Genomic DNA, 72,089 nt, shown 5'->3' with positions numbered 1-72,089 from the left:
TGCAATGGTAAAAGGCAACCCATCAATACAACCTTAATAAGCACAAACTTCTCCGATATAGTGTAGTTTGGAGAATTCAAAAAGATAATAGGACTGTCATGCGTGGGTGCAATAGCAACAATTTCATGTTTAACATAAGGAACTATAGCAAGTTCATCTCCATAAGCATAATTCATATTGGCATCTTGGCCACAAGCATAGCAAGCATCATCAAAAAGGGATATTTCAAGAGAATCGGCGGGATCATAGCAATCATCCTTCGGTAAGCACGAAGGGGAATTAAACAATGCATGAGTTGAAGAGTTACTCTCATTAGAAGGTGGGGACGGGTGATCAATCCGCTCTTCCTCCTTTTGTTCTTCGCTCTCCTCGTCATCTTTTTCATCTAATGAGCTCACAGTTTCATCAATTTCTTCTTCCATAGCTTCCTGCAAAATATTAGTCTCTTCTTGGACAGCAGAGACTTTCTCAATAAATGCATTAATATTGTAATTTTATTATTAATTTTCATAGCAATATCTAAGTATGGCAAGATTTTCAGGTCTATAAACATCATCATCAAAAGCTTCATACTTTTCAAACAAAGATTCAATTTCATAAGCAGCCTTAAAAGCAACAAATTCTTCAACTTGTTCAACATCATAGTAATCATATATACCATTAGCATAAGAAGTTAAGGTTTCATTATCATTAAATTTGCATGAAAAGGGAAGGTGTGGAGCCTTCATCCTAGAGCAACAAGTAATATCATATCTCAAGCATAGATCCCGAGCATACCAACGCAACATATTAATTTGATCCCATAATAGTTTCCCTTTTTTGTGTAAAGCGATAATCCCTAAAGTATTCACGTTGATCCAACGTGTCTCCCATTATAAAGTTGAATGGGGTTTTCTCAGGACTATCAAAGTAGTACATAATATCTTTCACATAATGAGAATCGAGGGTTTTAGGAGTTATCCCATCTCCATGAGTAGCAAGTACACCTAATTTTTTTGGTATTTCCTGTTCCATATCCATAACTAAAGATAGAGAACAACTAAGAACAGCAAATAAAAATTACTTAGTGATAAAGCAAACAAGCACACACGAGAATATTCACCCCACGCTATGACTCCCCGGCAACGGTGCCAAAAAAGGTCTTGATAACCCGCAAGTATATGGGATAGTTGTAGCCTCTTTCGATAAGTAAGAGTGTAGAACCCAACGAGGAGCTAAAGGTAGAACAAATACTCTCTCAACTCCTATCGGCCACTGATACGACTCTACGCACACTTAACGTTCGCTTTACCTAGAACAAGTATGAAACTAGAGGTACTTTGTAGGTGTGATAGGATAGGTTTGCAAGGTAATAAAGAACGCGTAAATAAAAGTAGGGGCTGTTTAGATAAAGATGCAATAAAGTAAATATAGCGAGTGTGGAAAAGTGGTGGTAGGAGTTGTGGAATTGTCCCTAAGCAATTGACTATGTTACTAGACCGGTAATCACTATTGCAATTCTATTTGAGGGAGAGGCATAAGCTAACATACTTTCTCTACTTGGATCATATGCACTTATGATTGGAACTCTAGCAAGCTCTGCAACTACTAAAGATTCATTAAGGTAAAGCCCAACCATAGCATTAAAGTATCAAGTCCCCTTTATCCCATATGCAACAATCCCCTTACTCGGGTTTGTGTTTCAGTCACTCACACAATCCACTATAAGTGAATCATGAACGCATTGCAACACCCTACAGCGGGAATCCCTCACGCTTGCGCGACACAGAGGGCACCATAGGACAGCACCAATAATAAAACATGCAACTCAAACCAATCATAGCAATTCATCAATCACCGATAGGACAACGAAAATCTACTCACACATCATAGGATGGCAACACATCATTGACTAATAATATGAAGCATAAAGCACCATGTTCAAGTAGAGGGTATATCGGGTTGCAGGAGAGTGGACCGCTGGATATAGATGGGGGAAGGTGATGGAGATGTTGGTGAAGATGGTGGAGGTGTTGGTGAAGATCGCGGTGATGATGATGGCCTCCGGTAGCGCTCCGGCGCCACTGGAAGCAAGGGGGAGAGAGCCCCCTTCTTCTTCTTCTTCCTTGACCTCCTCCCTAGATGGGAAAAGGGTTTACCCTCTGGTCCTTGGCTCCCATGGCGTGGGAGGGGCGAGAGCCCCTCCGATATTGGATCTATCTCTCTGTTTCTCTCTGTTTCTCTCTGTTTCTCTCTGTTTCTGCGTTCTCATATCCTTCCCCTTCACTGTTTCTTTTATATCCGGACATCCGTAACTCCGATTGGGGTGAATCTTTCACCCAGATTTTTCTCATAAAATTAGCTTTCTTGCGGCAAAAGAAGAGCGTCAACCGCCTTACGGGTGGCCCACGAGAGTGCCAGGAACGCCTAGGGGGGTGGGCGCGCCCCCCTATCTCGTGGCCACCTCGGGCACTGTTTCGCGTTGATTCTTCCTCCGGAAAATCCCAAATATTCCAAAATAATTCTCCATCCATTTTTATCCCGTTTGGATTCCGTTTGATATTGGGTTTCTGCGAAACATAAAACATGCAACAAACAGGAACTGGCACTGGGCACTGGATCAATATGTTAGTCCCAAAAATAGTATAAAAAGTTGCCAAAAGTATATGAAAGTTGAATAATATTGGCATGGAACAATAAAAAATTATAGATACGACGGAGACGTATCAGTGATGACCTCCGTCCTGGCGGTCTTGGTCTTGTTGCACCAGAATGGAAATCTTTGGCTGATTCCTCGGGACTCTGCGTCTGCTGCTTGCCTCCTTTGCACCAAAGAGGAACTGGTGCCCTGCGCCCGCTGGCGCCCGCCTGGCCTTGGTCATCATGGCTCACGTCAGCTGAGCCTCGTGAGTGCACCTTGCATAGAAGTCTCCGCCCCTCGGGAGCCGGCCTGAGGAGGCCGATCCCCTTGGAGGTCTTGGCGTCGTCCGCCTCGCGAGGTTTGGCCCCTCGCGAGGGTCTTGAGTTGTTGATACTGAAGCTGGGCGGTACCAGGCCGTCAATGGAGCCATGCAGTGGGCCGCAGGCAGGCAAGTCTGGGTACCCCCGTATCCAGAAAACCGACAACCTCAAAGTTATTCTTTCTGATCAATCCATTGGGCTATTCCTATAAGTGTCACAAACAGCCCTAGAGTTCATACTAAAATAACACCTTAAGTCACACATCAACCAAAACCCTAATGTCACCTAGATACTCTAATGTCACCACAAGTATCCGCGGGTTTGATTATACGGTATGCATCACACAATCTCATATTCATCTATTCAAACCAACACAAAGAACTTCAAAGTGTGCCCCAAGGTTTCTACCGGAGAGTCAAGCCAAAAATGTGTGCCAACCCCTATGCATAAGTTCACAAGGTCACATAACCCACAAGTTGATCACCAAAACATACATCACGTGGATCACGTGAATATCCCATTGTCACCACAGATAAGCACATGCAAAACATACATCAAGTGTTCTCAAATCCTTAAAGGCTCAATCCGATAAGATAACTTCAAAAGGAAAACTCAATCCATTACAATAACGTAGAGGGGGGAGAAACATCATAAGATCCAATTATAGTAGCAAAGCTCGCGTTACATCAAGATCGTGCCAAATCAAGAACAAGATATATATATATATATATATATATATATATAGAGAGAGAGAGAGAGAGAGATCAAGCACATAGCTACTCGTACATACCCACAGCCCTGAGGGTGAACTACTCCCTCATCATCATGGAGAGCACCGAGATGATGAAGATGGCCACCGGTGATGGATCCCCCCTCCGACAGGGTGCCGGAACAGGGCCCCGATTGGTTTTTTGTGGATACATAGGCTTGCGGCGGCGGAACTCCTAATCTTGGTTCTGTTCTGGAAGTTTGGGGATATATAAGAGGTGTTGGCGTCGGGAACAAGTCAGGGGGTCCTCGAATCAACCACAAGATAACGGGGCGCACCCAGGGGGTAGGGCACGCCCTCCTGTCTTGTGGTTGGCTCGAGACTCTTCTGGCCCAACTCCGATGCTCTGTGGGCTTCTTATGGTCCAAAAATAATCACCGTAAATTTTCAGGTCAATTGGACTCCGTTTGGTATTCCTTTTCTGTAAAACTCAAAAACAAGGAAAAATAAATAAACTGGCACTGGGCTCTAGGTTAATAGGTTAGTCCCAAAATCATATAAAATAGCATATAAATGCATATAAAACATCCAAGATGGATAATACAATAGCATGGAACAATAAAAAATTATAGATACGTTGGAGACGTATCAAGCATCCCGTAGCTTAATTCATGCTCTTCCTCGAGTAGGTAAGTGATAAAAATAGAATTTTTGATGTGGAATGCTACCTAACATATTTATCCATGTAATTTTTCATTATTGTGGCAAGAATATTTAGATCCATAAGATTCAAAACAAAAGTTTAGTATTGATATAAAAACGATAATACTTCAAGCATACTAATAAAGCAATCATGTCTTCTCAAGATAACATGGCTAAAGCAAGCTATCCCTACAAAATCATATAGCCTGGCTATACTCCAACTTCATCACACAAAATATTTAAATCATGCACAACCCTGATGACAAGCCAAGCAATTGTTTCATATTTTTGATGTTCTCAAACTTTTTCAACTTTCATGCAATACATGAGCGTGAGCCATGGACATAGCACTATAGGTGGAATAGAATATGGTGGTTGTGGAGAAGACAAAAAGAAGGATATAGTCTCACACCAACTAGGCGTATCAACGGGCTATGGAGATGTCCATCAATAGATATCAATGTGAGTGAGTAGGGATTGCCATGCAACGGATGCACTAGAGTTATAAGTTTATGAATGCTCAAAAAGAAATTAAGCGGGTGTGCATCCAACTCGCTTGCTCACGAAGACCTAGGGAAATTTGAGGAATCTCATCATAGGAATATAGAAGCCAAGTTCTATAATGAAAAATTCCCACTAGTATATGAAAGTGACAACATATGAGACTCTCTATCATGAAGATCATGGTGCTACTTTGAAGCACAAGTGTGGTAAAAGGATAGTGGCATTGCCCCTTCTCTCTTTTTCTCTCATTTTTTATTTTTTATTTTTTTGGGGCACTCTTTTTTTGGGGCACTCTTTTTTTGTCCTCTTTTTTTCGTCTGGAGTCTCATCCCGACTTATGGTGGAATCATAGTCTCCATCATCCTTTCCTCACATGGGACAATGCTCTAATAATGAAGGTCATCACACTTTTATTTACTTACAACTCAAGAATTACAACTCGATACTTAGAACAAAATATGTCTCTATATGAATGCCTCCGGCGGTGTACCGGGATGTGCAATGAATCAAGAGTGACATGTATGAAAGAATTATGAACGGTGGCTTTACCACAAATACGATGTCAACTACATGATCATGCAAAGCAATATGACAATGATGAGGCGTGTCATAATGTATGGAACGGTGGAAAGTTGCATGACAATATATCTCGGAATGGCTATGGAAATGCCATAATAGGTAGGTATGGTGGCTGTTTTGAGAAGGTATATGGTGGGTGTATGGTACCGGTGAAAGATGCGCAGTACTAGAGAGGCTAGCAATGGTGGAAGGTGAGAGTGCGTATAATCCATGGACTCAACAATAGTCATAAAGAACTCACATACTTATCGCAAAAATCTATTAGCTATCGAAACAAAGTACTACACGCATGCTCCTAGGGGGATAGATTGGTAGGAAAAGACCAACGCTCGTCCCCGACTGCCACTCATAAGGAAGACAATCAATAAATAACTCATGCTCCGACTTCATCACATAACGGTTCACCATACGTGCATGCCATGGGAATCACAAACTTCAACACAAGTATTTCTGCAATCCACAATTACTCACTAGCGACTATAATATCACCATCCTCATATCTCAAAACAATCATAAGGAATCAAACTTCTCATCGTATTTAATGCACTTTATATGAAAGTTTTTATAATGTCCCTCTTGGATGCCTATCATATTAGGACAATTCATAACCACAGCAAATTACCATGTTGTTTAAGACTCTCAAAATAATGTAAGCGAAGCACGAGACTTCATCTATTTCTTCAAAATAAAACCAACGCCATGCTCTAAAAGATATAAGTGAAGCACTAGAGCAAACGACAGACTACTCCAAAAGATATAAGTGAAGATCAATGAGTAGTCAACTAATTATGCAACTATGTGAAGACTCTCTAACATTTAAGAATTTTAGATCATGGTATATTATTTAAACAATAAGCAAAACAAAAAAATTACATTGCAAGGATAGCACATATCATGTGAAGAAGCAAAAACTTAGGCTCAACCAAAACTGACCGATAGTTGTTGAAGAAGAAAGGTGGGATGCCAACCGGGGCATCCCCAAGCATAGATGCTTAAGACTTCTAGAAATATTAATTAGGGATGCCTTGATCATCCCCAAGCTTGAGCTTTTGTGCCTCCTTAATTCCTTTTATATCACGGTTTCCCTAAATCTTAAAAACTTCATCCACACAAAACTCAACAAGAACTCATGAGGTAAGTTAGTATAAATCAACGCAATAACCTTATCATTCTCTACTGTAGCAAATCACTAAAATTATTATTTGATATTTCCTATTAAATTCCTCTACATATTTAACACTGCTATCCTCAAATAGAATAATTAAACAAGCAAACATATGCAAAAAATGCAAATATAACAACAATCTGTCTAAACAGGACAGTCTGCAAAGAATGCAAGAGAAATCATACTTCCTTAACTCCAAAAATTCTGAAAAATTACCACACTGTATAAAATTTGTTGTTACTCATCGTGTCAAAATTTCAAGATTTTATCATGTTCTAACTATTCGCCAATATTCAAAACATAACAGCAAACTTTCCGCTTTCGAAGCAGCAACATATAGACTTGTAAAATAAGCATGGTAAAGGCTATACTTGACTTTTTATTGAACTAAAAGATATAAAACATGTCTATGAATAACAGCAGGCAAATATAAACAAAATAAAATGATGCTCCAAGCAAAACACATATCATGTGGTGAATAAAAATATAGCCTCAAGTAAATTTACCGGTAGATGAAGACGAAAGAGGGGATGCCATCCGGGGCATCCCCAAGCTTAGTTGCTTGGTTGTACTTGAATATTACCTTGGGGTGCCTTGGGCATCCCCAAGGTTAGGCTCCTGCCACTCCTTGTTCCTTAGTCCATCAAATCTTGTAACACCCCAAAAATTTAACCAGGTTTTAATTATTAAAATTTTGCCAAGAGTTTAAAATTTTTGCCTGCAGGAATATTTCTGTTGATTTCAGAACCTTTCTTTTAATATTGAGGAGTTTTTCCCAAGTGGATCTTTCCAATATATATTGGGCTTCTATGCTCTCTATACAACTTTCCTTGATCAGTAGATTTATTTATTTAATTATTTCACCCTGAGCTTTATTCATTAAAATGACCTCCTTTAAGTTTTGGAGCTCTTTTTGAACTACAACCATTTGATAAATTTAACTAAAATTCCAACCAAAATTTGGAGATGTCATGTGATGCTTCTAAATAACTTTTATGCAATAATATATTTCATTCATTGCATATTTTGAGTTCTACACCTATTTTTCAAATCTGGTCCAGTGGACACTTTTGCACTATAGCCTAATTAAATATTTCCTTGGAGCCTCCACCAAAATTATGGGATGTCAGTAGTAGCATGCCATCCAACTTTATGCAAAAACCTAGTGATGTTCTTTGGAGAAATTGAGTGAATCAACCTCTTTTCCATTCTGGTCCAGCATTGTGTTTTCCACTGCAACCCTTTTCATTTTTGCTCTAATGACCTTGTACTTTCTCCTGCTTGTAGTCAACCCTACAAAACCCCTAAGTCCAGGAGCATGCTCTTTTTGGAACACTTTTGGTCCATGTAATGATGCCATCTACTCCCTGTCCAGAATTGTAGTTTTGCAAAACTTGCACTAGCAAGTTTCTTCATTTGGGAAACTAACCTCACCACCCTCTATTTCATCTAAAGAGACCCCACTCTGGGAGATTTGGCCACTCCAAGAATTGCCTAGGAGCCTTTGGCATTTTGTCAAACACCTTGAGAGCATGGACTGTTTTGGCATGAGTTTGTGTTTACATTATGAACTTGATCCCTTGACCAGACCAGCATGTCACATGGATTTGCCCTAGCCTATAACCCCACCCTGCTAAACCTCTTGTGGTTTAGAGCCCCCTAACATGCCTTCGCATTTCATCGAGCACGTTCCGTGCGCGCTCTGTGCACGCCCAGAGCGCGAGCGGAGCACACGTTTTGCACGTGCCGCGCCCGAACCGCCGCGTCTCGCCCCGCACTCACTCTGGTCCGTGACCGACCGCAGCCAGCTCACCATATCCCCTTCTGCTCCCCACGAGCACCACAGCCCTCGCCACGTCTCCGGCAGGCCAGCAGCTAGCCGCCACTGCCGCCCGACAGCTCCTGCAATGGCCAGCGCCGCCCGAGCCACGCCCGCTTGCCAGCTCGCCCTTGGAGCAGTACCCACTCGTCCGCTAGCTCCTGCCACCATCCCCAGCCTCGCCACGATGCCCTGCAGCTACAGAACGTCGGTCGCCGACGAGCTCATCCACTGCCGCCACGAACCGACGTGGGAGCGCTATAAAAGGGAGTCCCTCGAGCCCCTCCGAGCACACTAGCAGCCTCACACCATACTCCTAGTGCCCCCGTTACCGTCAATTGGAGAGAAAGAGGCCGTCTTCCCCCACTCCGGCCAGTCCAGCCATCACCGCCTCCCGGCTCCGTTCAGCGCAACCAGGGCCTCCCCCTCTCCACTCTCTTCACTAGGAACCCCCTCTCCCCCTCGTGAGTCCGCCCCCCTACTCAATTTTGATCGGGACTCGCCGCGGTCGAAAACTCACTTTTCCCGACGACCACCATCCGCCGCAGAGCTCGCCGCCGGCAGCTCCGTCCACCCCAGAGACCAAAGCGACCACCGGAGTAACCGCCTCGGCCCCCTGAGCCCGCGGGTGACCTCTGTTTCTCGAGCGGTGCCGTCGTTCGCCGGCGAGCGTCGCCGGAGTCCCCCCCCCCCTCACAGGCAGAGGAAGAGGAGGGAAGGTGGACTAGTCAAACATGACCAGTTGGCCAGGCGGGCCCACTGTCAGTGACTCAGGCGCGATCCATGCTGGATAAGTGGAGACGTATTTCCAGAATACGCTTTCGACGTGTACGTATATATTCGAAACGTTTTCTTTTCTGTTTTATTTTTAATTAACAGATTTTGACCAAACTTTGACCAGCTATAACTTTCTAAATATAACCCCAAACGAATTGATTCTTTTTCCTACCTCTCTCAAATATTGTCTAGTTTATTTTAAGATTTTTTTTAATATTTTCCAAAACAACTTTTTGTGCTGTTTTGATTTTTTGTGTAATTTCAAATATACTTTTAAAATAGGATTTTGAAGAGGGGAGAAAGATTTCAAGAGTTTTGGAATGCACCCTTGCCTCCCCACGACTTGAAGGCAAGCATTCTGAACCCTGGCATAATTTTTATGTGTGTTGGACACAGTGATAACACCACCTCGACACGAGCATACGTCATTTTATGTGAGGATGCGTTCCTACTCATGAGTGCATACTAATGATTTTTATGCTGATGGAGTTGATATGGTTGTGATGGAAATCACCGTCATATGCCTTTCATGCATACCGGAAGGGAAGCCGGGAAGGCCTCTGTCTTGGGTACACACGGTCTTGTCCCTAGTCCTCCGTCGAGACGGTCGTGTCCGGTATGGCATGAGGGGGTATGTCGCGTGGTGTTTCTATCTGTTGGTTGAAGTATATTTTGTTATACTAATCTTGCAGAGAATATTACAACCTCCTGAGTCGACCGTAGATCGAGTCTTGTGCCAGTAACCCCCATACTTGCTTCGTACTACCACTCGTCTCTACAACAAGTAGGGTACGGTTCAGTAAGTTGTCAACCCCTTTCCTAGCACACACCGTACAGAGAGGCCATGGTGGAAGATACTGGAGGCATCCGGTAGACATGCCACTTGGTCTGGGAGCATGGGTGTTTCGGTTGTAGCCGAAGGGGGTAGCTCCCCTAGTTTGCGCGCGGTATAAATTTTGTGATCCCATGTTACGTCGAGGTTGTAGCCTCCCCACTTAGAGTTTTGCTTGGCAGGTGTCGTGGGTGATTCCAGACACATGTGAGTTAAGTTGGTGTGTGCAAGTTAGGTGTGTTTTCAACAAAAAGGCTGTAGACGGAATTAGTCCCGATGGACTAAAGGAATCCGTTACTCATGGGTAAAGAGTACACCCTCTGCAGAGAATAAACCTATTCGAATAGCCGTGTCCATGGTTAAGGACTACAGTCTGGGATGGGTCAAGTGTCGGTCTTAGTGTAGGTCTTCGGAGGTGAAACTGTTAAACCAGAACTGGAATCATGACTTGTGACATGTGATAATTAGGATTATTATTTTTGTTGTGGACTAACCTGTGATCTATTGGCATTGTCGAATATCCCTGGGATGGTTCTACCTCCTGGATATTCACTATGATTTTTTATTTTAAAGCCCTTTATGTGGTGTCGCTAAGACGCCCGACTGTGGCATTTCTTTTTAAGCCCTTTATGTGTGTCGCTAAGACGCCCGACTGTGGCATTTCTTTTAAAGCCCTTTATGTGGTGTCGCTAAGACGCCCGACTGTGGCATTTCTTTTAAAGCCCTTTATGTGGTGTCGCTAAGACGTCCAACTGTGGCATTTCTTTTAAAGCCCTTTATGTGGTGTCGCTAAGACGCCCGACTGTGGCATTTATTTTAAAGCCCTTTATGTGGTGTCGCTAAGACGCCCGACTGTGGCATTTATTTTAAAGCCCTTTATGTGGTGTCACTAAGACGCCCGACTGTGGCATGCTTGTTATTTATTTCATAATTTTAATACTACTATGTTATTGCACATTTATAAATAACATGCTCGCATGCATCAGAGTTTTTATTACCTTTTGTGACTGACGTCATGAGCAGAAAATATTCTCAGCACATCATTGTTATATTATACCCGTGTTCATAATGTTTGCGAGTACATTCAAAGTACTCACTGCCTTGTCCCTGGCTATTGTCTTGGCCAGATTTCCTTACGCGGAGAGGAGCGACCGTGTCGACAGCCCCGGAACCTAAGCAACGGTAATAGCAGCCTCGTGAAGATAGGAGTTAACCTGGTCAGCTGTTCCTGTGGGAATTGGAGTCCCATAGACACTGATGATCCACAAACCGCTTCCGCCATCAACCATTAGAAACCATTTGTTGTACTCATAGGCCAGAATGGTCTTGTACTACATATTTTGCATTTTTGCTTGGAATTTCTGTATCAAGTTGGTGCCTCATCAGCTAACAGTAATCCTGGGGCTGGTGAGCACCAGGGCCATTTTCTGGAAATTAATACCCGGAAATTCGGTCCCCACAAATCTTTACCCAAAACTTGAAAACTTCACAACACAAAACTCAACAGAAAACTCGTAAGCTCCGTTAGTATAAGAAAATAGATCACCACTTAGGTGTTGTTGTGAACTCATTCTAAATTCATATTGGTGTTATATATACTATATTCCAACTTATCCACGGTTCTTACCCTCCGATACTACTCATAGATTCGTCAAAATAAGCAAACAACACATAGAAAACAAAATCTGTCAAAAACAGAACAGTGTGTAGTAATCTGGAAACTTTCCATACCTATGTAACTCCAAAAATTCTGAAAAATTAGGACAATCTAGGAAACTTGTGTATCAATCTTGTGTAAAAAATTTAGATCAAAATCACGTTCTAGTGAATTTACAAATTTCCTGGACTAAGCACAAAAGTTTTCATTTTTGCACAGAATCAAGTCAACTATCATCCACACTATCCCAAAGGCTTTACTTGGCACTTTATTGAAAAAAAAGCTATAAAACATGATTACTGCAGTAGCTTAATCGTGTGTACACACAAAAACAGTAGGGGGTAAATGTTGTGTTATCTCCCAACAAGCGCTTTTCTTTAATGTCTTTTTAGCTAGGCGTGATGATTTCAATGATGCTCGCATAAAAGATAAGAATTGAAACATAATGGGAGCATCATGAAGCATATGACTAGCACATTTAAGTCTAACCCACTTCCTATTCATAGGGATTTTGTGAGCAAAAGAATCAACTATCATAGGAAAGCAAAACAAGCATAACTTCAAGATTTTCAACACATAGAGAGGAAACTTGATATTATTGCAATTCCTACAAGCATATATTCCTCCCTCATAATAAATTTCAGTAGCATCATGAATGTATTCAACAATATAACCATCACATAAAGCATTATTTTCATGATGCACAAGCATAGAAATTGTATTACTCTCCACATAATCAAATTTCTTCTCATGAATAATAGTGGGAGCAAACTCAACAAAATAACTATCATGTGAGGCATAATCCAATTGAAAATTAAAATCAAGATGACAAGTTTCATGGTTATCATTATTCTTTGTAGCATACATGACATCACAATAATCATCATAGATAGCAACTTTGTTCTCATAATGAATTGGAACCTCTTCCGAAATAGTGGATTGATTACTAAATAAAGTCATGACCTATCCAAATCCACTTTCACAATTATAATCATCATAAATAGGAGGCATGCTTTCATCATAATAAATATTCTCATCAAAACTTGGGGGACTAAAAATATCATCTTCATTAAACATAGCATCCCCAAGCTTGTAGCTTTGCATATCATTAGCATCATGGATATTCAAAGAATTCACACTAACAACATTGCAATCATGCTCATTATTCAAATATTTAGTGCCAAACATTTTTAATTGATTCTTGTTCTAACACTTTTGGCACAATTTTCTGAACCATCATTTTCAAGAAAGACATGGTAAAGATGAATTATATGTGGCAACCTCAATTCCATTTTTTGTAGTTTTCTTTTATAGGCTAAACTAGTGATAAAACAAGAAACTAAAAGATTCGATTGCAAGATCTAAAGATATACCTTCAAGCACTCACCTCCTCGGCAACGGCGCCAGAAAAGAGCTTGATGTCTACTACACAACCTTTCTTCTTGTAGACGTTGTTGGGCCTCCAAGTGCAGAGTTTTGTAGGGCAGTAGCAAATTTCCCTCATGTGGATGATCTAAGGTTTGTCAATCCGTGGGAGGCGTAGGATGAAGATGGTCTCTCTCAAACAACCCTACAACCAAATAACAAAGAGTCTCTTGTGTCCTCAACACACCCAATACAATGGTAAATTGTATAGGTGCACTAGTTCGGCGAAGAGATGGTGATACAAGTGCAATATGGATGGTAGATATAGGTTTTTGTAATCTGAAAATATAAAAACAGCAAGGAGCAAGTAATAAAAGTGAACAAAAACGGTAATGCAATGCTTCGAAACAAGGCCTAGGGTTCATATTTTCACTAGTGCAAGTTCTCTCAACAATGATAACATAATTAGATCATATAACAATCCCTCAGCGTGCAACAAAGAGTCACTCCAAAGTCACTAATAGCGGAGAACAAACAAAGAGATTATTGTAGGGCACGAAACCACCTCAAAGTTATTCTTTTCGATTAATCCATTGGGCTATTCCTATAAGTGTCACAAACAGCCTAGAGTTCGTACTAAAATAACACCTTAAGACACCAACCAAAACCCTAATGTCACCTAGATACTCCAATGTCACCACAAGTATCCACGGGTTTGATTATACGATATGCATCACTCAATCTCAGATTCATCTATTCAAACCAACACAAAGAACTTCAAAGAGTGCCCCAAGGTTTCTACCGGAGAGTCAAGACGAAAACGTGTGCCAACCCCTATGCACAAGTTCACAAGGTCACAGAACCCGCAAGTTGATCACCAAAACATACATCAAGTGTATCACGTGAATATCCCATTGTCACCACAGATAAGCACATGCAAGACATATGTCAAGTGTTCTCAAATCCTTAAAGACTCAATCCATAAGATAACTTCAAAGGGAAAACTCAGTCCATTACAAGAAGGTAGAAGGGGAGAAACATAGTAAGATCCAACTATAGTAGCAAAGCTCATGGTACATCAAGATCGTGCCAAATCAAGAACATGAGAAAGAGAGAGAGAGAGAGAGAGAGAGAGAGAGAGAGAGAGAGAGAGAGAGAGAGAGAGAGCAAACACATACCTACTGGTACATACCCTCAGCCCCGAGGGTGAACTGCTCCCTCCTCATCATGGATAGCGCCGGAATGATGAAGATGGTCACCGGTGATGGATCCTCCCTCCGGCAGGGTGCCAGAACAGGGTCCCGATTGGTTTTTGGTGGCTACAGAGGCTTGCGGCGGCGGAACTCCCGATCTCGGTTCTGTTCTGGAAGTTTGGGGATATATAAGAGGTGTTGGCGTCGGGAACAAGTCAGGGGGGTCCCCGAATCAACCACAATATAGGGGGTGCGCCTAGGGGGTAGGGCACGCCCTCCTGTCTTGTGGTTGGCTGGGGACTCTTCTGGCCCAACTCCGATGCTCCGTGGGCTTCTTCTGGTCCAAAAATAATCACCGTAAATTTTCAAGTCAATTGGACTCCGTTTGGTATTCCTTTTCTGTAAACTCAAAATAAGGAAAAAACAGAAACTGGCATTGGGCTCTAGGTTAATAGGTTAGTCCCAAAAATCATATAAAATAGCATATAAATGCATATAAAACATCCAAGATGGATAATATAATAGCATGGAACAATAAAAAATTATAGATACGTTGGACACGTATCAGTCCACCGCTAAATGTACTCTCGGAGAGTCTCGTTTTGCCTCTACACACAATGCTGCAACTCAGCCAAACCACTTGATCGCTTGTATGTGCCCTTAAAGGTCTTGACATACACTCGTGCCAAGTCATCCCAGCAGAATATGCTACCTGGCGGGAGCTAAGTGAGCCAGGCCCGGGTGGAGCCTTCAAGCATCAGCGATATATGCTTCATGGCCATGTTGTCGTTGCCGCTATCTGAATGGCCACTAGGTAATCTTCTAACCAGATTTCTGGCTTAGACTCACCGGTGAACTTGCTGATCCCCGTGGTTAACCTAAAGTTGTTGGGAATCTTTACTGCATGAATGTACCGGCTGAAGCACTCGGGTCCCGAGGGTGCAGAACCACTCAGCACGTCGGCATCTAGGCCCACTCTCAAAGCCCATCCTCTATCGACCAGGATCTTAGCAAGAACGGATCTCGCGTTGAACTACACGTCTCAGGTGTCCCTCGTGCGACAAGCTGGACTTGTCCTTTGATCACCGCCACTCGTCTGCTTGTCGTCTTAAGGTTGGCACCCGTACGTGTCGTCTCGTGGTGGGGGCATCAGAGCGCGATCGTAATCGTCGTGTTACTGGGGCGACGCTACCCGATCACGCCCCCGATCTTCGTAATGGTCTCTTGAGGAGGATGTGACTCGGCTCCTTCCAGAGCCGAGTGGGCTGTGGGCTGACTGTACGGTCTCTGCTCGCACCGATGCACTATGGATGTGATCCCTGGACTGGGACACTGCCGCATTTTGTGACAATGTCATCTTGAGGAGCGCCTAGATCTGTTGAATCCCTTCTCCAGCGATGGAGCGGGAGGACTGTATGGAATTAGCGATCCGAGTAGTAGCCGCCAAATTTTGAAGCAGAGTGCTTAGGACCTGATACTTCCGAGGCTGGTCACTCAAGAAAACCCGGCGCTTGTGCCGACTAGCTTGGCTGGCAGCATGCACAATCATCTAGCTCATTCTAAAGCTGCTTGAGGCGACCGCACTCGGCCAGAGTGGCCAGGCGCATCGACTCCATGGCCAGGGCCTCAAGACTCATCCCACTGATGGGGGTGTTCAGGAACTACTCATTCCTATGGCAGAGCTCCTCGCACTACTCCCAAGTGAGAGCTTGCGGGGCGTATGACTCGTGAGCGGGGGAGTGATTATCCTCGCCTCCGCCATTGGTGTTCCCGTGCAAAGTGCCCGCACGACCATCCTAGTGCTCCATGTACCCCGGTGGTGCCGTGATGCTCGGAGTTGTTCGCCATGAGAACTTCGGCAGTCGATTCGACGCTCTCGCACTTGGACTCCTCGCAGGAATCATCGAGTAACCCGCCGGAGAGGTCGAGGGCGGGCTCATCAGATTCGAGAGCTGCCACATGTTCTGATGCGACATGAAGGGCCACGATGTGCTTGATCCATCACTGTAGCCATGAGTGTCCAAACTGCTTGCAGTGGTGCGCGGCGGGAGGGTGAGCGGCCAATTGGTATGGAGCTGAGGGATGTCGGAGAAGGACTCCATACGAGGACGTTCATAAATGCGCAGCGCCACAGACAGGAAGCGCCTCCATGTCCAGCGGGGCCTCGTGAAGCCACGCTGAGTCGTCGGCGATGAAGCTGAGCGCCCCAAAACGGATTTCGTCGCCGACCAACATGATGATGAAAAATCCACCTTCGTCGTGAAACTTTGCTAGACGCCTAGCCCCATTGTGGGCGCCAACTGTCAGGGTTACGATTCTAACAATGAGTACTAGGGGTAAGAAAGAGGGGCAAAGCCTAGCTACGGGGCAGATGTAACACTCGGTGTTTAACGAGTCCAGGCCCCTCTTGGTGGAGGTAATAGCCCTATGTCTCGTGCCGTGAGGCTTTGGTTTCTCTTGATGGGTATGGTTATAGAGATTGCTTACCCCCGGCTCAGGAGCAGGAGTGGATCTTATATAGAGTGTGCCGCAGCTCCATGCTCTCCACGTCGCTAGGGCATGCATTTAATGCTATTAATTACAATAGTTACATGTGTAAAGAGCGTCAACTATAGCAGTTACAGGTAAAGGTAGTCTTGACTCCAATTTAAGCATGACTTAGGATTCCTCGACCATTGCAGCTCCCACGCTGTCCCTTCATTTCTCTAGTCCGAGTGGTGGTGGTCCAGCCGAGTGAGGGTGGTCGTCTAAGTGTCGTTGAGGTGTTCAAGTGGACCTCTTGATATATGTATCTGAATGCTAGTACGATCCAGGGAACTACCAATGATGGTGTGGGGCCCCAGGTGGGCCCCATATGATGGGTCCTTGACCTTTCCTGTAGTAGGTGACCTCATCAGACGCTGCCCTTTTCCTTTTAGGAGAAGATGCCTCGTCTTCCCCCTCATCCTCCTTATCCACCTCTTCCTCCTCCCGAATGGATGAGGCATGGGTGTCCTCGAACCTAGCATCCGAAGGACCTCGGACGCGCAGACCCTACCTCTTCTTCTTCGACTCCTTCTTCTTCCTAACCGGGACCACACATGGTTCCTTGGCCAAAGAGCTTCTAGCTAGGGAGCCCTGGCTCCTTCGGGCAATGGCGTCAGGCAATTCACCTTTTGTGCCTTGTCGCACCAATTCTGATTATGGGAGGGTAAGCATGATTACTTTGTTAAAAGTCGGAAGATATTAAAAGGGTAACAAAATAAATATATTTTTTTACCTTGGGTGGACCATTCTCGGCATCAAGGCCACAATATTCCCCCTTCTTGGGGAATCTGTTCTTGTACAGCTTGAAGAGCGCCGTCCACATACCGTTGAGGCAGGTGCGGAAGACGTTCTACACAGTAACCTCATCCTCGGGCTTATAGAGCCACATGGGATTAACCCGAAGTTGGAGGGGGAGGTTGTCGCGCTGGAGCATGACCTGGATCACATACACCAGCTTGATGCCTTTCTCAACCATGTACTTGAGCCTCCTTTGGAGTGCCTTCACCTCATTTTGGTTTCCCCAATCGAGGCCCTTCTTCTTTCAGGAGACCAACTTCCTTGGGGGCTCGACCGTAAAGGCAGGGTTCTCCGTCTGGCCTTTAACGGGTAGCTCGGTGATATAGAATCTCTCCCGCTGCCACACCTTGGTTGTCTCCACAAAGGTGCCCTGTAGCTAGGACACCTTTAGGAGCTTGCTTACCATGGCCCATCGCATTCGGCGAGTTGGGAGCCACTACTCTTGGGCCTAACACTAAAGATCTTCAACCAGAGGACAAAGTGCAGCTCGATGCGGAGGAATGCCTCGCACACAATGATGAAGGCTGCTATGTGGAGAATTAATTTTGGGGCTAGATGATGGAAATCTAGCCCGTAGAAGGATAATAGCCCCCTCACGAAGGGGGGAAGAGGAAACCCCAACCCTTGGATAAGGTGGGGAACAAAAACCACCCTTTCCCCTTCCCTGGGAGTAGGGATGGAGCGATCAAGCTCCAGGACCCGACAATTGGCTTCGGTTGGTATGTAACCCGCCGCCCAGAGATCCATGATTGTGCCCTCCGTTATGTTGGAGGATACCCACTTGCCCCTTAGCTTGACGACCATTGCTGATGAAAGAATATGGGTGCAGGTGAAGTACGGAGGCTTTGGAATGGATCTGGGACGCTAGATCTCTGGAGGATATAGGCGATGGTGCAGGAGATGGAAGCATGGAGGGAAAGTAAATTACCACCCTTTGCTTTTATAGGTCAGTAAAAAACCAAGAGTCCCCTTACTACGCCACATAAATCACCACCTTCCAAACCTTCGTGCCGATAGACGGGCATCAATAAAAATGATTCTTTGATGACATCCCTTTAAAAGCGGAGCATGATCTCTGCATTGATAGGACGTGCCAATGAGGAAGATGCCTTGGACCATGATTTGATTCGCAATAACTGGCTCGATTAACGTTATGGTGGTGACGGTTCGGTAAAAGTTGTTATATAAAAACCACTACTCACACCTATTTGGCAAGTCTTTGAGGCTAAGCTACCCTGGGACCTCGGGTACAGGGGGATACCTTTGTAAAAAGGGGATCTAGTACTTCCCTCGCCGAGGATAAGGTTTCAAACATATGGCCGGAAGGGTTAACTGTGAAAGGAGACGCGATAATTTATTATGAACTTCGGATCTCGGCAAAATAACAGCGGAACTCGTCTACCAAGCTGAAGACATCAAGCAAGATATCAAGCCGAAAATATTTGTCTGAGGATGGAGCTTTCATCCTCGGCTTTGAAGACAAATTCAGGGGGCTACTAACGGTGTCCTGGACTAGGGGGTGCTAACCTATACGACCCTGATACATCTCCAACGTATCTATAATTTTTTATTGCTCCATGCTACTTTATCTACTGTTTTAGGCAATATTGGGCTTTATTATCCACTTTTATATTATTTTTGGGACTAACCTATTAACCGGAGGCCCAGCCCAGATTTGCTGTTTTATGCCTATTTCAGTGTTTCGAGGAAAAGGAATATCAGACGGAGTCAAAACACAATGAAATCAACTGGAGAAGTTATTTTTGGAAGGAAACCCAGCTGATGGACTTGGACCCCACCTCAGAAGATACGGGAGGTGCTCACGAGGGTGGGGGGTGCGCCCACCCCCCTAGGGCGTGACCCCTGCCTCGTGGGGCCCCCGTAGCTCCACCGACGTACTCCTTTAACCATATATACCTACGTATTGCAAAACTTCCAGAACAGAAGATAGATCGGGAGTTCCGCTACCGCAAGCCTCTGTAGCCACCAAAAACCTCTCGGGAGCCCTTCCCGGAGCCCTGCCGGAGGGGGATCCCATCATCGGTTGCCATCTTCATCATCCCGGTGCTATCCAAGACGAGGAGGGAGTAGTTCACCCTCGGGGCTGAGGGTATGTACCAGTAGCTATGTGTTTGATCTCTCTCTCTCGTGTTCTCTCTCGTGTTCCCTCGATGGTACGATCTTGATTTATCCCGAGCTTTGCTATTGTAGTTGGATCTTATGATGTTTCTCCCCCTCTACTCTCTTGTGATGAATTGAGTTTCCCCTTTGAAGTTATCTTATCGGATTGAGTCTTTTATGAGAACACTTGATGTATGTCTTGCCGTGATTATCTGTGGTGACAATGGGATATCATGTGCCACTTGATGTATGTTTTGGTGATCAACTTGCGGGTTTCGTGACATTGGGAACCTATGCATAGGGGTTGGCACACGTTCTTGACTCTCCGGTAGAAACTTTGGGGCACTCTTTGAAGTACTTTTATGTTGGTTGGATGAATCTGAGATTGTGTGATACATATCATATAATCATGCCCACAGATACTTGAGGTGACAATGGAGTATCTAGGTGACATTAGGGTTTTGGTTGATTTGTGTCTTAAGGTGTTATTCTAGTACGAACTCTTTTATAGATTGATCCAAAAAAATAACTTTGAGGTGGTTTCGTACCCTACCATAATCTCTACGTTTGTTCTCCGCTATTAGTGGCTTTGGAGTGACTCTTTGTTGCATGTTGAGGGCTTGTTATATGATCTATCTATGTTATTATTGTTGAGAGAACTTGCACTAGTGAAAGTATGAACCCTAGGCCTTGTTTCCTATCATTGCAATACCATTTACGCTCACTTTTATCATTAGTTACCTTGCTGTTTTTATTATTTCAGATTACAAAAACATATATCTACTATCTATTTTGCACTTGTATCACCATCTCTTCGCCGAACTAGTGCACCTATACAATTTACCATTGTATTGGGTGTGTTGGGGACACAAGAGACTCTTTGTTATTTGGTTGCAGGGTTGTTTGAGAGAGACCATCTTCATCCTACTCCTCCCATGGATTGATAAACCTTAGGTCATCCACTTGAGGGAAATTTGCTACTGTCCTACAAACCTGTGCACTTGCAGGCCCAACAACGTCTACAAGAAGAAGGTTGTGTAGTAGACATCAAGCTCTTGTCTGGCACTGTTGCCGGGGAGGTGGGTGCTTGAAGGTATATCTTTAGATCTTGCAACCGAATCTTTTTGTTTGTTGTTTTATCACTAGTTTAGTTTATAAAAGAAAACTAAAAATATGGAATTGAGTTTGTCTCATACGCTTCGTCTTTTTAATATCTTTCGTGAGTATGATGGAAAGGAAAATTGTGCCAAAGTGTTAGAAGAAGAATGCATTAAATTGTTTGGCACTAAATCTCTGAATGATGAGCATGATTTCCATGTAGTTAGTATGAATTCTTTGAATATCCATAATGCCAATGATGATTGCACTAGTTATGATGAAAATATCTCATATGAGCATGTCAACTTTTGTGGAGTGCATGTTTGCATGAACACACCAAATAGAGAAGATATTTATTGCAAGAGGCATAAGTACTTAGAAACCAAATGGTTGCAAGAAGAGCTAGATGAATGTGCTGAAAGATTCAATATTTATAGTACCCCTTGTGAACTTTGCAATGAACATGGTCATTTAAAGCTCCAATGCTATTTGTTTCATGATCAAGTCGTGTCCAAATATTGTGATAATTCGATTACCCTTGAGCATCATAAAGAGCTTAGCCTTCTTTTGGGTTATGAAGAAATGAAACGTATAACCGAGGGTATTCCAAAATTTTCCCTTGATAAAGTTCTTCATTTTGATCTAGAGAAAATTTATATGTATTGTGTTGTGAATTGTATTGAAAATCCTTATATTGCCAATTACATAAGGAAAAGAAAGCAAATGTAAGATGATGAGAATACTAATGAAAGGGAAGAGGCTTCCCAATCTCCTCTTATTATTTCTTATGATGAATCAGGTAACGAGGAGGAGCCTTCTATTCAACCAATCTCATCAATAAGGAGCTCAAAGAGGAAGGTTGAACCCACACATAATGTGAAGAAGAAGAAGAAAAGAAGGAGCAACAAAGGTAGAAAGGTATCCCTCCCAAATGATGTTGCTCCTACTACTCATTGTGATGATGATAATTGCTATACTTTTGGTGCTATCAATATTTTTAATGATGAGAGTGATTATGCTTATGATATGAGAGGGCCCAAGCTTGGGGAAGCTATGTTTGATTGGGATGCAATATTTGAGAATATATTTGCTGGAATTAATGTTTGTCCCAAGCTTGGGGATGCTATGTTTAATGAAGATGATATTTTTAGCATCCCAAGTTTTGATATGCAAAGTTGTTATGATAACATGCCTCCTACCTATGATGATTATATTGATGAAAGTGGGTTCGGAAGAGAGTCAACTTTAGGAAGTAGTGATCCCACTATTTTGGAGGATGTTAAATTTTATTGTGATGAATATGAAAGTGGATTTGGAAGAGTGTCAACTTTATTTAGTGATTCCACTATCTTGGGAGAGGTTTCAATCGATTATGATCAGAACGAAGTTGCTACTTATGATGATTATTGTGATGAAACTTATGCTATAAAAAGTAGTGATGATTATATATAAAAATCTTGTCATGATTATGATTACCCTTTTTCTGAACATTACTCTTTTAATGTGGAAACATTTTTTAGTGTTCAAGTCTCTTATGATACTCCCACTATTATTCATGAGAAGAATTTTGCTTATGTAGAGAGTAGTGAATTTTCTATGCAAGTAGATCATGAAAAGAATGCTTTAGTTGCTGGTTATATTGTTGAATTCATTGAAGGAAATATGCCCTAGAGGCAATAATAAAGTTATTATTTATTTCCTTATATCATGATAAATGTTTATTATTCATGCTAGAATTGTATTAACCGGAAACATAATACATGTGTGAATACATAGACAAACATAGTGTCACTAGTATGCCTCTACTTGACTAGCTCGTTTATCAAAGATGGTTATGTTTCCTAACCATGGACAAAAGAGTTGTCATTTGATTAACGGGATCACATCATTAGGAGAATGATGTGATTGACTTGACCCATTCCGTTAGCTTAGCACTTGATCGTTTAGTATGTTGCTATTGCTTTCTTCATGACTTATACATGTTCCTGTAACTATGAGATTATGCAACTCCCGTTTACCGGAGGAACACTTTGGGTGCTACCAAACGTCACAACGTAACTGGGTGATTATAAAGGAGTACTACAGGTGTCTCCAAAGGTACATGTTGGGTTGGCGTATTTCGAGATTAGGTTTTGTCACTCCGATTGTCGGAGAGGTATCTCTGGGCCCTCTCGGTAATGCACATCACTATAAGCCTTGCAAGCAATGTAGCTAATGAGTTAGTTACGGAATGATGCATTACGTAACGAGTAAAGAGACTTGCCAGTAACGAGATTGAACTAGGTATTGGATACCGACGATCGAATCTCGGGCAAGTAACATACCGATGACAAAGGGAACAACGTATGTTGTTATGCGGTTTGACCGATAAAGATCTTCGCAGAATATGTAGGAGCCAATATGGGCATCTAGGTTCCGCTATTGGTTATTGACCGAGAATAGTTCTAGGTCATGTCTACATTGTTCTCGAACCCGTAGGGTCCACATGCTTAAGGTTTCGATGACAGTTATATTATGAGTTTATGAGTTTTGATGTACCGAAGGAGTTCGGAGTCCCAGATGAGATCGGGGACATGACGAGGAGTCTCGAAATGGTCGAGACGTAAAGATCGATATATTGGACGACTATATTCGGACTTCGGAAAGGTTCCGAGTGATTCGGGTATTTTTCGGAGTACCGGAGAGTTACGGGAATTCGCCGGGGAGTATATGGGCCTTACTGGGCCATACGGGAATAGAGGAGAGAGGCCAAAAGGAAGGAGGCCTGCGCCCCCCCTCTGGTCCGAATTGGACAAGGGGGCAGCCCCCTTTTCCTTCTCCCTCTCCTCCTCTTTCCTTCTCCAACAAGGAAAGGAGGAGTCCTACTCCCGGTGGGAGTAGGACTCCCCCCTTGGCGCGCCTCCTCCCTAGGCCGGCCGCCTCCCCCCTTGCTCCTTTATATACGGGGGCAGGGGGTACCCCAAAGACACAACAACAATTGATCCTTGAGATCTATTAGCCGTGTGTGGTGCCCCCCTCCACCATAGTCCTCCTCGATAATATTGTAGCGGTGCTTAGGCGAAGCCCTGCGACGGTAGAACATCAAGATCGTCACCACGCCGTCGTGCTGACGGAACTCTCCCTCGACACTCGGCTGGATCGGAGTTCGAGGGACGTCATCGAGCTGAACGTGTGCTAGAACTCGGAGGTGCCGTAGTTTCGGTGCTTGATCGGTCGGGCCGTGAAGACGTACGACTACATCAACCGCGTTGTTCTAATGCTTCTGCTTTTGGTCTACAAGGGTATGTAGATTACACTCTCCCCTCTCGTTGCTATGCATCACCATGATCTTGCGTGTGCGTAGGAATTTTTTGAAATTACTACGTTCCCAACAGTGGCATCCGAGCCTGGTTTTATGCGTAGATGTCATATGCACGAGTAGAACACAAGTGAGTTGTGGGCGATACAAGTCATACTGCTTACCAGCATGTCATACTTTGGCTCAGCGGTATTGTGAGATGAAGCGGCCCTGACCGACATTACGCGTACGCTTACGCGAGACTGGTTTCACCGTTACGAGCACTCGTGCTTAAAGGTGACTGGCGGGTGTCTGTCTCTCTCACTTTAGCTGAACCGAGTGTGGCTACGCCCGGTCCTTGAGAAGGTTAAAACAACACTAACTTGACGAACTATCGTTGTGGTTTTGATGCGTAGGTAAGAACGGTTCTTGCTCAGCCCGTAGCAGCCACGTAAAATTTGCAACAACAAAGTAGAGGACGTCTAACTTGTTTTTGCAGGGCATGTTGTGATGTGATATGGTCAAGACGTGATGCTATATTTTATTGTATGAGATGATCATGTTTTGTAACCGAAGTTATCGGCAACTGGCAGGAGCCATATGGTTGTCGCTTTATTGTATGAAATGCAAACGCCCTGTAATTGCTTTACTTTATCACTAAGCGGTAGCGATAGTCGTAGAAGCAATAGATGGCGTAACGACAACGATGCTACGATGGAGATCAAGGTGTCGCGCCGGTGACGATGGTGATCACGACGGTGCTTCGAAGATGGAGATCACAAGCACAAGATGATGATGGCCATATCATATCACTTATATTGATTGCATGTGATGTTTATCCTTTATGCATCTTATCTTGCTTTGATTGACGGTAGCATTTTAAGATGATCTCTCACTAATTATCAAGAAGTGTTCTCCCTGAGTATGCACCGTTGCGAAAGTTCTTCGTGCTGAGACACCACGTGATGATCGGGTGTGATAGGCTCTACGTTCAAATACAACGGGTGCAAAACAGTTGCACACGCGGAATACTCAGGTTAAACTTGACGAGCCTAGCATATAACAGATATGGCCTCGGAACACGGAGACCGAAAGGTCGAGCGTGAATCATATAGTAGATATGATCAACATATTGATGTTCACTGTTGAAACTACTCCATCTCACGTGACGATCGGACATGGTGTAGTTGATATGGATCACGTAATCACTTAGAGGATTAGAGGGATGTCTATCTAAGTGGGAGTTCTTAAGTAATATGATTAATTGAACTTAAATTTATCATGAACTTAGTCCTGGTAGTATTTTGCAAATTATGTTGTAGATCAATAGCTCGCGTTGTTGCTTCCCTATGTTTTTCCTATGTTTTATATGTTCCTAGAGAAAACTAAGTTGAAAGATGTTAGTAGCAATGATGCGGACTTGGTCCGTGATCTGAGGTTTATCCTCATTGCTGCACAGAAGAATTATGTCCTTAATGCACCGCTAGGTGACAGACCTATTGCAGGAGCAGATGCAGACGTTATGAACGTTTGGCTAGCTCAATATGATGACTACTTGATAGTTTAGTGCACCATGCTTAACGGCTTAGAATCGGGACTTCAAAGACGTTTTGAACGTCATGGACCATATGAGATGTTCCAGGAATTGAAGTTAATATTTCCAGCAAATACCCGAGTTGAGAGATATGAAGTCTCCAACAAGTTCTATAGCTAAAAGATGGAGGAGAATCGCTCAACTAGTGAGCATGTGCTCAGATTGTCTGGGTACTACAATCGCTTGAATCAAGTGGGAGTTAATCTTCCAGATAAGATAGTGATTGACAGAGTTCTCTAGTCACCATCACCAAGTTAGTAGAACTTTGTGATGAACTACAGTATGCAAGGGATGACGAAAACGATTCCCGAGCTCTTCGTGATGTTGAAATCGACGAAGGTAGAAATCAAGAAAGAGCATCAAGTGTTGATGGTTGACAAGATCACTAGTTTCAAGAAAAGGGCAAAGGGAAAGAAAGGGAACTTCAAGTAGAATGACAAGCAAGTTGTCACTCCCGCGAAGAAGCCCAAAGCTGGACCAAAGCCTGAAACTGAGTGATTATACTGCAAAGGAAATGGTCACTAGAAGCGGAAATGCCCTGAATATTTGGTGGATAAGAAGGATGGCAAAGTGAACAAGGGTATATTTGATATACATGTTATTGATGTGTACTTTACTAGTGTTTATAGTAGCCCCTGAGTATTTGATACTTGTTCGGTTGCTAAATATTAGTAACTCGAAACAGGAGTTACAGAATAAACAGAGACTAGTTGAAGGGGAAGTGACGATGAGTGTTGGAAGTGGTTCCAAGATTGATATGATCATCATCGCACACTCCCTATACTTTCGGGATTAGTGTTAAACCTAAATAAATGTTATTTGGCGTTTGCGTTGAGCATGAATATGATTTGATCATGTTTATTGTGATACGGTTATTTAAAGTCAAAGAATAATTGTTGTTCTGTTTACATGAATAAAACCTTCGATGGTCATACACCCAATGAAAATAGTTTGTCGGATCCCGATCGTAGTAATACACACATTCATAATATTGATGCCAAAAGATGCAAAGTTGATAATGATAGTGCAACTTATTTGTGGCACTGCCGTTTGGGTCATATCGGTGTAAAGCGCATGAAGAAACTCCATAAAGATGGATTTTTGGAATCTCTTGGTTATGAATCATTTGATGCTTGCGAACCGTGCCTTTTGGGCAAGATGACTAAAACTCCGTTCTCCGGAACAATGGAATGAGCTACTGACTTGATGGAAATAATATATACCGATGTATACGGTCCAATGAGTGTTGATGCTCGTGGCGGGTATCGTTATTTTCTGACCTTCACAAGATGAATTGAGCAGATATGAGTATATCTACTTAATGAAGCACAAGTCTGAAACATTTGGAAAGTTCAAAGAATTTCAGAGTGAAGTGGAGAATGATCGTAACAAGAAAATAAAGTTTCTGCAATTTGATCGCGGAGACAAATATTTGAGTTACGAGTTTGGTCTTCAATTAAAACAATGTGGAATAGTTTCACAAACTCATGCCACCTGGAACACCACAGCTTAATGGTGTGTCCGAACGTCATAAATAGTACTTTATTGGATATAGTGCAATCTATGATGTCTCTTACCGATTTACCACTATCGTTTTGGGGTTATGCATTAAAGATAGTTGCATTCACTTTAAAAAGGGCACCATCAAAATCCGTTGAGATGACGCCTTATGAACTGTGGTTTGGCAAGAAACCAAAGTTGTCGTTTCTTAAAGTTTGGGGCTGCGATGCTTATGTGAAAAAGATTCAACCTGATAAGCTCGAACCCAAATCGGAGAAATGTGTCTTCATAGGATACCCAAAAGAGACTGTTGGGTACACCTTCTATCACAGATCTGAGGGCAAGATTTTCGTTGCTAAATTCGGATCCTTTCTAGAGAAGGAGTTTCTCTCGAAAGAAGTGAGTGGGAGGAAAGTAGAACTTGATGAGGTAATTGTACATTCTCCCTTATTGGAAAGTAGTTCATCACAGAAATCAGTTCCAGTGATTCCTACACCAATTAGTGAGGAAGTTAATGATGATGATCATGAAACTTCAAATCAAGTTGCTACCAAACCTCGTAGGTCTTCCAGAGTAAGATCCGCACCAGAGTGGTGCGGTAATCATGTTCTGGAAGTCATGTTACTAGACCATGATGAACCTACGAACTATGAGGAAGCGATGATGAGCCCAGATTCCGCGAAATGGCTTGAGGCCATGAAATCTGAGATAGGATCCATGTATGAGAACAAAGTATGGACTTTGATTGACTTGCTCGATGATCAGCAAGCCATGTTAAATAAATGGATCTTCAAGAGGAAGACGGACACCGATAGTAGTGTTACTATCTACAAAGCTCGACTTGTCACAAAAAGGTTTTCAACAAGTTCAAGGTGTTGACTACAATGAGATTTTCTCAACTGTAGCGATGCTTAAGTCTGCCCGAATCATGTTAGCAATTGCCACATGTTATGAAATCTGGCAAATGGATGTCAAAACTACATTCTTTAATGGATTTATTAAAGAAGAGTTGTATATGATGCAACCAGAAGGTTTTGTTAATCCTAAAGGTACTAACAAAATGTGCAAGCTCCAACGATCCATCAATGGACTGGTGCAAGCATCTTGGAGTTGGAATATACGCTTTGATGAGTTGATCAAAGCATATGGTTTTATACAGACTTTTGGAAAGACCTGTATTTGCAAGAAAGTGAGTGGGAGCTCTGTAGCATTTCTGATATTATATGTGCAAGACATATTGTTGATTGGAAATGATATAGAATTTTTGGATAGCATAAAAGGATACTTGAATAAAAAGTTTTTCAATGAAAGACCTCGGTAAAGCTGCTTACATATTGAGCATCAAGATCTATTGAGATAGATCAAGACGCTTGATAAGTTTTTCAATAAGTACATACCTTGTCAAGATTTTGAAATAGTTCAAAATGGAACAGCCAAAGAAAGAGTTCTTGCCTGTGTTCCAAAGGTGTGAAATTGAGTAAGACTCAAGACCCGACCACGGCAGAAAATAGAAAGAGAATGAAAGTCATTCCTTATGCATCAGTCATAGGTTCTATAAAAGTATGCCATGTTATGGACCAGACCTATTGTATACTCCGCCCTGGTTTGGCAAGGGAGTACAATAGTGATCTAGGAGTAGATCACTGGACATTGGTCAAAATTATCCTTAGTAGAATAAGGATATGTTTCTCGATTATGGAGGTGATAAAAGAGTTCGTCGTAAAGAGTTACATCGATGCAAGCTTTTACACTGATCCAGATGACTCTAAGTCTTAATCTGGATACATATTGAAAGTGGGAGCAATTAGCTAGAGTAGCTCCATGCATAGCATTGAAGACATAGAATATTTGCAAAATACATACGGCTCTGAATGTGACAGACTCGTTGACTAAACTTCTCTCACGAGCAAAACATGATCATACCTTAGTACTCTTTTGGGTGTTAATCACATAGCGATGTGAACTAGATTATTGACTCTAGTAAACCCTTTGGGTGTTGATCACATGACGATGTGAACTATGGGTATTAATCACATACAGATGTGAATATTGGTGTTGAATCACATAATGATGTGAACTAGATTATTGACTCTAGTGCAAGTGGGAGACTGAAGGAAATATGCCCTAGAGGCAATAATAAAGTTATTATTTATTTCCTTATATCATGATAAATGTTTATTATTCATGCTAGAATTGTATTAACTGGAAACATAATACATGTGTGAATACATAGACAAACATAGTGTCACTAGTATGCCTCTACTTGACTAGCTCGTTTATCAAAGATGGTTATGTTTCCTAACCATGGACAAAAGAGTTGTCATTTGATTAACGGGATCACATCATTAGGAGAATGATGTGATTGACTTGACCCATTCCGTTAGCTTAGCACTTGATCGTTTAGTATGTTGTTGTTGCTTTCTTCATGACTTATACATGTTCCTGTAACTATGAGATTATGCAAGTCCCGTTTACCGGAGGAACACTTTGGGTGCTACCAAACGTCACAACGTAACTGGGTGATTATAAAGGAGTACTACAGGTGTCTCCAAAGGTACATGTTGGGTTGGCGTATTTCGAGATTAGGTTTTGTCACTCCGATTGTCGGAGAGGTATCTCTGGGCCCTCTCGGTAATGCACATCACTATAAGCCTTGCAAGCAATGTAGCTAATGAGTTAGTTATGGAATGATGCATTACCTAAAGAGTAAAGAGACTTGCCAGTAACGAGATTGAACTAGGTATTGGATACCGACGATCGAATCTCGGGCAAGTAACATACCGATGACAAAGGGAATAACGTATGTTGTTATGCGGTTTGACCGATAAAGATCTTCGCAGAATATGTAGGAGCCAATATGAGCATCCAGGTTCCGCTATTGGTTATTGACCGAGAATAGTTCTAGGTCATGTCTACATTGTTCTCGAACCCGTAGGGTCCGCACGCTTAAGGTTTTGATGACAGTTATATTATGAGTTTATGAGTTTTGATGTACCGAAGGAGTTCGGAGTCCCGGATGAGATCGGGGACATGACGAGGAGTCTCGAAATGGTCGAGATGTAAAGATCGATATATTGGACGACTATATTCGGACTTCGGAAAGGTTCCGAGTGATTCGGGTATTTTTCGGAGTACCGGAGAGTTACGGGAATTCGCCGGGGAGTATATGGGCCTTATTGGGCCATACGGGAATATAGGAGAGAGGCCAAAAGGAAGGAGGCCTGCGCCCCCCTTCTGGTCCGAATTGGACAAGGGGGGCAGCCCCCTTTTCGTTCTCCCTCTCCTCCTCTTTCCTTCTCCAACAAGGAAAGGAGGAGTCCTACTCCCGGTGGGAGTAGGACTCCGCCTTGGCGCACCTCCTCCCTAGGCCGGCTGCCTTCCCCTTGCTCCTTTATATACGGGGGCAGGGGGGCACCCCAAAGACACAACAACAATAGATCCTTGAGATCTATTAGCCGTGTGCGGTGCCCCCCTCCACCATAGTCCTCCTCGATAATATTGTAGCGGTGCTTAGGTGAAGCCCTGCGACGGTAGAACATCAAGATCGTCACCACGCCGTCGTGCTGACGGAACTCTCCCTCGACACTCGGCTGGATCGGAGTTCGAGAGATGTCATCGAGCTGAATGTGTGCTAGAACTCGGAGGTGTCGTAGTTTCGGTGCTTGATCGGTCGGGCCGTGAAGACGTACGACTACATCAACCGCGTTGTTCTAATGCTTCCGCTTTCGGTCTACAAGGGTATGTAGATTACACACTCCCCTCTCGTTGCTATGCATCACCATGATCTTGCGTGTGCGTAGGAAATTTTTTGAAATTACTACGTTCTCCAACATTCATTCATGATGCTACTGAAAATTATTATGTGGGAGGAATATATGCTTGTAGGAATTGCAATAATATCAAGTTTCCTCTCTATGTGCTTCAAGTTTTGAACTTATGCTTGTTTTGCCTCCCTACGCTAGTTTATTATTGTTCCCATAAGTTGTTTGCTCACAAAATCCCTATGCATAGGAAGTGGGTTAGGCTTAAATGTGCTAGTCATATGCTTCATGATGCTCCCGTTATGTTTCAATTCTTATCTTTTATGTGAGCATCATTGTCATAATCATGCCTAGCTAGAAAGGCATTAAATAAAAGCGCTTGTTGAGAGACAACCCAATATTTATCCTTACTGTTTTTGTGTGTCACATGATTATGCGACTGTAGTAATCATGTTTTATAGCTTCTGTTTCAATAAAGTGCCAAGTACGACCTTTAGGATAGCTTACGGTGATAGTTGTGTTGATCCTGCTGAAAATCAGAAACGTTTTCACCCAGTAATTTAGTTTTGTTAATTCACAGAAACGTGCTCTTGATCTGATTCTTTTTGATTTGGATTGGTACACGAATTTCTTAGGACTTCCTAATTTGGTAGAATTTTTGGAGTTCCAGAAGTATACGTTTGATACAGATTACTACAGACTGTTCTGTTTTTGACAGATTCTATTTTCTATGTGTTGTTTGCTTATTTTGATGAATCTATGAGTAGTATCGGAGGGTATGAACCATAGATAAGTTGGAGTACAGTAGATATTACACCAATATGAATTTATAATGAGTTTATTACAGTACCTAAGTGGTTGTTTTATTTTCTTATACTAACGGAGCTTACGAGTTTTCTGTTAAGTTTTGTGTTGTGAAGTTTTCAAGTTTTGGGTAAAGATTCGATGGACTACGGAATAAGGAGTGGCAAGAGCCTAAGCTTGGGGATGCCCAAGGCACCCCAAGGTAATATTCAAGGACAACCAAGAGCCTAAGCTTGGGGATGCCCCGGAAGGCATCCCCTCTTTCGTCTTCGTTCATCGGTAACTTTACTTGGAGCTATATTTCTATTCACCACATGATATGTGTTTTGCTTGGAGCGTCATTTTATTTTATTAGTTTTTACTTTCTGTTACTTATATTAATGTTTTGCATCTTTAGTTCCAATAAAAAAGTCAAGGATAGCCTTTGTCATGCTTATTTTGCTAGTATACATGTTGCTGTTTGAAAATAGAAAGTTTACCGCCGTTGCAAAAATTCCCTAGAAAAGTCAGAGAGTGATATAATGTTGAATCTTTTTGCATATTGATCTATGATAAATTTATTACAGTGGGAATTTTATTTCATAATTTTTGGTGTTAGGGAAGTATGATGAATCTTGCATTCTTTACAGACTGTACTGTTTTGGCAGATTGATGGTATGGTTGCATTGTTTGCATATGTTTGCTTGATTAATGATTCTATTTGAGGATAGGAGTATTAAATATGCAGAGACATTTAGTATGCAATGTTGAATAATATTTTTAGTGATTTTTTACAGTAGAAAATGATAAGGTTTTGCATTGGTTTATACTAACCTATCTCACGAGTTCTTGTTGAGTTTGTTGTGAATGAAGCTTTTGATAAAAAGAGAAACCATGATATGAGAGGAATTAAGGAGACACAAAAACTCAAGCTTGGGGATTTCCAAGGCACCCCAAGATAATATTTCAAGAAGTCTCAAGCATCTAAGCTTGGGGGTGCTCCGGTAGGCATCCCACCTTTCTTTTTCAACAACTATCGGTTAGTATCGGTTGAGCCTAAGTTTTTGCTTCTTCACATGAGTTGTGCTATCCTTGCAATGTAGTTTTCTTTAGCTTTGCTTGCTGTTTGAATAAAGTATCAAGATCTGAAATTATTAAATGGGAGAGTCTTCACATAGTTGCATAATTATTCGACTACTCATTGATCTTCACTTATATCTTTCGGAGTAATTTTTGTTATGGCTCTAGTACTTCACTTATATCTTTTAGAGCATGGTGGTAGTTTTATTTTGAATAAATAGATGAACTCTCATACTTCACTTAGATTATTTTTAGAGTCGTTAATAGCATGGTGATTTGCTTAATATTAATATACTTGGTATTCAAGATATGTGAAACTTTCTTTTGGGTGAGTTGAATACTAAGATAAGTTTGATGCTTGATAATTGTTTTGAGATATGGAGGTGATAATATCAAAGTCATGCTAGTTGAGTAATTGTGAATTTGAGAAATGATTGTGTTGAAGTTTGCAAGTCCCGTAGCATGCACGTATGGTTAAAGTTGTGTAACAAATTTGAAACATGAAGTGTACCTGGCTTGTGGATCCTTATGAGTGGCGGTCGCGGACGAGCGATGGTTTTTTCCTACCAATCTATCCCCCTAGGAGCATGCGCGTAGTACTTGATTTTTGATGACTTCTAAAATTTTGCAAAAAGTATATGAGTTCTTTTGACTAATGTTGAGTCCATGGATTATACGCACTTTTACCTTTCCGCCATTGCTAGCCTCTTCGGTACCGTGCATTGCCCTCTCTCACCTTGAGAGTTGGTGCAAACTTCGCCGGTGCATCCAAACCCCGTGATACGATACACTCTATCACACATAAACCTCCTTATATCTTCCTCAAACTAGCCACCATACCTACCTATCATGGCATTTCCATAGCCATTCTGAGATATATTGCCATGCAACTTCCATCATCATCATCATGACATACATTACTTTTGTCATATTGCCATCGCATGATCATGTAGTTGACATCGTATTTGTGGCAAAGCCACCATGCATTAATTTTTATACATGTCACTCTTGATTCATTGCACCATCCTGGTACAGCGCCGGAGGCATTCATATAGAGTCATGTCTTGTTCTAAGTTTGAGTTGTAATCCTTATATTGTAATCAATGGAAGTGTGATGATCATCATTATTAGAGCATTGCCCAAAAATAAAAAAAGAAGAAAGGCCAAAAAAAGGAAAGGCCCAAAAAAGAAAATAAAGAAAATAAATAAAAAGGGCAATGCTACTATCTCTTTTTTCACACTTGTGCTTCAAAGTAGCACCTTGTTCTTCATGTAGTGAGTCTCATAAGTTGTCTTTTTATACTAGTGGGAATTTTTCATTATAGAACTTGGCTTGTATATTCCTACGATGGGCTTCCTCAAATGCCCTAGGTCTTCATGAGCAAGCGAGTTGGATGCACACCCACTAGTTTTCTTTTGTTGAGCATTCATAGTTCTAGTGCATCCGTTGCAGTGCAATCCCTACTCCTCATGTTGACATCAATTAATGGGCATCTCCATAGCCCGTTGATTATCCTCGTCAATGTGAGACTTTCTCCTTTTTTGTCTTCTCCACACAATCCCCATCATCATATTCTATTTCACCCATAGTGCTATATCCATGGCTCACACTCATATATTGCGTGAAGGTTGAAAAAGTTTGAGATTATTTAAGTATGAAACAATTGCTTGGCTTGTCATCGGGGGTATAGAAGTTGGGAACATCTTTGTGTGACAAAAATGAAGCATAGCCTAACTATATGATTTTGTGGGGATGAACTTTCTTTTGCCATGCTATTTTGAGAAGACATGATTACTTTGATTAGTATGCTTGAAGTATTACTATTTCTTTTATCAATATGAATTTTTATTTTGTATTCATTCGGATCTGAATATTCATACCACAATTAAGAAGATTTACATTTAAACTATGCCAAAGTATCATTCCACATCAAAAATTCTTTTTTATCATTTACCTACTCAAGGACGAGCAGGAATTAAGCTTGGGGATGCTTGATACGTCTCCAACGTATCTATAATTTTTGATTGCTCCATGCTACTTTATCTACTGTTTTAGGCAATATTGGGCTTTATTATCCACTTTTATATTATTTTTGGGACTAACCTATTAACCAGAGGCCCAGCCCAGATTTGCTGTTTTATGCCTATTTCAGTGTTTCGAGGAAAAGGAATATCAGATGGAGTCAAAACGGAACAAAATCAACTGGAGAAGTTATTTTTGGAAGGAAACCCACCTGATGAACTTGGACCCCACGTCAGAAGATACGGGAGGTGCTCACGAGGGTGGGGGGTGCGCCCACCCTCCTAGGGCGCGCCCCCTGCCTCATGGGCCCCCCGTAGCTCCACTAACGTACTCCTTTCACCCATATATACCTACGCATCGTAAAACTTCCAGAACAGAAGATAGATCGGGAGTTCCGCTGCCGCAAGCCTCTGTAGCCACCAAAAACCTCTCGGGAGCCCTTCCCGGCGCCCTGCCGGAGGGGTATCCCATCACCGGTGGCCATCTTCTTCATCCCGGCGCTATTCATGATGAGGAGGGAGTAGTTCACCCTTGGGGCTGAGGGTATGTATCAGTAGCTATGTGTTTGATCTCTCTCTCTCTCATGTTCTCTCTCGTGTTCCCTCGATGGCACGATCTTGATGTATCCCGAGCTTTGCTATTGTAGTTGGATCTTATGATGTTTCTCCCCCTCTACTCTCTTGTGATGAATTGAGTTTCCCCTTTGAAGTTATCTTATCGGATTGAGTCTTTTATGAGAACACTTGATGTATGTCTTGTCGTGATTATCTGTGGTGACAATGGGATATCATGTGCCACTTGATGTATGTTTTGGTGATCAACTTGCGGGTTTCGTGACATTGGGAACCTATGCATAGGGGTTGGCACACGTTCTTGACTCTCCGGTAGAAACTTTGGGGCACTCCTTGAAGTACTTTTATGTTGGTTGGATGAATCTGAAATTGTGTGATACATATCGTATAATCATGCCCATGGATACTTGAGGTGACAATGGAGTATCTAGGTGACATTAGGGTTTTGGTTGATTTGTGTCTTAAGGTGTTATTCTAGTACGAACTCTTTTATAGATTGATCCGAAAGAATAACTTTGAGGTGGTTTCGTACCCTACCATAATCTCTACGTTTGTTCTCCGCTATTAGTGGCTTTGAAGTGACTCTTTTGTTGCATGTTGAGGGCTTGTTATATGATCCATCTATGTTATTATTGTTGAGAGAACTTGCACTAGTGAAAGTATGAACCCTAGGCCTTGTTTCCTATCATTGCAATACCGTTTACGCTCACTTTATCATTAGTTACCTTGCTGTTTTTATTATTTCAGATTACAAAAACCTATATCTACTATCTATTTTGCACTTGTATCACCATCTCTTCGCCGAACTAGTGCACCTATACAATTTACCATTGTATTGGGTGTGTTGGGGACACAAGAGTCTCTTTGTTATTTGGTTGCAGGGTTGTTTGAGAGAGACCATCTTCATCCTATGCCTCCCATGGATTGATAAACCTTAGGTCATCCACTTGAGGGAAATTTGCTACTATCCTACAAACCTGTGCACTTGCAGGCCCAACAACGTCTATAAGAAGAAGGTTGTGTAGTAGACATCAGACCCACAGTCCATGGGCCGAGCTTACGACCCGCTGATCTCCACAAGGAAGGACTCCAGAAGCTATGAACCTCAGCATGATCAAGATGGAAACCTTCGAAGACTTGGCGTGAGCTTCAAGGATAACTCACTAGCCAGCATGTCTGGCCACCGACCATATGTGTAACCTAGGAACCCCTTGTGTGTATATAAGTCTTGGGGTTTAGTCTTTAGAGATACACTTACCAGCCTTAGGGTTTAGAACACAACATACGATCTGGATGTAGACCATCTTGTACTTGATACTCCATCACATCAATATAACCAAGCAGGGCGTAGGGATTTACCTTTTCGAGAGGGCATGAACCTGAGTAAACATCGTCTCCTGTTTCCCCCTGTTACCATCATCCCTAGATCACGAGCTCGAGACCCCCTACCCGAGATCCGCCGATTTTAGCACCGACAACCGCTTAGGGGGTACTTCCACTTTCAGCTGCCACAGCTACTACCGCTTGGATTTTTCCTTCTGCACATCTCTGGTTAGCTCACGATAGTACTGCTTGCGCGGTACTTCCATTTGCTACTATCGCTGCTACTACTGCTTGCTTTCGAGAGGTGTGCAAGCCTCTGTTGCCCTTTTTACTCTTGCGGTAGTTGGACGGTTGTTATACGGTAGTATCGCTTCACGCGGTACTTCTGCTCTGGCACCGCTCCACTCCCGCTGGTCCCTCTGTATCAAGTGACATTTAGCGGTAGTACCGCTCACTTTAGCCAGTAGTACCGCTCTGGAACTACCGTGCTTGTAATCTGTAGTACACACTGGCTGGCACTGGAACTACCGCTCCCCCAAGTGGTAGTACCGCTTGAGCATGGGAAGAGTGCATAGCAATTAGATGGGGGGGGGCTATAAAAGGGGGTCTTCTACCCCATTGCCCCAACGACTTGGGGCAAGCTTTCTCCTCCATTGTTGACCTCCAAAAGATTTGCACACTCTCTCTCTCTCTATTCCTCCCATGATTCTTGCTTTTTTGAGGGAAAAGAGAGAGGAGATCTAGATCTACATTTTCACCAATCCATCTGTCCTCTTAGTGAGGGGAACCTAGTGGATCTAGATCTTGGAGTTCTTTTGCGTTCACGTTGTTCTTCCTCTCATATTCCTCCATAACTTTCGTTGCATCAGTTTGAAAGTTAAGGAGCTTATTACTCTTGGGTGCTTGGGCACCCTAGAGCTTGTGCCTCTTGGGTGCTTTGGCGCCCTAGACGGTTTGTGGTGCCGCGGAGCTCAATCATTGTGGTGTAAAGCTCCAAGCAAGCTTTGGGTCTCCAATTAGGTTGTGGAGATTGCCCCGAGCAATTTGTACGAGTTCGGTGACCGCCCCAAGGGTTGCCAATTGTACGGGTTCAGTGACCACCCTTAAGGGTCCCTTAGTGGAATCACGGCATCTTGCATTGTGCGAGGGCGTGAGGAGATTACGGTGGCCGTAGTGGCATTTTGGGGGAGCATTGTGCCTCCACACCTCTCCAAAACGGAAATTAGCATCCTGCAAGGGTGTGAACTTCGGGATACATCGTTCATCTTCGCGTGCCTCGGTTAGCCATAGTGTATCATGAAGTTCACACCCTTGCGGATGCACAACCAATTCAACGATAGACTATGGTTTAGGGTTAGGGTTAGGTTTATGCTTTAGGGTTTAGGGTCAGAGTCATTGCTACCCGTCGTACCCGTCGCACTCGTAGGCAACCATTTTCCAGATCCGCTCCAATTTCCATCATTAGTTGCAGGTCCTTGATGTAGGGAACCAATTTTCAGACCACTTCGTTTGTTTAGGTGCGTATGCTGTGTTAGCTTTATCTATGCCCAACGTTTTTTAGAAAAGAGGCTACTGCCCGGCTTTAAGCCCTTACAGATAACCTAACAACACACAAACACAACAAACAAACAAAACAAGAAAAATGAAAGACAAAACGACCCGATAAAATGGTGCCAAGGAACAACCACAACCGAACAAGGCACCAAGCCGGACAAGCCGCTTGGGGAATTCTTGGTTCTCAACCGCGATTAGGCCAGCGAGCAAACACTACGAGACCCTCAACACGACGAGAAGAAGCTGTCACCAGTTACCACACTCCGACCACCAATGGATATGGGACTTGCCCGAAGGCTGAGCCTTCAAGAAGGAAACGATGCCATAGCGCCGCCACCACCTGGTCCGAAAAGGACCAAGGGTTTTCACCCAGAGCACGGAGGAGGAGGCCACCCACAGTGACGCCTCCAAGGAGGGGTACAGTGCTCGAGAGCGTCGCCGTCACCGGCATCGACGATGTCGAGCAAAGCTTTCGCCTGGGATTCGACCACCTTCCACCCAACGTCCACTAGCCACACCTCCATCGCAACTCACTCAAAAGGAACCGATGGCGAGGTGAGGAGACTCGAGACCCGTGGAGACAACGCCCAAAACTGGGAAAGGAGGGACCGCCAACTCCCAGCCATGAACGCCTCCTTCGTGAGCTACCTTTCCATCCACACGGCCAAGACACCAAACCAGCACCAGCAACACGACCTCTACCACAAGAGCACCGCCAAGCCCACCACCTGGAGCCGTCGCTCCAAAACCGAAGAAGCCACCAAACCTGTTGAGAAACAGGCCGCAGATGCGCAGCAAGCCACCCTTGCTGCCGCATCAACGCCCCACCGGCACCCAACACCACGGACTCCCGCAGCACCCCACCCAACCGATGTAGAGACCCTGGAGCACAGATCTGGACCATCTGGGGGGACCGATACGGCAAGAGTAGCGCAACGGTCGCCGGCCATGGCCCTCGCTAGACCCTCCCGATCAGCTGGAGGGAAAACGGCAGCAAGCCCCTGCCTGGGTGAGCCGCGCCCACTCAAGACACCAGCATCAGCTGGGAGGGGATCTCGCGCACCTTGCGCAATCGATAGCGAGGGAGCACCACCTCCCTGGTCGGCCATACCCCTTCCCCACCACCCGTGGTGCCCCTACCTCAAGGAGCCGCGCCTCCATGGCCGGCCAAGCCTCCCCAGCCATGGCCACGCAATGAAATCCCACCGGAGAGGGGCAGAACAGGAGGAAGACGCGGAGAGGAGGGGGGAAGGGGCAAGGGAGGCCCGCCGCCGCCGCGGAACGGCCGGCGGCCTCTGGCGACGGTGACGAGGAGGGGGGCTCCACCGGGATGGGGTGGCGACGGGGGGAAACCCTAGTTCCCCCAAGTCGCCTAGGAGGGGCGACGCGAGGGTTGGGGGAGGGGGAGACGCCTCGCTGTGGTTTGTCGTTCTGTGCCCAGCGTTGTGTGCAATTTTGCTTGTTTGTGTGCTTGTTGATGATTTTCCTACCTTTGTATGTGTCCCGCTCAACAAGAAATACCGTGAATTATGTTCCAATCCAATGTGAATGGCACTAAAATTTTCATAATATGTTTCTAAAATATAAATAGCAATATTTGTTTATATTATGCATTTGCATATGAGAGCAGAGATAACATCATCATTTTTATACAGGAGGCGAGGTGAATCAAATCCATTCCACTTTCTCTCTCAAACCAAACATTCTAATGTAACAATTCTATTCTATCAAATGAGGCTAATAAAATAACGAAAACACTAACGCCCACACATGTGGGCGTTACCCAACTCGCCCACACGCCTCAATCGTCGTCCAATGCCTTTTACACGAATTTTGGCACAAAAAGGTTGATTTTGTGTGCCACGTAGGACGGGGCTGGTGTATGGGCGTTGGAGAGTTTGCCCACACGCTAGCACCATGTTGTTTGCCAGCTGCGCTGTGCGGGCGAACTAATTTCTGTCCACACAGCCAGCCACCTAGTTCATGCGCGTGTGGACGAACTACTTTTCGTCCACATGACACTCCTAAGTTATAGATGGCAACTGCAGTTAGACGAACGTGGCAACTAGGTAAACACACATGGCAACTGCGATTTTTTGCTAGACGGCAACTGCAGCTGCGCGTACGTGTCAACCAGATAAACACACATGACAACTACTGTTTGATCATATATGGCAAGTAGTTAATCACACACGGCAACTATGGTTGGACCACATGTGGCAACTAGATAAACACACATGGCAACTACTGTTTGACCATATGTGGCAAGTAGTTAATCACACACGGCAACACCGGTTTGATTACACGCGGCAACTACCATAAATTAGACATGACAACTATAGTTAACCAAAACAGATAGAGTTGCCATACTTTTACAACTACACTTGCCATTCCGGATAACTACATCTGCCAACTAGGATGACAACTAAATCGTCATCCCGCGGTGTACCTAACGTAGTTGCGTCAGGACATGTGGGCATCTTTGCTTCGGGTAACACACACGGGGTGGAGATGACTAGTACTTGTTGGCATGTGGCAAGAAGTAGCCGCGCCCACACCTGTGGGCAATTCTAATATTCACCCACACACAGCCCGTGTGGGCTGCCTCCTGCTCACATCATACATGATATGTGGGCGCATGTCGAATTAGCACACACGTGGCAGTTATCGGCATCCTAAAATAAAAATATAAAATCAACTCAGTGAAATAAAACTATGACATTTCATTCCACTTCATTATCGAACCCAACACACCCTTGCCCTGCCCACGAAAGAATGCGCCCTAAAGCTCGTCCAAGCTTGGCGAGCCCACTTATCCGGTGAAGATCCACGGGCTGGCTATTGGCTGCGGCCTGCCAGTGGGCTGGCTGTCTATCAGCCCCGGTACTCCATCGCATCGCATATTCGTCGTCTCGTCTGTTTGCTATCCCATCCCCCTCGTCGCGCGTCCGCTGGCGTGCGCCGCCGCCTCTATCCGAATGGCGCTTCGCTCGCCGGAGCTGCGCTTCGCCGCCTCCACAGGGCTCGGCGCGCTCTCCCGGCCCAGCCGCCTCGCTCCTTCCCCCCTTGCCGCGCTCGCTTCGCCCCGCCGACGCCGCCGCGGCCCGTCCCCTTCCCCTTCTCCCTCGCCCTCCGACTCCAACCCCTCGACCGCCTCCGCCGGTAAGTCTGCGCCTCTTCTTGCGTATTCTCCGCTGGTCTGATGGTGATACACTATGATTTCGCTTACTCCCCGATCGGGCCGAGGTCTGTGTAGGCGACGCTGACGGGCCGGAATGGAAGAAGGTCAGCGCGAAGCGGTTCGGGTACAAGGAGTCCATGATCCCCGATGAGGCATGGAACGTCCTCCACCGACTCCGTAGCAGAGGTGCGCCCCTTTTTCGTTTGCTTGATTGTTATCGTGGAAACACTGAATTGTCACTACTAATCTTGTCTTTCTTCCTTTCTTGAGGAGGGACCAATGCTATCTGTTGATCATGAGTTTATGACAAGCCCCTGATACACATATAGAAGGATTTCTTTTTAGCCCTAAAGTGAATCGTTTAGCTGAAAGTTTGCTCCTTTACAGCTACTCCCTTCGTTCTAAAATAGTATAAAGTTGGGTCATCTATTTTGGAACGGAGGGAGTATTATGGTAATATCATGGTTCAGCGTTTGACTCTCGTGATATAAGAACATAACCACTAGTAAATTATAGCATTCTTTTATTTTTCCGTGAAATACTCGCATGACCATTTGAGGCCTCCTTTGGTTCATAGGATATGAATATCATCGGAATAGGAAAACCATAGGAAGTGAGATGAGATGTATCTCAAATCCTATAGGGAAAGAGATGTCAATTGGTTCGTAGGATAGGATATTTTAATTTGGTCTAGGATAATGTTTTTTTCCTTTGAATTACAAAGGATTTGTTCCTATCCTATACAGGAATAGGGTTCTATTCCTACAAACCAAAGGGCCCCAAAGGAAAATTTCCTCCAAAATCCAATCATTTAGAAGTCCTACAAAATCCCTGATGGTTGATGGTATTAAATGGGTATGAAATGTATCTGGTTTTATTGTTCCACTATTCAGCAAGGAAGTTCAATTCCACCGTGTTACCCTTGTCAAGCTTCATGCACTAGCCAACGCAACCAAAAGTCTGAACTAATAGAAAGGGCTAGGCAATCCACATATGCACTTCAACACCCCCTCTCACGTGTGACACGGAAAGTCAACACGTGGATAGACTCAGAGGCATGGCTCAAGAGGCATATACGTGGACAAAGGGGGGCAACGGCAATGTTTCGATAAATTGCGAAAGCCAGGACTTGAACTCAAGACCTTGGACTCTGATACCATGTTAAGCTTCATGCACTAGCCAACGCAACCAAAAGCCCAGACTAATGGAAAGGGCTAGGTAATCCACATATACACTTCAACAACCCTGCTGTTAGGTAGCTAAGAACTATAAAATTATTGTTTTTCCTTACTATTCTAAAACCACGATGATAACCGAAGGTTTTATGTCTTCAGGTGAAGTATCCATTTGGGTTTTACTTTTTTGTTATTGCACTCTCAGATTTAGTGATATGTGTATGCGTTTTACTGCTTTGCAGGATATGATGTGTACTTGGTTGGTGGTTGTGTTCGAGATCTCATAATGAAGAAAATCCCAAAAGATTTTGACATAATAACAACAGCTGATCTTAGGCAGGTTATAACTCATATTAACGAGCATGCCATTGTTATGCAGTGATTATTACAAATTGGTTTGTTGTGTGTCATACCTTTCTCGAAGAGTCAAAGCTAACATTTCTACTGAAATGTGGAGATAGTAAATTTTCTAGAATAATAATAGTTTTGTCAAAATCAACTGCAACAGACATAATTAGTGTATTTGCTTGATATTAGATGCATGCAGTTTTTCCTTATCTGAAATAAGAGATACCTTCAGTCTATCCGTGATAAGTGAAAGGTATAAATAAAACTATGTATAATTTCACTTCTAATTCTATGTTTGCATGTGTCATATTTTGCAGTTATGTTGCATTGCAAGTCGTCAACAAATTCTGTATTCTATTTGAGATGCAAAAGCAATTTTGTTGACCTTACCAACAAAGGATGCTATTTTGAACTCTTGCAGGTGAAAGACACCTTTGTAGGATCAGCTGTTATAGTAGGAAGGCGGTTTCCCATAGTTCATGTACATGACAATAATTCCATTGTTGAGGTTCGTACACATTCATGCTTACTTGGCTGGATCATCAGAATTTGCACACTTTAAGAGGGGGGTTGTTGAATTAGATTTCCTTTCACACCACATATGCTGCCAACTCAATACTGAGTGTCATTGAATTAGATTTCCTTTCACACCACATGTGCTGCCTACTGAAAATTTCTTATCCTTCCTGGCAGGTGTCAAGTTTTAATACTTACGTTCGAGGGTCAAGTGGCAATCAAATGCCCACTTCAAAGAACCCACATTGTAGCAAGAACGATTATTTACGCTGGAAAAACTGCCAAGGGAGGGACTTCACTATAAATGGGTTGGTGTTCCTTTACATGATAACTAGTTTCCATACTGCAAGCTGTGGTATGCATATTTGCTGATGTTAAATCTGTGCAGATTAATGTTCAATCCATATTCAGAAAAGATCTATGACTACCTGGGTGGCATTGAAGATATTAAGAAAGCTAAGGTCTGCTGTATCGATAATTGTTGTAGTTGCATCATCTTTGCTTGTGTTCAACATCAATCATTTCATTTATTTGTTATGGCATCCTTTTCCCCTTTCAACAGGTTCGTACTGTCATTCCTGCCGCCACTTCGTTCCATGAGGATTGTGGTCAGTATCATTTCAAATTTGTCTTTTTTTGATTTCCTTTTTTTTTATTTTTGCCTTTTTGTGAATTTGGCATTAATATGCAATCTGTAATTAACAGCTCGTATTCTACGTGCAATCAGAATTGCTGCTCGATTAGGATTCAGCTTTCCCAAAGAAACAGCTTATTATGTGAGAAATCTTGCCTGTTCTGTGGCAAGACTTGACAAGGTTTGATCCTGTATGCACAATGTGCTTATATTTTGTGAATGTTTGTCTTCTCATATGCATTGAAGAAGCAAGAACGGAGCACAGGTGCCTGTCTCTTACTGATTTCCTTCTTGTAGGGAAGGTTACTCATGGAGGTTAACTATATGCTTGCTTATGGTTCAGCTGAAGCTTCTTTAAGGTTGCTTTGGAGATTTGGTCTTCTTGAACATTTATTGCCCTTTCAGGTATAGCTATGGTTGATATCTCAAAATATAGTGGTGTTTGTTGTGGTGATTTTAGCTGAACTATTTGGTTGAACTATACAGGCTGCATATTTTTCTTCAACTCTTTTTAAGAGGAAGGATAATGGGACTAACATGTTGCTGGTAAGTTCCATTTTTTTTTTAAATGTATATCTCACTGATAAAAGTTTGGGCCCTTGAGAATATACTCAAATAACATTGTTTTTTTTTTCATCTTTACTTAATTAATAGAGGACTCATAAAGTTTGGGCCCTTGAGATTGTACGCAAATAACATTTTAATTTTCATCTACTTACTTAATTAATAGAGAAATTTAGGGCCTGTTCGGTAACCCTCCACCTCCCCAAAATCCTCAACTCCTCAGCTCAACTCCTCAGCCTAGATTCTCGTTTAAAATCCTGGAGTCAGGATACGTTCGGGAGTACAGCTTCTGCATCTGTAGCGCTTGCATGGGCTGCCAGCCCATTAGGCTAGAATGTGGCTCGAATCGGCCTGGACTTTCAAGCTGAGAACAGAGGCCTGGAGTAGGCCCGGTCGGGCTGAGTTGGTATTGTCTGTCCAATTAGAAAATAAATAACCAGAACATTATCAGAAACCGCCCTAGGAATCATAATCAGATTACAATCAAGTCCCTCCTCACGCAGGAGAGATGGTCAGTGCGGCGCTCTGGCCCCGGCGTTCCAGCGGCCACTCGTCCGGCGGTCCAGGAAGCACGTTGTTTCACCGAGGAGGCACAACTGGTAGGCGGAGGAGGTGAACGGCGGGCGGTGGAGCTCTTGCTCAAGGTGGAGTAGCTGGACGGCGGAAGACTGCGCTCTGTATCCCCAAGTGCCAGTTCAACCACGGCGGAGGAACGCGAGTGGCGGCTGTGGGGGCGGCCACGGGTGGACGAGGTGCACCAGTGGAGGGGAATGGAGATGAGGGATAGAGCGATAGAGGCGAGACGAGGGATCGAACCGGTACGGGTTACTTGGCGGTGGCAGGAGGCAGTAATTTTTCGTAACTCCCGCTTCCAAGTTTTCGAGGAGCTCGGGTTTCCCAACTCCACGACTCCTCAGATTTTACACTGCAAGCTTCTCTTCTCCAAAACCAGGAGTTAGACCGTTCGGGGCAGCTCCACGCCCGGAGTTGACGGAGTAAGGAGTTGGAGGGCTACCGAACACGCCCTTACTCTGTAGCAACTACGAGTTTTGCAATTCTCCAAAACAGGATTGAAATACATTATAGTCCCTCAAGCTGTCAAGGCTGTGAGCCCTTGACTATCAGGCACATGCAGACGGAGCACAGGTGCTTAAGGCACTGACACCTATGCCCAGGGAGCACGGTTAGTGTTTATGGGAGAGATGACTCAAGGTTCCTTTGGGTATATCCAGAAAAAGAACAAATTTTGCCCAGTGCATTGACTAAAAAAAGTGGGCCATCACTCGTACTTGGATAGAGATGATGTGTGAGTTGTACTCCGGAGCGAATAGACTTTGGTAGCACTGAGGCAATTTACTCAGATTACTAATAAGTTACTAAATGTTTGCCAAGGTTTAAGTTCTACTAGCAATTGTTTACGTGCAATGCATGTTTTACACAATATGTATGTCGTGCCGTATATGCAACTCAGAAAAGGGTATTGGGGGTGCCCCACGCGCAAGAATGCAGGCTGTAATGAAGGAGTTGATTCAGCAAGGAGATGTAAAGGAAACTATCTGATAAAAATTAAGTGAATGATTGTGCAATTAAGAGCGATTAATGCAATTCTAGGTTCGAACTAATTTTACCAGTCATTTGAGTCCATTTTTTTTGGATGGTCTAGTTCTATTGAATCAAACACAACTCGTACCTATTATATTGGAGCCCAGTTCTTTTGGTCGATTCTCCTAGAATCTTGAGAATCAGACCTTCCCCCAGATTCTCCCAGAATCTTGAACCCATATGTTTTTGACAATCCTAGCTAGTTAGGGTCTAAATATGTTTTTGACAATCGGCCAAAAGTGCTGAGCCCCAATATAATAGATTGGTTGCACAATATTTCTAAGTTGAGATTGTGGAGTTCTTTCTGTTTGGGAGGCAATTCTATGTTGTGGTGGCATGCTATGGATATTTTTTTAATTTGGCTTTAGTTGCTAGATTTGTCTATTAAATTTACCATCTTGTGCGCGCAGGTCCTATTTTCTAAGCTGGATAGTTTTCTTGCACCTAACAGGCCATGCCATAATAGTTTATGGTAAGAGTTGAATGATTCAACTTGTTATTTCTGTACAACTCAACAATTTATACAGATTCCACACCTCTAATTCTAAGAAGTATACATCCTTCCAGACTCTTAATGTTATCCGTGGGATTCAGTACTACTTGCTAAGATGACATTCTATTTGATTGTTGTTTCTACAGGATAAGCATTTTAGCGTTCCATGAGGCATTGGTACGCAAACCACGGGATCCTTTGGTGGTGGCTACTTTTGCACTCGCTGTATACCTTGGAGGTGATCTGCCACTGGCAGTGGATATTGGACAATCAATCAACCGTCAACATGATGCTGGGTTTGCAGAGCTCTTGGAACCACGGATGTGGGGCAAAAAAGGGTTATTAGCTGAGGTAAAAGACCTTGCTATCTCAATGAGGCAGGCATTAACTGAAATGACTGACGAGTATTATGTTGCAAATGCTATGGCGAAAATCCCTCAAGCACCGTCCTCAGATCTTGTAAGTGCAAATTCTTCTGCCCTCCATATTTAGTTTAGTTATTTGCTGCTTGCAAGTAGACCTGTTGAAATATTGTGCTTTGGGACAGGCCTGAAAAGCCAGGCCCCAGCCTGTCCAACTCTGTAAGGGTAAGCCTGAGGCTGGCCCAAAGATTTTTCAAATAACTAACTAATGCTGATATCTTTCTGGGTAGTGGTGTATCTAAGTACTCCCTCAGTCCCTAAAGTTGTACTAAATCAAAAACACTTATTTTGGGACGGAGGGACTATCTCTCAAGCACGGGAGAACATCTCTCTGGTCTAAGAGAACTCTCATATCATCAGTAACAATATTAACTATGGCCTATAAAGCATGATATTTTAACAGGTAGGAGTAGTCACTTAGCCAGGAATAGCTGCTCCTGAACTAATGCATGCATCGTAAGATTTCCTAGTTCTTTACCTCTTTACACGCACAACATTGCCAGCACTGATAGAGATGAACTGCAGCCATGCTACTAGTATTTTATCTATTCTAGATAGAGTGACAATTGCAATGCTCCATGCTGTACTGAGGCTGATTTATGCCATCTTGGTACATATTCCGGTTTAGGTATTTATCCCGCTACAAGCATACTTGAAGGTTCTCAAATTAATTGAGCGTGTTCAACATGGAAAAAAGGAGATTGGTTATGAACCAAAAAGCGATGGAAATATCGATTATCACAATTTAGCAAATGGTACACCTGCTGAGGTAAGAAATCTCTTCACGCTGGTTGTCTTTGACACGATATACCCCCCGAACCTGGTGAAAGAAGATGACAGCTCTAGAAGATGAACGATCAATTCTGGGTTTCCTAAAGAGACTTCTGCTGCCTAGAGCTTATGCTCCGATGGCTTGCAATAGAAGCTTGCGGAGCTTCCCAAGCTTGACCTGCCGTGTCGAATCAAGGAGAGCAGCAGATGTTATTTGCTGGGTCGGATGGGGATAAACTCAGCTTCCATGACCATGATGTGTTGTTAATCATCGTGGCCTATGGTGTACACTTATGTTGGACCCAATTTAGCAACTGCTCGGTTTTTCTGGGTGCGACTGTTTCTTCCCAGATTATCCCGAGTCAATGTTTATTTCTGATCTGTTGGAAATGCTATTAAGCTGTGGATCTCATTTCAAATGACTTTTAAAGTAGTACGCTGTATTCTATTATGGGTATCGCCTGCAGTGCACACTGACGCCCAGACTGCATGGAATAGTTGCAAAAAATTGCTAGTGCAATAAAAGTTTCTGTTTCTATGATATCGGACGATGTTGTATGCCATGCAATTCCATTACTCCCTCCGTTCCTAAATACTTGTCTTTCTAGAGATTTCAAGAAGTGACTACATACGACGCAAAATGAGTGAATCTACATTTTAAAATATGTCTACATACATCCGTATATTGAGTCCATTTGAAATGCCTAGAAAGACAAGTATTTGGGAACGGAGGGAGTAGTTCATAACGCCCTCATTTTTTGCTTCTGTGTGCGATTTTTAGCTGAGAGTATTTTACGGGCAAAATGCACGAATTGGCGGATTTGTGTGTTTGAACTAGCTCCAGATTCTTGTTGGCATGTTTCACCGGGGACCATTACCATGGGATATTTTCTAAAGCATTCTCAAGTACACTTTCATCAAGATCAACGAGTACTTCCTAAAGCATTCTGAAAGCACGACCAAGTGGATTGGCGAGAAGATGGACTATCCATTCAAGGTTCTAGATTGGCTGTTGCATCAAGCGCGGAAGTCCTCCAAACAACAAGTGATCAAATATAATGAAAAAGAAATGATCTATCAAATCGATGAGCCGGGTGGGACAACAAGGGACGGTAGGTCCTATGGTGGAGTTGCTTACGAGGTGCACATGAAAAACCGTTGGTGCCGGTGTGAGAGGCCACACAAGTATCATTGGCCTTGCTCGCATTTGATGACCGCAGAACGGGCGAGAAACGTGCCCGTATCCAATGGCACAACGGTGCAGTTGCACAAGTTCACATTGGAACGAACAAGGTTGACGTGGGCGCCTCGGTTTAATCCTTTCCTTGATGCCTCACGGTGGCCTGAGTATCACGGCCCAGACATTGTGCCAGATCCCGCACTCATGGTGCCTATGAGGGGAAGAAGAAGAAAGAAGAGGTTCAGGAGTGACATGGATGATCTAGCTGGATACACCGGAATGAAGCAATTTGGTAGTGGTCATTTCATGGAGGCATCGGACACCAACAATTGTGGAGAATGCAACGAAACAGGACACAACGTTAGGAGATGCACGAAAAAACCTAGAACCAACATGGGCACTAGTCAAACACGTGTAGGGAGGACTAGCCTTGGAGTGGGCCGTGGCCGTCGAGGAAGGACTAGCCTTGGAGGGGGCCGTGGTCGTGGAGGAAGGACTAGCCTTGGAGGGGGCCGTGGCCGTGGAGGAAGGACTAGCCTTGGAGGGGGCCATGGTCGTGGATCCGGTGGTTCTAGTACACGTCGGGTTGATAGGGGAAGGCCTATCGACGTGTTGCTCAATCCGGATGGTTGAAATAATGTGAATGGTACTACTTTTAATATGTACATGTGTTGATATATTTGCCTTTTTACATGTCAATGTGTTCATTTTTTGACTTAACATCTTTAATTGTTGTAGGCATGGCTTCATCCGGTTCCATGACGAGGCCACCGTGTGCTAACCAAGAAGACATGCCGCACAAGTGGGAGAACGCATGTTTGGACAAGGTGAAGGAGAAAGATGTGAAGATTCCGCCATGTTGGTGTGGAGATGTTTGCAAGGTGAAGGTGTCCACCGACCGAAAGAAGTCATGGACGGAAGGAAGGAGATATTTTGTATGCCCCAACTATGCTTATGATCGTGCGCTTCCAACTCATGCCTATGACCAACCACCGGTATGCTAGAGAAGTAACATGTTACTCTAAAATGTGTGTCAACACTAACATCCATTTTGTATGCAGTCACCGCCTCCTCTATGCAAGTACTTCACGTGGATAGATCATGAAGTGCCAGAAGATGTCCAAAAGGACCAATATCAAGATTGTCTTAGGCGCCAGCGGCTGTTCGAAGAAAGGTTTCGAAGAGGCTTGGAGGAAGAGCGTCGTCAGAAGGAGAGGATGGAGCGCAAGCAACACGAGGAGGAGAGGGCACGCCAAGCGAAGCTTGCTCATGAGGAGGAGAGGGCAAGAAAGCTTGCAAAGGCTCGCAAGGCACAAGAGGAGGATGAGGCACGTGACAAGAAGGGGAAATGGCCCCCGTATGACTCAGTAAAGCCTTCGCTTCGGTGGACTCGTCATGTAACCGGATGAATCCATGCCAAATTTATCATGAACTATGTAGTACTAATTAATGCAAGAATGCACATGTCATGAACTTGTAGTGAATGAGTTTGCCATTTGTATTGAATTTGGTGTGGAGATGTTTGCAAGGTGTCATGAATGAACTTTAGTTTGTCAGCAATTTCTGTGATTTGTCTGAAATTTTTGTTAATTGTTGTGCTGAGAAGAGGGGCAAAACAGAGGACGACTCTGTTTTGCTCTGTTTTTAGCTTAGCCCCACTACCGCCACAGGCCCTGGCGGTAGGGTGCTTGACCCTACCGCCATGGCCTGTGGCAGTAGGGGGGGGGGGCAAACCTACTGTGATGGTAAAACCAGAGGCGTTGGTGGTAAGGGGGACCCTACCGTCACAACCAGAGGCCCTGGCGGTAGGTCATGACCCTACCGCCAATGCCTGTGGCGGTAGGGGGGGTAACCGCCAGTGCCTGTGGCGGTAGGGAGGGGGGGCTAACCTGTTGTAATGGTAAAACGAAGGGCCTTGGCGGTAAGGGAGACCCTACCGCCACAGCCTATGGCGGTAGGGTCCCCCTTACCGCCAAGGCCCTTCGTTTTACCGGTACAACAGGTTTACCCCCCCTACCGCCACAGGCACTGGCGGTAGGGTTTTGCACCCTACCACCGAAGGCTGTGGCGGTAGGGTTTGAATCCTCTCCTCCCCTCTTTCCTACCCCCTTCTGTCGAATGTTAGAACAATAACCCATTTCTACCAAATATTAGAATGATCATCTCGCAAACACATACATAACTCAACTCAACATAGTTCATTACATCCACGAATAACACATGTTCAAACTAATTAAAACATGGCTCGGTTCAGATGACATCGGTTCAAACTAGAGGCTCAAGCTCAACGACACATTTTCTAAACAGGTAACATATTTCTCATACTTATCAGACATTCAATTTGTTCGTCACGCGCTTGATTACGCTTCAGTTGAAAGTCGGTGGATCCTGCCCAATGACCCAACACACCATTCGCTTCACGGAAACAGGCCCATGCAGCACGGCGGACGGGATTCTCTGAAACGCCTTGTTTGATTGCCCATCCTATGACCTGGTCGGGTTTCCTCAAGTCCATCTCACGGAATTCTTCTTTGCTAGCAGTGAACGCAATCTCAATTGCCAAAGTGTGTCTGCAAGCATATTCCCGGTCTTGCAGCTCATCAAGCATCCTCCTTTTTTCCTTCACAAGCTTTCGAAAAGCTTTTTTCTCCTTAGCATCAGAAGGTTCCTCGATAAAGTGATACTTGTTGAAATCCTTCATGGCCGCATTTGCCTCATCACAACTCTTCAACCATGCTTCACATTCCCTCTTCAAGCAACGATGTCGCTCTGACATGAGCTTCTCACACGCTATGTTCATAGTCATGGATCGAATGTCCATCCTACATGAATATACGGATTTAAGATGACATACAACAAAACATAAAATAAATTCAATGAAGTACAACACTTGGTTACTTGATATGACATACAACACCAAGTTCTTAATGAGTCCAAATGTTAAGGGTACAAGTCATTACAGTCCAAATGACACTCATAGCAGTTCAAATGACAACCAAGCAAAGGGTACATGTCATTACAGTCCAAATGACAAAGATTACATAGCCTCATGCAATTCTATGTGGCATACGGTCCCGGGTTGCAACAAATAACATCATTTCTTTCTTTGACCCATGCCCAACGAGAAGCCCGCTTCTCGTCCGACGAGAATGGTTGGCGAACTAACCAAAATGACCTGACCATGATTTCCCATGTCTATCTCAGCATATTCTCCCCTTGTCACACACAATGCAATTTGCATTGCAAGATGACTCCTACATTTTTTCCACCGTCTTGAGCTTCTCCATCTACCTCTCCTTTTTTTTGATAAAATTTTCTGAACGGTCATTATTGAAATAATAATGTGAAAAGGCCCTACACTCCGCATTCAACGCATCAATGGTTTTCACCCACAAGTTCATCTTTTCCTCAATCAATTCGCGTTACGGTTCGCCGCCGCCTCAGCAGAAGCTTCAAAGAAAACGAACAGTGCCATCCTACATTTCGAGAAGTTGCTATTAAAGTAAACTTAGGTTTAATTGCTTTCTGAAGCCTAACCCAACCCCAATTATGTACACTAATACTAGCACTAGATCTAGGTACACAAACTATTCTACAAGCAATTCTAAGCACATCATAAATAAGGAAATCACAAACATAACCCTAAATGGATCATATGAATTGATTTGACCACATGAGCTAGGGTTTGCAACCAAATGAGCAAATGCAAGCTAAACAAAGATATCAACCAATCAAAATGAGGGGAAATGAGAGAGCTACCTTGGGTGATGAAAATGGTAAGAATCCACCGGAGAAATCTGAAACAAATGAGAGAGATTTGAGAGGCTCTTGTGCTTCAAAGAGAGAGGGGGGGGGGGGAGACTTGAGCTCGGTGAGTAGAGTGAACTGAATGAGTGGTTGAGGAGGGGGGAGGAAATATCCAGCCCCTCCCCACCTTATCCACCACACAGGACCCTACCGCCAGAGGTGGTGGCGGTAGGCTTCAGTACCCTACCGCCATGGCCCCTGGCGGTAGGCCCTTTTCCACGCCAGCAAGGGCTAACGGCCGTCAATCGCCGTCCAGGGGCCTACCGCCAGGGCCCTTGGCGGTAGGTAGTGCAATCCTACCACCACAGCCCCCGGCGGTAGGCAAAAGGGTCAAATCCCGAAATATTTCCAGAGGGGGGGTCAGATCCTGAAATTGTTAGCAAAAAGGGTCAAAACATGAAATTTTGCCACCTCCAGACTCTAGTTAAGGCACAGACTGGCACACCATGTCACCGGGCAATATATGATAGAGTACATACCTCGTTCGTTCGTTCTTTATAGTTAACAAAAGACAATTAGAGGTCTGGTTGCTGTGGGCTCGGTTCGGGCACCAGTGGAGGATAGGTCACTGCATGTGATGATGATATATGAAGTGAAATCGCTTCTTGCATGTGATGATGATATATGAAGTGAAATCGCTTCTTGGTGACAAGCAAGATTGTTCTATTGCTCAAATTAGTAGGTGTCAAAATGCTATCAGTCACAAGTTGGCAACTTTTAGCTGTGTAGAAGCTAGGATGGTAGTTTGGCTAAAATCTGGCCTTCTTAATGTACCCCAATTTTGTTTGGAGGAGCTTCCTTCAGTTTGAGCAATGAAATTCCTTTAACCCCGCAAACAAAAAAAAGACAAGTAGAGGATATCGCTCAACGGTTGTAGAGGGTTGCAACCCCTGAAAAATTGGTATATCTCTAGCAGACCCCGTATAATGTTCTGACCCGCAAAATAACCGTCAAAATACAGATCCGTGCGTAAAATGCTGCCCGGCCAGATCCGCAAATGCGTCCGGCCCGTAATTTTTTTTGAGGGGCGCGATATAATTCCATCCCCAACCCGCGAAAACGCAGGTTTCCGCCTCGCCCCGACGGTGCCCTGTATCCCAGGAAAGCGGTTGGTGGGAGGGACATTTCAGCCCGCGTCCTTTCCCCACCCCCTTCCGCCGCTGCCCGCCATTGGTTCCGCCCGTCCGCCGCCGGCGATTCCGGCCAAATCTGTGGGCGGGATCGCGCCGCGGGGGCGCCCCTACCCTCTTCCACCGAGCCGCTTCACCGGCTCCCTGGATCTGCCGATCCGAGCCGCCCCTAGTCGCTGTCGCCACCCGGGATCCACCGCCCTGAGCTGCCCCTAGTCACCGTCGCCGCCTCGGGATCCACCGCCGCAGAGCCGCCGCCCCGAGCCGCCGTTAAGTACTTGTACTTGTGCTTGTGCTGAGCCGTATGCATAGTTGGTTAACGCGGCGTGCATATTTTGTGAATTTAGATGAAATTGAGCCCGTGCGAGAAGTTTTTGCTCGAGGCCGGATATGTTCAATTCAGACGACTCGAATGTTGAGACGTTACCTGTCAACTATCCGCGGCAGACGTTGGTGATGGCCCTCGCCGTGAAGGAGCACGAAGATGAGAACCGAAAGAGACGGCGAGGATCGACCGTCGGCCGTCTTTGCATTTCTCAAAATCGCCATCTCGGGAACGAGATGTTGATGCAAGACTACTTCACGGACAATCCAACATGTCCGCCACACCTCTTCCGGAGAAGGTACCGAATGCGTCGGTCCCTCTTTGTAAAAATAGTTCAAGCTTGTGAGGCCAATTGTCGGTATTTTACTCAAAGCTTGCAAGGTCAAACCAGCTAGAGACCCTAACCGCATTAGAGCTTTTCTTTAGACCTACAGGGAGATTGAAAAATGCAAACACCCACTTTCAGCTTCAGGAGAATCTCATTGAGCACCATTGACAAAGAGCTGAGCAGTAACACATTCCATTTTTCCATTCATTTTCATTTAATTCATGTGTGATTTGAATTCGGAACAAGTTTTGTATTGAGTTATTTAGTTCGCTTGGGTGATTTGAATAATTATTGTAATTGATGATTGTTGTATTGTAGTATAGACATTTTTTTATATTGCAAATTAGTAATTCTCAATATGTGCATATGTGTCAAATTCAAATAAAACCGCAAACTGTTTTGCGGACCGGCGCGGGCGCCGGCAGAGCAGACACCGCAAATATTTCGTTTCACAGTTCCGCTATGTGGGGCCTGATTGGCCGGCGTCCCGCGCCGGCCCGCAAAACAATTTTTCCGCGAACTGTAAACGAGTTTTGCGGGTCGGCAATATACAGGTCTGTTAAGATGCTCTTATATTGATACAAATGATCTACCTCTTATAAAAAAAAACAGTGTTACATACATACATTTGCATGAGTGCATGCAAAATCAATCATCTGTAAAAAAAAAAAGCGCATCGACCAAACTTAAGCCACCGCTACCAAATTCTATTGTACGTATCTATACTAGTGCTACTACTCGTGGTTCCATTTCCACACAAACATGAGTATACACTGGTAATCACCGGAACAATTAGTTATAATCAATAATCAACAATCAAGAGTACCAAATGAACATCAAGCTAATCAGTTAAGCCCAGAAGCTAGCTAGGCTGCTTCCGCTTCCTTCTTCACACCAAGAGAGTTGGTGCTGACGGTGGTGGCGCCGGGATGGTATGGACCCATGCGGGTCAACCTGCACGTTTAAACAACCGCACGCATGATGAGTTAGGCGGCGAATTAGCCAGGTCAACACGTCTACGTACAACCCAAAAGATTTGGAGTGGTACGTAATACAGCTTTTGACTTGTTCTGAGCAGAAGAAGGCAAAGATGATACTACGTGCATGCATACATACACACACACGATCGAACCAAATCCTGCTTTCCTCGATTTGGGTGAGCAGATCAATCGTGATGTTTTATTTGGTAGGTGTCGGTCCATCATATCGGTCGTCGATGTCGATCGAGGTGTCACCGTCAGTCAACTATGTATGCGCATGCTGCTAGGTTGAAGGTTCGGTCGATCGCACCAAAAACGTGGTCTCCGATCGAGCAAGATCGTTCAAGGACCCACACGGTTTCAACATTTTTCTTTCTCCACGTGGAATGTTCAAAGAGAGCAACTAGCCCTGATATCCTACCCAATATCAATTTCATTTTCTCCCTAATATCAGCGTTCATTGCACGTACGAAAAGATATATGCCATAGCTTGCACGTACTGCTACTTTAACTTGGTTTCAAAACAAGAAACTACTACTCTCTCCGTCCCAAAATAAATATCTCGAGCTTAATATAAATTTGTACTAAAGCTAATACAAAATTGAGACACTTATTGTGAAACGGTGGGAGTACTACTTTAACTTATGGTTTTGTTCCATCAACAAATTGATATTATATGGCCAAAACATAATTTTAATACTACACAATTGTATGTATTTACCTCTCTTTACGCTTCACTAGGAACTGCTGTAACGATTTTGTTCTTGCCAATGGTATGTCTGCAAGCATGAATATTAGAATTGTAAGCAACGACTTTATCAAGTGTCCAACGGACTGTTTTTCTTTTTTACTCATTACACTTGTTTGCTCATGATGAGTTATTATTTAAACAAACCTTTGCTTGAATTTCCAACAGGTGTATTGTTGCCGAGGTCGCGCCTTTCTGCCATAGTTACGTCCCTTGCCATCTGCATTATAGCTTCTGCCTGTCAAAATAATTGGTAAGATGTCGAAGGCAACATTAGTGTATGAAATTGATAATGTGCATCTCCTACATCTGCTTACTTTCTTATGCATACATTAATTCTCTCTAATCAAAAGAAATATGTAATTTCATTTTTGGAAATCTGACATCGGAGTAAGTGCTTTAAGGTACATCAGACAACAACAATTATTGTTTTGAACGGTTTACATGCGTAAAAATATACTAGTAACAAATTGTCTTGTATGATACTAACTCTGATTCTAAATATAAGATGTTTTTGCAGTCAAATCTCTACTCCTAATGGAGCAGTTGGTGAATAGTCTTCACGGTTTATTTTCGCTGGTTTTCTCCGTCTCTCCTCCCACCACCCCCTCCCATTCTGGTCCATCGATTTATTTTTCTCTCCACTTTTTATTAAAACAAGGACTTTCATAACGTATAACAAATCACGGATCTAACTTCCTTAAATTATTCATATCAATCGATTTCTTTTATTGGTTCAATTTGTCTTAGGAAACAAATAATAAATTTTTAAGAAACAAATAATAGATTTAATCTAACTTTCCTAGCTTATCTAAATCAATCGATTTCTCTCATTAGTGAAATTTGTTTTAGAAACAAATAACAGACATGTTACAAACTTTCCTCCCAATAAATAGTTTCTTAACATTTGCAAACTTTCCTAATCAGACACGTCACAAACGGGCAGGTACTGATATCATGTTACCAAACAATAAAACCCCATTTGCATAGAAATCAGTTCAAAATCCTAACTTTCCTAAATTTTTACCTTTCCTTGATAACATCCTATATTTCCTATATTTTCCACCTATTGAAGGAAATCACCCCTTCATCGATATTAGCATTTTTTGGAATGAGATCTCCGGTTATGATTTTTTTGCGATTCTTTCCAATTGTGATCTCTCCTTCCGCTCCGGCTACTTCTCGCATAATCACCTCCACCACAGCCAGCTGGCGCCACCCTAGACCTCTTGCCTCTCCACACCTTCTCCACCACCTCCTCCTCGTACTCCATTGACAATCCCTCCGCCACGTTTGTTCACGGCCATGTCGAGGGCATGGCGCAACAGCGTACCAGTGGTAGAGCAGCGCATAGCAGCAGGAAGAAGCACGTAGCAGGCAAGGCGAGCGGCCGACGGTGGAGGGCAGAGATGCGACCGGCGTGGCTGAGGGGGCGGACTGCAGAAGATGGCCGCGACAGGAGGCGGCGCGAGGCAGGGGCGCGACAGCAGGGCGAGCGAAGGGATAGGCGGCAGCAGACGGGGCGAGCACAGACAGTGAGAGTGTGACGCACAGCCAGGGTGTGCGTCGTGCGGGGCACAGTGGTGCGGTGGTTGTGGCGAGCGTGATGGCAACGCTGGGCGCGACGGACGCGGTGTGGCACGTGCGTGGGTATGGAGAGCCAGAGAGAGAGTGGCCCCGCGGGCGCGAAAGAAGAGCTGAAGGCTTGGGCATGGGCGCGCATAGGAGCGGGCATGTGCCACAGGGTCAATCCGAGGAGCTCAGTGGCTACCCCTGCAATGGCCATGGCGGACGGCGGTTCTCGGCCACGGCAAAATACCTAACGAGAGCAAACGAGAGGGGAAACTGGGGAAAGACAAGAGGAGATCAAGGCGGTGTCAATGGCACCCTAAGGGAAGACATGGGAGCTCGGCGCGGCACGGATCAAACGACAATGTCGCGGTGGCCGAAGGTTGAGGAAGACGACAACGACGTTGATCTGGGTGTGCTGGACTTGATCTTGTTGGCACGGACGAAGTAGCGGAGGCATTCGGAGCTCCTCGACAAGGTCCTAGCCAGCAGGGAGGGCAGTGATCGTGTGGACGGGGTCGGTCATGGTGGCCATGGCATCTGACTTCGTCCAGATCACCGGGATCGAGCGAGCGAGGAGGAGAAGTGGATCTGGGAGGGGGCGTCGAGGAGGAGTGAGGCCATGGGGGCAGGGGAGGCAGGGTGTCACCCTTATCCATTCCCCTTCGATGCCGGTGAGGTGGTCGGGCGGGAGCCCAGCTCTGTAGCGACGGGCTCGGGGAACAGGAGAAGACGACCGTGCGGGGACTGGACCACTGGGCCGGTTCGGCGGCAAGGCCCGGGGGGTAGGGGGAATCCTCTTTTTCATCGTCCTTTTGGTTTTTAATGTATACTAATTCGTTTCTCCTTTTTAACACCATTTTCTATTTATTCTTATATCAACTAAATGGATTTTGTTAATTGTGAAACTATGCCCACAATTCGAGCACAATATTTTTAGGTGGCACAAAAAGTTTGGGGCCAAAAGAAAATACATAAAATTAGGTTTATATTTAATTGGTTATTTTAACTACTGTTGGACCTCTTATTAATTTGACAAGATTTAATTTTTGGGTCAAATAATGTTGGGCTCAACATGTCAAAGATGAGTGGAATTTATAGAATATGGTGAAAATTTTAGTTTTACTATTTGACAAAATAATTTATTTGACTTTATTTTAAATTTGAATTGGGCTTTGATTTTTATCAAGTGGCAGTTTGGCTTAGCAAGCCTGATGACATGGCATCATTAGGGGGAGGTCACTGTAGCTAACGACTTGAGGTGTTACATAATCTTCCCATTTCTGAAATCTCATTGTTAAATGATTGGGGAATATATCACACTATCCATTAGTTCAGTCAATCTCACTACAAGTCCACACATTATTGCCAATTGAGTAAGTCTTATTGACGGGGAGAATAGGCTATGTGTGTGCGTGTGTGTTAGAGAGAGAGAGGGAGAGAAAGTGAGGAAGAGGGAGGGAGAGAGTGTGTGTGAGGATTTGATGGTAAAAGAGGTCACCAATATCGTAATATTGAACTCCTAAAGTTAATGTGACCCCGTTGCAACGCATGAGCGTTCTTCTAATGTAAGTAGTTTTCAAGACAACCATCCGATCCCCACTTCAACCCACTAAATTTGTGGTGAAAGTGTTTTAAAATTACCAATTTTTCACACTGCAATTTTAGGTGACCGAGAGAATCCTATATACCTAAATAGTTGATTCCTATCTGAATTCTCTTAACATGCACATATGCCATCTCATCATTCCACTAATTATTATATGTGTTTGTCTAGGACACATCTAGATGTGTTCTAGTTATTGCACATCTAAGTGACTCAATCAAACTAGAAAGAAAAGAAAAATAGACTAATGAAAATGGTTACACGAATCTTCACGTAAAATCAATAGCATAGGACTTAGATATGCAATACTTAGGCCACGTCTAGATGTGCTTTAGCAAAATTATTATTATATGTAACATGCATGAGAAATGGTATTTATTTTCTCACTCGACATGAGCGCATCCTTAGGGCATGTACAATGGTTGATTAGACCGTCTTATCTTAAGCCTTGCATGTGGTTTAGAGATGAAAATAAAAACATATATACAATGAGATATCTCTTTGTTTTATCTAAAATAACTAGCTATTCCTAAAAATATGATGAGGCATATTGTGCTGAGAAATCATCTCTTAATAAAAGAAGACAAACTTTTTTTTTTATGATCCTCTCTTTTTCATTTTAGCATTTATTCTATATGGCACGTCTAAGATAACACCATTGTACGTGCCCTAACTCATCATATATGTCACTTCACCAATCACACTACTTATATCTCTTTTAGCATGCACGAGAGATGCTACTTACGTTCTATATATGTTTACAACTATGTTATAACCAAATACAATATATTATGCTTATATTAATTTTCACTGAAATTTTATAAAAAAAATATTGCAGCCAATTCCGACAGCAATCCGCGGAGTATCATCTAGTTAAAAAAGTCATGGGCATCACCTTGTGGTCGAAGTTAATTAGTGAGGGTCGAAGTTGAGAGTCTAACGAAGAGAAGAGTAATAAGCAAATGAAACTGCAGGCGCGGAGACTGATAATCACCTTGTGGTGGGAGACATCGAAGATGGCAACGGAGCCGTTGTAGAAGACCGTCATGGGACTGGGAGCCGCCGGCGCCTCTTCCGTCGTCGCCGGCGAGCGGGCGACGACGACGCGGCGCAGGAGCTGGGGGTCTATCCTCGCTATAGCGCTCGTCTCCATCCCTGCCCGCACGTACGCATCCATTCAGTTCCAGTCAGTACTCACGCGCGCATACACAGACACACAAGAGGTAGCGATAAAACTAGAATAATCTGACGTTCGGAGTTTTCGGACCTCGGATGGACGACAAGGAGGAGGAGCCGGTGCTCTTGCCGTGTTGTTCGCTGGGGGCGGCGGCGCGGAGGCCGAGGAAGTCGAGCTCCACCGGCGGCGCTCTCGACGACATGTTCGATCCCAAGCTCGAGGACGTAGAGTAGAGGGGGTGTGGAGGCGCTCGTGTGGCGTGGCTATGGGCAATGAGCGGAGTTGTTACGTCCGATCGGGAGTGCGAGGCCTAATATATATAGAACGAGAGCTGCAGGCTACTGGTCGCCGGTGTGGAGCTACCGCTGCATGAGCTCACGACCCATGTCGTCGCCGCCGTCTCTCAAATAATGAAGTCTCATTGCTCGGCAGCGCAGGTCGGAACGCGCGAAAAGATGGCGATCGGCGAGAAAGCGACCGACCCACCCCTCCGTCTCCGTCGGCACCACTAATCAATTTGATTTACTAGGTGGTTGAAGGAAATAATGAGATGGATCCTCCACTAATCACTAATCAGTCGCCGCGTGTGGTGCCAACCACTCCAACAGCTCGTGACGAGTGGGAATGGGCACACGCGGACTCGACGGCTTGCGTCGGAAGAGGCGTGTGAAGTGAGTGGGGCACGCGGCTGATGGGACGCACCGGAAATGAAAATTAAGCCACGAGCGGAAATTCATTCGGTTGCTTCCCCGCGGAGCAACTTCCCACGCCGGTGCCCGGTTTGAGCCGACAGCGTGCGCCGCGAGCTGCTATGGGCCACGGGCATGGATGGATGAGTCCCTTTCTTTCCCTTTTACCAGGTCCAGGAGTAGCGTGGCCGATTCAGTGTTTGTTTCGGTGCATTTAACGTGTCGACTTGCGCACGTGGATGTGGTGTAAGAGCATCACCAACACCCAACGGCGGCGCATTAAAAACTGGTTTGCGGTGTGCCCATCGTCAGGTTTGGCTGCGCTGGCTCCAGCAGCCGAGCTAAAATACAACGCGCGTAGCTCCAGCAGGCGCGCTAAAATGCAGCACGCGTGATCTCGCACAAGCAACATATGCGCTCCAAGCACAAGCAAAAAAAATCAAACTCAAATAAAATAAATCAATAATAAATAGTTCAATTTATTATTACAACTCAAACAAATAGTATCTTTCATCAAATACAACAAATAGTTCAACAATACAACATCAAACGCACAAACCATGATGCTCTTTGACAGCCATTTCAAGCCCACCACTTCTCAATGAGATCTTTCTGAAGATCATTATGCGCTGCCGCACGTCGAATGGCATGATAGGAGGCAACAAAACGGGCCACCCTTTCAGCCCTCCGCTGCACTCGCACGGGATGTCCCAAGAGCTCATAGTGAGAGTAGTCTACATCTTGGTCACACTCATTCTCGATGATCATGTTGTGCATGATCACGCAAGTGTGCATAATGTAACAAAGCATCTTTTGATCCCAAAATCTAGCCGATCCTCTCACAATAGTAAATTGGGCTGGCAAAATCCCAAAAGCTTTCTCCACATCTTTTCTAGCCGCCGTCCGAGCCTTGTGGAAATCAAGATTTTTCTTACCTTCCGGTTTTTTCAACGGCTTCACAAATATTTGCCACTTTGGATAGATGCCATCCGCAGATAGTAGCCATAGTTGTATGTACGACCATTAGCTACAAACTGCACCGGTGGTAGTTCACCATTTGCAATCTTACTCACCAGTGGTGACCGGTTGACAACGTTGATGTCATTCAAAGATCCAGGCATTCCAAAAAAAGCATGCCAAATCCAAGTCTCTTGATCGTCCACTGCTTCAAGGATTATAATGGAACCCATTTTTTGTCCGTGGAATTCGCCATGCCATGCCTTTGGACAATTCTTCCAACTCCAATGCATGCAATCTATTGAGCCAAGCATACCTGAAAACCCGTAAGCTTTGTTCATCTCCAATAGCCTTGCGACGTCTTCAATATTGGAAGATCTCAAGTACTCCGGGCCAAACACTTGCACAATTCTGACTGCGAAGCGCTTGACACACATGATGGCTTGGCTCTCAACCATGGCCAAGGGATCATCAACTAGATAGGCGGGGATACCGTATGCCAACATAAGCAAAGCGGTTGTCACCTTCTGAAAGGTGCTATGCCCGAGCTCTCCGATGGCATTCCTGCTTTGCTGAAAAAACCGGTCATGGCTCGCTAGTTTCTCTGCAATGCGCCTGAACAACTCGGTGCTCATCCTAAACCGGCGATGGAAGTACGACTCGGGGTATGTGGGATTCTCCACAAAATAGTGCCTCATCAATCTGTTGTGGGCATCGATCCTATCCCTCCAAATTTTCTGCCGACCCATAACCGAACCACCGTGCTTCAGTTTTTTATTGATGTGCATATCTAGGATCATTGCAAGATCCTCCTCCTCTTCCATATCAAATTCTTCTTCGGAAGAATCATATGACGAACTCATCTACAATGTTCAAAACTAGGCTATAAAAAACTACAAACAACATGCACCAAATTTCATGTAAAAATGTGAAGTTGGAAGCAATGCATACCTTGCGGGCGTTTGTTGAACACCTTGCGGGCGCCAAGCGGCAGTGGGCGGCCGGGCGTTGTTCGTCCGAGGACTGCCGCGTGCGACAGGCGGCGCTGACTAGAGGGAGATGGAGGAAGTCGCGGCCGCGCGGGGAGAGACCGGGGAAGCGCCGGAACGATCGCCGGAAGAAATGGGGTGGCGCGGGCGATGGCTGGATGGGTAAGTGGAGTAGCGAGCGAGCGCTCGAGAGTCCAGCATGCGGGAGCGGGCGCAGCAAATAAGCGGCGCGCGATGGCGTTTCCGCTCGCGCGCTGAATTAGATATGCCGCGCTCACGGTTTTTGCGCGTCCGCTGGAGCGCCCGGAGCGGTACCGCGCGCGCTAAAAGCACTACTTATTCAGCACGGCGCTTATATAGCGCGACTGTTGGAGATGCTCTAACCTTCGTGATTCTGTAGATCGAGCTTGATGCATGCATCCAGTATATGACTGCTATATTTTGGCCAACTCGACCGCACGACTACATCCCGTCCGGCCCCGTCCGTTTGGGGTAAAACGGACAGACCTCACGGCCCAGCACGCGACGGTCTGGACCCATCGTGTTCGTTTTGTGTCCGGTCCAACCCATTTCGAGCGCAAGCATGCGCCCGGTTTGGGTCCAGGCGAGCAGCAAATGGACGCGCCGCTCGTCCGCATCGGGGCCGCGTGGCAGGCGCTCATCTACCTCCCACCGCCCAACTGTGACGCCCCCGATTCAATCATACACTAATCATGCACGCAAATGTGTACGATCAAGATCAGAGACTCACAGAAAGATATCACAACACAACTCTAAAACATAAATAAGTCATACAAGCATCATAATACAAGCCAGGGGCCTCGAGGGCTCGAATACAAGTGCTCGATCATAGACGAGTCAGCGGAAGCAACAATATCTGAGTACAGACATAAGTTAAACAAGTTTGCCTTAAGAAGGCTAGCACAAACTGGGATACAGATCGAAAGAGGCGCAAGCCTCCTGCCTGGGATCCTCCTAAACTACTCATGGTCGTCGTCAGCAGCCTGCACGTAGTAGTAGGCACCTCCAGTGTAGTAGGAGTCGTCGTCGACGGTGGCGTCTGGCTCCTGGGCTCCAGCATCTGGTTGCGACAACCAGGTAGAAAGAAAAGGGGGAAAAGGGGGAAAAAGCAACCGTGAGTACTCATCCAAAGTACTCGCAAGCAAGGAGCTACACTACATATGCATGGGTATATGTGTAAGGAGGCCATATCAGTGGACTGAACTGCAGAATGCCAGAATAAGAGGGGGATAGCTAGTCCTATCGAAGACTACGCTTCTGGCAGCCTCCGTCTTGCAGCATGTAGAAGAGAGTAGATTGAAGTCCTCCAAGTAGCATCGCATAGCATAATCCTACCCGGCGATCCTCCCCTCGTCGCCCTGTGGAAAAGCGATCACCGGGTTGTATCTGGCACTTGGAAGGGTGTGTTTTATTAAGTATCCGGTTCTAGTTGTCATAAGGTCAAGGTACAACTCCAAGTCGTCCTGTTACCGAAGATCACGGCTATTCGAATAGATTAACTTCCCTGCAGGAGTGCACCACATAACCCAACATGCTTGATCCCATTTGGCCGGACACACTTTCCTGGGTCACGCCCCGCCTCGGAAGATCAACACGTCGCAGCCCCACCTAGGCACAACAGAGAGGTCAGCACGCCGGTCTAAATCCTATGCGCGCAGGGGTCTGGGCCCATCGCCCATTGCACACCTGCACATTGCGAGGGCGGCCGGAAGCAGACCTAGCCTCCCTTATACAAGAGTAGGCGTTCCAGTCCAATCCGGCGCGCGCCGCTCCGTCGCTGACATCAAGAAGGCTTTGGCTGATACCACGACGTCGAGTGCCCATAACTGTTCCCGCGTAGTTGGTTAGTGCGTATAGGCCAGTGGCCAGACTCAGATCAAATACCAAGATCTCGTTAAGCGTGTTAATTGATGTAACCGCGGACACCGACCAGGGCCAGGCCCACCTCTCGCCTAGGTGGTCTCAACCTGCCCTGTCGCTCCGCCACAAAGTAATAGTCGGGGGCCGTCGGGAACCCAGGCCCACCTCTACCGGGATGGAGCCACCTGTCCTTTCAGCCCCCTTATCCGAATCACTTGCGGGTACTCAACGAGCTGACCCGACTTTAGTCACCATCTGTATAGTATGTATATATGAATAGTATATACCCGTGATCACCTCCCAAGTGATCACGGCCCAATAGTATAGCAAGGCAGACTGACAAGAATGTAGGGCCAATGATGATAAACTAGCATCCTATACTAAGCATTTAGGATTGCGGGTAAGGTATCAATGACTGTAGCAACAATGACAGGCTATGCAACAGAATAGGAGTAACCGAACAGTAACATGCTACACTACTCTAATGCAAGCAGTATAGAGAAGAATAGGCGATATCTGGTGATCAAGGGGGGAGGATTGCCTGGTTGCTCTGGCAAGGAGGAGGGGTCGTCAACATCGTAGTCGAACTGGGGGTCGTCGGCAGTCTCGGGGTCTACCGGAAAGAAGTAACGGAGGGGGAACAAAAAGAATAACTGAGCAATCAAAGTATCACAAAGCGTAGCATGGTAACACGGAGGTGGTAGAGGTGACCTAATGCAGTGGGAGGTGATACCGGTGAAGGGGGGAAACATCCGGGAAAGTATCCCCAGTGTTTCACATTTTCAGACAGATGAACCGGAGGGGGAAAGTTGCGTGTTCGCTATGCTAGGGATGTGTGGCGGACGAATGGGCTACATAACCGGATTCGTCTCGTCGTTCTGAGCAACTTTCATGTATAAAGTTTTTTCATCCGAGCTACAGTTTATTTTCTATGATTTATCAAAGTTTTAGGCATTTTTGAAATTTATTTAATTATTTAAATCAAACATTATCCAGAATAATAAAAGGTGATGTCAGCATGACATAACCGTGACATCTGCAGGTGAAACCCAGCTGACCAGAGTCAAACCTGGCCAGTGGGACCCATCTGTCATAGACAGTGGGTTAAACAGAGTTAAAAACTAATCTAAACATAGTTAGTTAAACTACTGGGCCCACCCGTCAGTGTCTAATTAGGTTAACTAAATTAGCTTAATTTATTTCTCTAATTAGGTTTGCGTGGGCCCCATCTGTCAGTTGCACGGGCTGGTCCAGTTAGCATGGTTGACCGGGTTAACAGGTCGGCCGGGCCCCTAGGGCCCACGGGTCAGTGACCCAGGGGGTGGCCCCGGTCGGCCAGGTCAGCGGTGGCGCCGGAGCTAGCCCCGGCGACCAAATCCGTGGCGAAGGGCACGACCCTGCACCGGGATTCGCCGTCCGACAGCCAAATTGGGCGCGGGCGGGCGCGTTCGAATGGGGAGAGTGCGGCGCATCGCGTGGGAGCACTGGGAGGAGCTGAGGCCGCCGGAGTTGGCGCCAGCGTTGAGCAGTGGCGGTGGCCGGAGTCGGGCGCGGCCGCAACTGGGGCTAGGGGCAGGGCAAAGGTAGCGGGAAGGCTCGCCGGGTTCCTGGGGGTGCCACGAGTACGGTGTGATGCTCGGACGCGAGTTGCGCAAGCAGCGGCCACGACGGCAAAGCAAGGCGGCGGTGATGAGCGTCGGCAATGGCGGAGCTAGCAGCAACAGCAACCAATCGAGGGAGAGGACGGAGGGGGAACGCGGTGCTGCTCACATCAATGACGGGGAGTTGCTCGGGGAGGCGCGGGGTGCAGTGGAGGTGCCGGAATCATCGACGGCGATGGCGGTGGAGGTCGTGGAGGGTGACGATGGTGCGGGCGTCGACGAGGTGGCCTCCCATCTCCGATCCAGTGGCGAGGTAGAAGAAGGCGTGGCTGGCGGAGCTCCTGGGCATCCTCCGATGGCGCGGGGAGGCCGATGACCGCGTCTACGGTGGCAACATGGCGACGGCAGCGTCGGCGAGCTCGGGCATGTGGGAGAGGGGCGAAGAGAGGGGGTCTGGAGGGAAGCTAGGGTTCGACCGGGGCAGGGGTGCCCTTATAGGTCGATGGGGGCGACGGGGACGACCGCGGGATGGCCGACGCGTGGCCATCCGCCCCATGGACGCAGGTGCGGCGTCCACCGCAACGATGAATAGGGGGAGGAAGGGGATGGCGTGGGGTTGGGCCAGCTCAGCTAGTTGGGCCGGCACTATGCACTAGGCCTAGTGCACAATGTCCCCTTTTCCTTTTCTTAAACCTTTTCATTTTCTTCTTATTTGTTTATGACTTTATTTTTAGTTTCTTTTATTTTAGTTTTTTACAATTTCCAGGTTGGCCTCCAAATTAGTATCATCAATACAGGCCACTTCCAAACCTAGTTTGGACCCAAGTAAATTAGTTTAATAATTTTATAATTTCAAAAGCAATTAAATTACTATTTTAGTCACTGTTCTTAATTAGTCTAGGGCATTTAAACATTTTGAAAAAGGTTGGTTCCACCACCAAAATTAGTTAGGGATTATTTTTCACATGATGAACATTTTAGTTTTAAATTTTTGAAAACCTTTACCGTTTGACTTGATTTGAATTTAAAATTTGAATCTGTTTCGAATCAACGCGAGTTTATCAACAGTAACCGAGGTGACGTGGCATCATTAGTAGCGGTTCACTGTAGCTTAATTATCCGGGCGTCACAAATCTCCTCCACTACAAGAAATCTCGTCCCGAGATTTAAGCGATGGAGTAAGGGGAAGGGATTTGGTTACGAAATTCTAACGGGTCTTCGTTGTCCTTCTTGAAGAGGTCGATCCATTACGTTGGTGTCTTCATTTCACTGCTTCAGGTCATCATTATGAAGTCATCATCCTTTCTTCGGGGGTTCCATCGTACTTACGAATAGGTAACGGGGTAGATCGGCAACGACAGAATGCTATGAGGGTGATAATCTGGGATTAACCCATGAATGAGCATGTGAGTACCTCTCGAGTTGAACAAATAAAACACATCAAGAGTAAAGTTCGAAGGTACAGCAAGAGGTTTCAAGCAGATAGATAGTTGCTCGAAGTCTGAACCTGAGTGAGAAAGGGGTTCAGAGTAGCGAGAGTAAGTGCGTCTGATACCCGAATAGAGCACTAGGAAGGTGGCCCATGAATTAAATACGAAGCCAAGCGTGGGGAATAACCATTAGAAATAGGGTTGTATAGGAGAGTCAGGTTTCGATCCTGTGGAACTGTGGGTTATGGGCCCACCATGTGGGTTAAAAGTAGGAAGGGCGGAGACGTCTTGCGTGATCATGCGAGAAAGGCATGTCAGAGGATAGCATGTCAGTTATGTCGGCAACAATGTCGGTACCAAGGGCGACGGACGAAGAGAACCATTTTCCTGCTTGTTGAACGAGGCGGACCATTAGGTAAAGTTCTCGTCCATCGGTGGCTACTGGAATGCTATCAATAAAAGCAACAGGGTCTTACTGACATGGTTGTACACCAAGGTGTTTTACATAAGCAGAAGAATACTACTGCTTATATAATATAGATTACAAGAAGGGTTAAGCAAACCGAAGGAAAGGAAAGGTGATTACTAGGTTTAATCAGAACAATGGGGAGGAAAATGTGTATACACACATATTTCAGGGGTATATCCTTCCCAAGGACAAGCGGGGCATGATATCCATGACAGGATAGAAAGTAGAGAACCACTGAGGTAAAGGGAGAGGAATTTCATGACGTTACCCATACAACGGTGTTTGGATAATTGATAAAGAGAATTTAGCATTGTGCTTCAAATGTTCTTGTTGATGAACGGAGTACCACAGACATGCTTCAAGATAGCATTGACATGGTCTTCAAGCAAAGGTCGAACTTTGGATACTCAAAGGATTCATCAGGAATAACTTATAGAATAAGTCTTACAATTCCCTCGTGGAAGAATGGTTAACCTTGCCAAAAAGGAACAACTATAACAATAGGTCCTCTGGCCTGGGGTGCTAGGCATGACATCACCTTACCGGGTCTTATGAAGACTAGCATTATAACTATTGTAAGTATGTTCCAACCATCATATCTGATGGAGATTCAGGTATGATCGGTGTCAGGATACCTCAGGCTCAGGATGCCTGAGAAGAAAGGTGCAACACAAATTGACGAGATGACACTGTAAGATTCTCGAGAAATGAACTATGAAGTGATTTCCGTTAATAAGAGTTCATCATTAACCCAAGGAGAGGGTTAGGAGGTGGCTGATGGACTCAGCGACAATTCATTGAGATTCCCAAAAGATGGATTTCCACACTTATGTGAACAAGGAGATAACATTTGTCAGATCAAATGATATAATGATGTATGCTCGAGGAAAACATACACAGTTTAACAATGATAGAAGGGGGCACCCGGAAATCTGGAAGCACGATCAATGTTTGAATGATGATTCAATAAGCAATAGACTTAGAGTGAAACTATCGACCATTAACTTCAAAGCAATATGGTTGCTAGAAGTACAGAATCCAAGCAGCACGGTTCACGTGTTGGTATTCCGGTTAAAATCAACACGGGGACCCAAGAATGAGCGGAGATGGTAAGAAGTATTACTATACCAAGAATTCTTAAGAGGTGGTGAAATTCTCACAACATTCTTCACATAAAAGATGGTAATACTCCAAGGTAAAGGAGAACAAATACTGGATAGCAAGAATCTCAAGGTATAACACAGAACACGAACAAGTTTGTGTTTGAGGGAAGGCAATAAAGTGGTCGATGACAACACAATTCATCGAGGGCAAGGATGGTATTTCTCATCAAGAATTCGATAGATATCTTGGAAGAGCTCAGAATGCTGATGATGATCACAACACATTTGTCGAGAGATCCCATGAATATGTAATCGATCAGCGATGACATCAATTGAAGGAATGATGAAGCGAAAGGTTATTGGAACCATGGGTATGACACAAACTCGAAATCAATTTTGTTGTTCAAGGAAAAATGATATGACGAGGAAGATCGACGTAAGATTAGCTCACCATCGAAATTTGTGCTCCGGGAAGAACCAGATAGCACAGTTAACTTTAGCACGATAATGATGTAGCTGATAAGGCTAGGAAAGACATGATGGATTATTAAACTCGTAAGCAATGAAGATTACTAAGAGTTGTCGAATCGCAGTGTGGACTCGATTCACTATTCGGTGTTCTCGGTTGACGACAACCCACAACTCATGGAGTGACTATGATAGGGAAAAGTATTACTCTAGCACAAATTCATAAGATGTAGTGCAATGGCATGATATCCTTGAGATACCAGGGAGATAATACTCGAAGGCATATCAAATTAAAGGTTGAAGTGGGGTGTATCGATCTATAGAAGACAAACACTTTTACTTGTCCGGGAAATGAAATCAAAGGAAGAAATTATGGTTGGAACCATGATTGCAAAGGATCAATTCACAGATCCAGATGATATTTCCAAGGAAATAGTTATTATTGCAAGAAGCTTCCATGATAGGATCTACATCGTGTCCTTGGGCATGAACACAAAGGTTCAAGGTCGACTCCCACTTCGTCAATGCATAACCTTCCATTCACTTCTCGTTATCGAAGTTGTAGTGTTGAAAAGTTATTTGATGAAGCGGCAGTAGTGTATAACCCGTATAACTTTCGGGTTCACACAGATTATGGAAGGCATAGGTTCAACCCAACAGGGCTTCTTAGGAACATATACCACGAACTTCGGAAGTAAATAACACAAGCTCAAAAGTAGAGCATGGTTGTCAAAGTAGAGGATACAATTTACCAAAGGCGTTATATACCCGTGGAAAGGCTCACAAGGTTATTGAATATGAATGACGATGTCGGATGAAATCCAACAATGGATCGGGCGATCCACAATGAAGTTGATGTGAGTATCGGTACTCAATCAGAGGAAGAAGAATGCAAGGAGATCTGATTATAGAAACATCTAACTAATTCAAAGTTCAAATGCAAAAGAATTATGATTTCCAAATTAGGGCATCAGAAGCAACGCTCTGATCAAGGATGGATAAGTTGAGTATGCTTAGGGGTACAATCGATGGCAATTTGACTGGTCGAGATCCAGCTCATGTTTAAAATGACGTCTGAGCCGAAAGGATGAATTATAGGATCTGATTAAGGATTGCAACATTCGCAACATATTGAATCAAGGGACCCAAGATGATAAAGGCAAAGGACATCCATGAATATTGCTAGTCATTTGGAATTAACCAAAATGCAGGCAGACACGAATTTCAAGAGCCATAGGCTAATGAGGATTCTCAATAGATCAGATAGTATTTTGAAGAATTTTGTGAAACATATGAACAACTAGGGATGAGCGGATACTCGGTAAGAGAGAGGAATTATCCGTAGGGGTATTCATGTGGCTAAGACCTGCAAGGCAGTAGGCACGAAGTATTCTTGAAACATTAGAGAGAATTTCGATGTATCTTGTAATAACAAGATCAACAGGGAAGCATTGTATGAATGGCGAGTATACATGGTTATCCATAGGGGTTTATCAACGGAGGGGAATTGCAAAAGCGACGCCATAAAGTCTCAAGAGAACATCGGAGAGTATCTTCGGATTCTTCTGATGCAGCAGACGATCATCAGTAATAAGGTGTTCTCTGGGAGAAAGTATTATCGAGAACCTAGAGTCAGAGTTAGTATAATCGTTTAACCCGAATAGAAGAGATGTCAGAGTCCCAGAGTATAGGTC

The 72,089-nt window shown here is 44.5% G+C and overlaps 3 protein-coding genes across 4 annotated transcripts; 2 read left to right on the top strand and 1 right to left on the bottom strand.

Moving 5' to 3' along the window:
• The first annotated feature begins 41,111 nt into the window (after nucleotides 1-41,111).
• LOC123045332 (poly(A) polymerase I) lies at nucleotides 41,112-48,499 on the top strand. Of its 2 annotated transcripts, XM_044468331.1 has the most exons (14): nucleotides 41,112-41,414; nucleotides 41,509-41,619; nucleotides 42,851-42,948; nucleotides 43,378-43,464; nucleotides 43,650-43,780; nucleotides 43,861-43,933; nucleotides 44,035-44,080; nucleotides 44,178-44,287; nucleotides 44,404-44,511; nucleotides 44,593-44,652; nucleotides 46,683-46,744; nucleotides 46,912-47,116; nucleotides 47,220-47,224; nucleotides 47,816-48,499. In XM_044468331.1, the coding sequence occupies exons 1-14, from the start codon at nucleotides 41,231-41,233 to the stop codon at nucleotides 47,841-47,843; spliced, it is 1,308 nt and encodes a 435-aa protein (XP_044324266.1). In that variant the 5' UTR covers nucleotides 41,112-41,230; the 3' UTR covers nucleotides 47,844-48,499. The 2 variants fall into 2 exon arrangements, with proteins under 2 accessions (XP_044324266.1, XP_044324265.1); XM_044468330.1 differs by having other exon boundaries at nucleotides 46,912-47,224.
• A 92-nt stretch (nucleotides 48,500-48,591) lies between these two features.
• LOC123045333 (uncharacterized) lies at nucleotides 48,592-50,592 on the top strand. The gene is made up of 2 exons (XM_044468332.1): nucleotides 48,592-50,133; nucleotides 50,200-50,592. Exons 1-2 carry the CDS (start codon nucleotides 49,831-49,833, stop codon nucleotides 50,545-50,547), a joined length of 651 nt encoding a protein of 216 aa, XP_044324267.1. The 5' UTR covers nucleotides 48,592-49,830; the 3' UTR covers nucleotides 50,548-50,592.
• A 4,685-nt stretch (nucleotides 50,593-55,277) lies between these two features.
• On the bottom strand, nucleotides 55,278-61,187 carry LOC123045331 (protein TIFY 9). Its single transcript, XM_044468329.1, has 5 exons — nucleotides 60,899-61,187; nucleotides 60,626-60,786; nucleotides 56,604-56,694; nucleotides 56,430-56,487; nucleotides 55,278-55,682 (listed from the first exon to the last, which is right to left on the bottom strand). The coding sequence occupies exons 1-5, from the start codon at nucleotides 61,008-61,010 to the stop codon at nucleotides 55,595-55,597; spliced, it is 510 nt and encodes a 169-aa protein (XP_044324264.1). The 5' UTR covers nucleotides 61,011-61,187; the 3' UTR covers nucleotides 55,278-55,594.
• Between the last annotated feature and the right edge of the window lie 10,902 nt (nucleotides 61,188-72,089).

Source organism: Triticum aestivum, chromosome 2B (genome assembly GCF_018294505.1).
Source record: "Triticum aestivum cultivar Chinese Spring chromosome 2B, IWGSC CS RefSeq v2.1, whole genome shotgun sequence".
NCBI classification, from domain to species: domain Eukaryota; kingdom Viridiplantae; phylum Streptophyta; class Magnoliopsida; order Poales; family Poaceae; genus Triticum; species Triticum aestivum.
The sequence above is the reverse complement of the archived record's forward strand: the minus strand, read 5'-3'. Positions and strand labels throughout refer to the sequence as shown.

What these genes read in the sequence shown, in the direction of transcription:
- LOC123045333 (XM_044468332.1), top strand. Translation starts at nt 49,831, where the DNA reads ATGTCAATGTGTTCATTTTTTGACTTAACATCTTTAATTGTTGTAGGC. An exon ending in ATGCCTATGACCAACCACCG is followed by an intron (nt 50,134 to 50,199) that starts GTATGCTAGAGA and finishes TTTTGTATGCAG; the next exon opens with TCACCGCCTCCTCTATGCAA.
- LOC123045331 (XM_044468329.1), bottom strand. Translation starts at nt 61,010, where the DNA reads ATGTCGTCGAGAGCGCCGCCGGTGGAGCTCGACTTCCTCGGCCTCCGC. An exon ending in CTCCTTGTCGTCCATCCGAG is followed by an intron (nt 60,787 to 60,898) that starts GTCCGAAAACTC and finishes ACGTGCGGGCAG; the next exon opens with GGATGGAGACGAGCGCTATA. An exon ending in CTAGTGAAGCGTAAAGAGAG is followed by an intron (nt 55,683 to 56,429) that starts GTAAATACATAC and finishes TTAAACGTGCAG; the next exon opens with GTTGACCCGCATGGGTCCAT.
- LOC123045332 (XM_044468330.1), top strand. Translation starts at nt 41,231, where the DNA reads ATGGCGCTTCGCTCGCCGGAGCTGCGCTTCGCCGCCTCCACAGGGCTC. An exon ending in CAACAGCTGATCTTAGGCAG is followed by an intron (nt 42,949 to 43,377) that starts GTTATAACTCAT and finishes GAACTCTTGCAG; the next exon opens with GTGAAAGACACCTTTGTAGG. An exon ending in CCATGCCATAATAGTTTATG is followed by an intron (nt 46,745 to 46,911) that starts GTAAGAGTTGAA and finishes TTGTTTCTACAG; the next exon opens with GATAAGCATTTTAGCGTTCC.